Below are 72,089 nucleotides of genomic sequence, written 5' to 3'. Positions count from 1 at the left end.
ACAGCAAACCTAAAGCTATACCAGAAGAGAGTTATTTTGTTAAGATTATGTGGTTCTGCTTAACATTCAACGAACCTCTGTTAGTTTTTTATTGTTGTTGTTATCTTAGTCTGCCATACCTTCAAGGAGCAATCAGACGGCTCCAGGTCACTTCAAACACATTTGGGTCTGCAGGGCCATAAGGGCCAATGGCAGAGATGCTTACATTGTAGCCTGAATGAGCAGGAGAATCTTCTCTTGCTTTGGGCCCATTCAAAGTTGATTGTCTTACAGCTAGTGAATGTGCTGACATAATACACCCAGTTGCGATGTATATTGTCTCCAAGTACAAGAAGACCTACGAAGTATGATGTCTCTTTCTTAATGACAGTGCATTCAAGGTGAAGCAAGATTGCATTTATCTTTGAGGGAATGTGCTGATATTCTCCAAATGAGTGGACTCCTAGAAACATTACTAAGGTGTCAGGCCCCCTAACTTTCATGAGATTTATCTTGGTACTTTTGTGCCTCTGGGGTATCTGCTACTGGCTTCTCACTACATCATCAGATCATCATAATGTAATCCCTATGGTAGATCAGCATGATGGCAAAGGGAATGCGATACAATGAAGCTGTCTCTTATATTTCTCCCTTCTGGGTATAATACCTTCATAATCTATTACCATTAGTATTTTCCAGATCTTTGCTAAATAAATTAACAAAAACTGGCAAGTCTTTTGGTGTGAAAGCCTACTCCTCTGAAGTTTGACTATCTTATTGACCCAGGGGATATGCAGTGACCTAGTTATAGGCCTGGAGGAATAAGGAGTAAGAGGGTTGAGGCACGAGGAAAATTGCTATCTTCTTTCAGGAAAGGAGGATCCTAGGTGAGTGAGGTTATTACAGACTGGTAAGGCAGAACTAGTTTTCCAGATAAGAGTAGGGGCCATGTCTGCAGGTAAGGGAAGCCTTAATCCTCAGGGTCCTATTCTTTCTTCATCAATGTGCTGCCTTTTAATAGAAAAAAATTCAGAAGGCTGAGGATTCAACCTGCTTTGAAATCCAACAAACCACAGGACCGGAATCTGTATCTAATTTTTGACTGTCCAGGCTTCCAGCCCCTGCAGCCACCCCCTAGGAATTCTGGTGAGTGAAACTTTTCTACCTCACTGAGTACAGGAGAGTCAGAGATGGAGGAGAATAAGAACTGAATAAGTGAAAACAAAAAATGTGCATTTCAGTAATTTTTCTTAAGCCCACGTAAACCAGTTGAAACTATTCCAACATTTTCCATGAAATAAAGCACACATTTATTACCAGATAGTATACATAATAATTGCTTCTGCTTTCATTTCCTGTGGGAGAAGGATAATCCATCATCTTTTGTGTCGTGTCTGTAGGATACAAAAAGGGTACCTGGCACATTGCAATATAGTGTGATGAGAAGGAGTGGAGAACATAAAAGAAGCACCTCCCGTGGACTGGTGACAGGGAGAGGGATGAGGATAGGGGAACCTGCTTCAGATGGCACAAAATGGGAGGGAAGCTGAGGCTTAGAGAGCTCTGCTTAAATTTCCTCACCAACAAGTGCTAGAATCACTCTTTTTTCTTCCCCCTTAAGATTGTGACAATAAAATAAAACTATCGCATGTAAGGTGCTTAAAATGGATCTCACACGTTGCAGGAATTATCATCTGCCCAAGGAGGTCGGGAGAGGAAGAAGCCAAGGACAAAGTCCAGGTTCCTGGTTGGGGCCATTGCCTGAGAATGGGAACACAGAAATAGATTAGAAGATGAAGATAAATGCAGCATTTGACATACCGAGTTTGAGGCGCCAGTGGAGATGTCTAGTAGAGAGCTGAATGCAGAATCTGATGCTAGGCAGAGGATGGGGGTTGGAGATGCAGACTTGGGCATTAGCAGCATGGGGATGATCACTGAAGGCAGAAAAGTTGATGTCCCAGTGAGAAGATTAAAAAAGGCTGGGCACAGTGGGGTCACAATTGCAATCATAGCACTGTGGGACACTGAGGTGGGAGGGTCATTTTAGCCCAGGAGTTAGAGACCAACCTGGGCAGCATAGCAAGACCCTGTCTCTACAAAATTAAAAATTAAAAAACTATCCGAGCTTTGTGGCACATACCTATCTATAGTCCCTGTTACTCGGGAGGCTGAGGCAGGAGGATCACTTGAGCCTGGGCGTTTGAGGCTGTAGTGAGCTATGATCATACCACTGAACTTCAGCCTGAGTGCCAGATCAAGACCCTCTGTCTGAGGGACAGAGAGAGATAGAAAGAGAGAGGGGGAGAGAGAGAGAGAGAGAAACGGGCTTATGATAGGCCCTTAGAAGTACCATTCAGGGGAAGGGTGAAGGTGGAGAAAGAGGAGGCAGCAGAAGAGCCTGAGGAGAACAACAGGAGGAAGGGGATCCAGGAGAGAGTGATGTCAGGGAAACCCAGGAAGAGTTCTCAAGAAGAAGAAAAAGAAAGGGGTAAACAGTGCCAAATCCTGGGTGGTTGCTGGTCAACTGGTGGTGTTATGAGGTGTGCTGGTAGAGGAAGGCCAAGGAGTGAGTGTCTTGGAGCAAGTGTAGAGGCATTGCTGTGATGTGGAAGATCAAGAAACAGGATGATAGTTAAAGTGTGAGGTTATGGAGATGCTACAATCTTCGGAGGGCTTCTTCCTGCCTGCTGCATACAGATAGACCACAGTATTGTAGTAAAGAAAGAGTTTAATAGACATAAGGCCAGACACGCCACATGGGAGATGGAGTTTGTACTCAAATCATCTAAATCAAAGCTCATAGGTTAGGGGTTTTTCAAAGGCAGTTTGGGTGAAGGGTTGGTGGTGGCCAGGTAACAGGTACTTGCTCCTGATTGGTTGTGACAAAGAAAAAATCACAGGGGGTGGAAGCTGTCCTCCTGAGACCTGAATTGCTTATGGGTGGGGCCATAAGAGCAGGGTTGGCAGTCCAGATGGAGCCATGGGTGTCAGACACGCAAAAAACCTGGAAAGATATCTCGAAAGGTCAATCTACAATACTGGTGTTATTTGCAGGAGTAATTGGGAAAGCTGCATAGCTTATAACCTCTGGAATCATTTATGCCTGCACCTTAGCAGGACTCAGGGTCCTCTCCTCCCCTCAGCCTCATGGTCTTGCATTAGCTTTACAAAAGCAGTGGAGTTTTGGGCAAGGCCTATTATCATTCCTAGCTTCCCTGCAAGCCCCATTGAATGCAGACCAACATATTTTTGTAAACTTCCTTAAAATATTGTTTTTTTTTTTTTTTTTTTTTTTTGCTCCTGAGCTATCATTAGTGTTAGAGTATTTTATGTGTGGCCCAAGATAATTCTTCTTCCAAAGTGGCCCAGGGAAGCCAGAAGATTGGAAATCCCTGACTGTAGCCAAAAATGTCTTCAAAAGTTAGCTCAGCCCAATAGCGTAGGAATAGTTAAGGGAAAGGCAAGTTTTGCAGGGGAGTAGAGAGGAGAGTTAGTTCACCTTACTGTTACGATTTTCTCAGTGATTTAATTTTTGCAAAGGTGGGTTCAGGTTTTGCTGAGAATATGGAGAGGTTTGGGAGAATGTGAGAGGCAATCAGTAGAATGATGAAAATGTGGGCTCTGGATTCAAACTACTTGATTTAAATCCTGGTTCTGATATTTCCCAGCTGTGTGAACTTGAACAAATGACTTGGTGTTCTTATGTCTCCTTTTTCTATTTTCTAAATGGGGATAATGATACCTATTTCATAGAGTGTTTATGAGGATTAAATGAGTTAAAACCTGCAGAATGCTTAGAAGAGTCATGGTACATAGGACGCATTCAATAAGCACTATTATTAATTTATATTATCTTTCAATAGCTGTCATGCACATAACATTGCTGAGTGGTGTTAAAGTTTGCTTGAGATTGGCTGCATGAATTTATAACGGTGTCACCTGAGAGGCTGATGATTGTGTCAGGCAGCATGAGTGTTGTGCAGAGATGGACACCTGGATCAACCCCAGGTTTATAATTTTCCAGGAGTTTCCAAACCCTTAGAATTTTCTGAGGAACAGGAATGTCTTTATTATTCACACGAACCCCTTTTGACCATATCTGAGTGTATACTAATGTGTTGACTCTTGGCAGGTCCCTGCAGAGCTTCAGGATAGTGACTGGTTGCTTGAGGAACCGTGCATGTGATTAGAAGCTTGGCAATTTCAACTCCACCCTTATCCCAACCTCTGGGGAGGAGAGAGAGACTAGAGATGGAGCTCTCCTTGTTAGCAGTGGCAAATTTGTATAGGTCTGCAGCAACCTCAGTTCTTGCCTCCTCAGAAGAAAGAATTTGACCACAGGGCATAAGGCAGAGTGAAAGACTATGGCAAATTTTAGAGTAGGAGGGAAAGTTTATTAAAAACTTTAGAGCAGGAATGAAAGGAAGTAAAGTACACTTGGAAAAGGGCCAAGCAGGTGACTTAAGAGATCCAAGTGCCCAGTTTGATCTTTGACTCAGGGTTTTATATGTTGGCATGCTCCTGGGTTCTTGCATTCCTTCTCCTGTGATTCTTCTCTTGGGGTGGGTTTTCCACATGCCCAGTAGCCTGCCAGAATTTGGGAGAGGCTGCATGCACAATGTGTTTACTGGAGTTGAACATAGTGTGTGTACTGGAGTGAGCACTTGAGGCATTCTTTCCTTACCAGTTCGAATGTTCCTAGAAGGTCACATACCAGTTAAACTCCACCATTTTGCCTCTTAATGCACATGCTTAAGCCCACTTGCCCAACTCCTGTGATCTTATTGGGAAGCTGCTTATCACCATTTTAAAGTTTTTCCCATCTATTGGGAGACTGTCTTTTTTTGGTGCTGGCTGTGACCAATTATTATTTTAGAGACACAACATAACACCCGCCTGACCATCATTGATGGTCACCTGACATTCCTAGTTAGGCGAGTCCTCTCCTGCCCTGCTTCTGTCTGCCTGACTACCTACTGTAACATCATGAGTACTCATGAGCAGATAGGTTCTTTTCCACAGGGGCCAAATTTGGAAACCCTTGAGGAGCTTTTGGAACCCATGACCACTTGGATCCCTTTGGAAATGCCCTATGAACTACTCTATGGTTCAATAAAAATCTGTTTGGAGGCTAGGTGCAATGACTCATGCCTTTAATGCCAGCACTTTGGGAGGCCAAGGAGAGCAATTGACTTGGGCCCAGGAGTTTGAGTCCAGCCTAGGCAATATGGCAAAATCTCATCTCTACACAAAAATACAAAAATTAGCCAGGTGTGGTGGTGTACACCTTGGTCCCAGCTACTCAGGAGGCTGAGATAGAAGGACTGTTTGAGCCCAAGATGCAGAGGTTGCAGCGAGCAGAGATCGAACCACTATACTCCAGCCTGGGTGACAGAGTGAGATTCTGTCTCAAAAAAAAGAAAAAGAAAAAAAAAAAAAAAGATCTGCTTGGTTAATGAATGGCTTGCTTAATGGTTTCAAGATGAGAAGGTGCATCCTGTTTGGGAGGGTGCCACTTTTGTTGAAGAAGGTAAAAACAAATCAGCTCAGTGGTATCTGTAGTGTGTGCCATGTTGGGTGGCATGAATGTAGAACACTATGTGCAGTTTGCCACTATAATTCAGAAACAGTATTCTAAGCTCCTCAACTGACTGAATGGACCCTTCCCACCCCTACTTGACCAAGGGGATTCCAAAGAAACCTGCAAAACTAGGTCAGGCCCTGAGGGGAAGGGAGGTTGGATACATCTCATTATACAGCCTGCTTCTAGTGTTTTGACACAACTGACCAGCATTCACATTAAAATAGAGATCATAAAACTGACAAAACAGACTTTTTATAGCAATAAGATACCAAATTCCAACCTGACCCTGGTATAGCCTCACATGACAGATCGCCGGGCCTGAAGAAAATCAGTCTTTTGCCCCAGTACATACTTTGAAATGGCCCTGCAAAGTTTTCTCTTGTGAGGGAAATTTGCATTCTGTAGAGAATCTCCTTTCTTTTGTAGGTCTTTTCCCAATCTAGGCGAGGTTTAACTAAGAGTACGACACCTTTTAAGGTCCAAAAAGTGGCATTTACCATCTACTCTCTCTGAAGCCTGCTACTTAGAGGTTTCATCTACATACCAAGAATCTTGGCTTCCACAACCCCTCCTTACCTCAACTCAAGCATTTCTTTTTGCTGACTTCAACTCTTGAATCAAGACTTAACTTTTGCAACCAATTGCCAGTCAGAAATCCACCTATGACCTATAAGCTCCCCCACTTTGAGATGTTCCATCTATTCAGGCCAAACCAATATACACCTTACATGTATTGATTTATGTCTTTGCCTGTAACTTCTGTCTCCCTCTAAATATTTTACAGAGTTTGGCTTTTTTTTCACAATAGCAACCTGGGTCTCCATGACCAGAGTTACTATTCGGGCTCCATCATGTAGGCCTGATTAATTGCCCACATGTTTAACTTCAGCCATTCTGGAAGTCATCTGATAGCAGGTGAACCAAAGTTTCCACCCTAAATCACATTGGTGGTCTTTTGGCATGGCCAGACTATCTGGTGTGGCTAGCACCCACCCTAAATCATATTATTTGGTGATCCAGTGATCCAAGGCCTCCAGTGAATCAAAGTAACTCCTATCAGGCATGACATTCCAAGGAATTAAAGATTACCTCCCAGCCAAGGGCAAAACCAGACTTCACTTTGAGCAAGGTTAAATTCTTTTTGCATACACACCTGGAACCAATTTTTCTCCCAGTGTAAACCAAAAGTAAAATACAAAGCCCTCCACTGAAACCGCCTTTGCAAAAGTTATAACTGAGGAAATTATGTCAGTAAAAGAGATCAGACCTAACCAACCCCATCTTCCTTCTAACCTCTAAACTGTCTTTGTTCATTCCTTGGTATAGGCCTAACCAGCCTTAGGAAGGAATTCAGTTTATAGTTTAAACTGAAACAAAATGGATAATAGCCCTTTCCTGAAAATCCCCTTTTTGCCTGGGGACTGGGGACCTGTCTGCCTTTGTAGGACTAACAAATTAGCTACAAGATTAGTTATCAAGGTTTAGAGGCCATGCAGCCTCTGGCTGCAAGAGTCTGAAGCTCCCCAAATTGCTCCTGGGAATAACGTTGCTGTTGTAAAACCTAAGATCAGTGCTTGAGATATTTTGCAGACCCTGCATTCCGATGCAGCAGATGACACCACCCAGACTGATAATCTGGCTCAACCAGTTCTGCAATCCTACCCAGGAACAGAAGTCAGCAAGAAGAACTCACTTTGACTTCCTATGATTTTATCTTCAACCCAACCAATCAGCACTCCCCACTTTCTGAGCCCACAACTGCCAAATTATCCTTAAAAACTCTGATCCCCGAATGCTTGGGGAGACTGATTTGTGTAATAATAAAATTCTGGCCTCTTGCACAGCCGGCTCTGTGTGAATTACTCTTTTGCCAATGCAATTCTCCTGTGTTGATCAACTGGCTCTGTGTAGGCAGCGGGCAAGGTGAACCCATTGGGTGGTTACACCAACCCAAACCATCTGAATGGACTTCCTTCTCTAGGCCAGGGCACTCCAAATTTGACCTCAAAGACTGGTTCAGTTCATGACAGGAAGTGGGGGTCGGACAGGCCTCATTATGCCCGCCTTTGTTTTGGAATTCAGAAAAAGCCTATCAGCATTTAACATTCACGTAGTAAGTCTGATAAGAAACATTTACAATCTCTTCTCTCTAAAGCCTGCTACCTGGAATTTCATCTGCATGATAAAACTTTGGTCTCCACAACCTCTTATCCTAACCCAGACATTCCTTTCTATTGATAATAACTCTTTCAACCAATTGCCAATCAGAAAATTGCTTAATCTATCTACAACCTGGAAGTCCCTGCTTTGAGTTGTCCTGCCTTTTAAAATCAAACCAATGTATATCTTAAATGTATTTGATTGATGTCTCATGTCTCCCCAAGATGTATAAAATGAAGCTGCGCCCTGGCCACTTTGGGCACATGTTCTCAGGGTCTCCCAAGAGCTCATATTTGGCTCAGAATAAATCTCCTCAAATATTTTACTGAGTTTGATTCTTTTTGTTGACACCAGTCATTGCTGAGAGGCACCAAATGCATATTGGGGTATATTTTCAATACTCAGCTGAGTAGTTGACAAATCTTCCTTAGTCTGTACCTCCTGCCTGCACAGAGCCTCAGTGTCAGCTATGGTGAGAGTGTAGGGCTTTTTGAAGCCTTTACTAAGCATCAACACAGTACGTGCGATGCACACAGTAAAGGGATGTGCGTGGTCTTCTAGATTCTGAGAAATATGTGAGAGCTTTTCAAAGCCCAAGTGGACAACTCATTCAAAGCTTTTCCTTTCAAGCTTTTTGGCTACTCTGTTGTTTGCATTTACTGTTATCCATTGCAGTACACAGCCACAAAGTTAAACAATTACTAATAGTTGCTTTCAACAAATGTCTTCTAATCAAAGGGCTTTTTGCAGTGGGAGAGCTTCAAGATACATCGAATACTGACATCATTGCAAGTAGGGTCTTCCTGGGAACCACTAAGAGATAAAAGAATGACATTTCTTTGGGAATAAACCTTTAAAAGAGCTTCAACTCTTTTCTGCTCCTTTGAGTAGCTACTAGACTGCTGTTTTTCACCATGAATGCACATTGATATATTTCAAGGCTACAGTGGAGTTGGAGTGTGGGATGTGGGACTGGAGAAAGTTATAAAACACAAAGCTCTCTGTTCTTATTGAGATTGGAACTTTTCTTGAATTGCTGCAAGTTGTTGGATAATTTTCAGAATTCTGAAAAAGTTCCCTACAAAGTTAGCAAGTTTTCTCATTGCTTTACGAAAGAGAGGGGTTTTTTTTTTTTAAATAGGAGCCAACTTTATTGAAAAACAATCAAAGGTCTCCAGCAACCAAATGATGATCCAAACAAGAAAAAGCCACATTCAAATTAATAGGAAATTCCATTGCAATTTTTTATGAACTCACCCCAACCCCTGATAGGTATGCTCTTGGTCTTGGGAAGGAGGCATCCCAATTCTCAATTCTCTATCTCAAATTGAACTCGAGAGAGAGAACTCGAGAGAGGCAACTTGAGAGAGAGCAGAGCACACCTTATTCACACTGTTCTAATCTGTCCAGGTGCTGCCTAGTGGAGGAATCTCAGGTAGGGAGAAGGGAAACTTACCTGCAGAATTCTGGAGCAATAGATTACAGGTGGAGAATACCTTAGAACTTCTAAATTAGCAACCCGGTTGCCAACTCTCCTTCAACTGAGAGGGAGCACAGCACACCTTATTTACAAGGTTCTAACTGGATAGAGGCTGCCTGAAGGATTAGTCTTTGTTTTGACTAATGATCTTAGGTAGGGAAAAGCACTCAGAAGATAGACTTTTTGGGGCTCTTTACTCCATCATTTCTAATACATATGTTGAATTATAAAGCTTTTAATATTAAAGCTAAAGTTATTCAGTATTTGTATACCCCTCCTTTAATAATCCATTGCAACCACCCATTATTTGTTTATTTTCTGAAATTTTTGCTCTAACATATTTTAACCTGAATATCAGTATTAGTATTAGTACTATTTATCAGCAAATAGGCAGTTGGGTCTAGAGGAGGAGAGAAGGAAGAACAGATATTTAGGGACCATCCTGAGAAAGAGTTTTAATTGTAAGCCTGCTGAATGAGGAGACAGGAGCAAACCTCAAATATACCTCCCCAAAAAGTTAAGGGCTTTGGAATGGTCCAAGGCATGGGGATCATTGATTGCTCTCAGTGCAGAGTGAAGTCATGAGATGCAGAGATGAAGAAACTGCATTCTCATGCTGATTTACTGTCTCTGCATTTTTTTGAAACAGAGTCTCACTCTTTGCCCAGGCTGGACTGCAGAGGCGCGATCTCAACTCACTGCAACTTCTGCCCACTGGGTTCAAGTGATTCTCCTGCCTCAGCCTCCCAGGTAGCTGGGATTACAGGAGCCCTCCACTACACCCAGCTAATTTTTGTATTTTTTGTAGAGATGGGGTTTTGCCATGATGGCCAGGCTGGTCTTAAACTCCTGAAATCAAGAGATCTGCCTGCCTTGGCCTTCTGAAGTGCTGGGATTACAGGCGTGGGCCATGGTACCCAGCTTCTTTGGGAATCTTAAAACTGATTGGTGTCAGCTGGAAATCAGGATCTGAAAAAGTCTTAATTAATTATTAATGAAAGCCTTATGATTCTAACACCAGTGATTCTATCTATAGGAACAATAAGGATGCAAATAGTCAGGATCTAGGGCTACTTGACTTTCAGTTACAAGGAAGTGGGTCAAAGTGCACCTGATTAATGCTTCACTGTGACTATATTTCTGCCCAGAACCCCATACATCATTCTTATTAACGCTGTGAGGATGGTTTCATTGACAGCTGTGCACCTTGTCACTTACCATAGGTGTGTACTGGAGTGAGTTACTTAATCTCTCCGGACATCTAGGATGCTGTACCACCTAGAAGGTGCGTGTAATGCTTAGACAACAGGGTTATTTTGAGAATGATTTGATGTATGTTGTGGATTAATTAAAATAATGCATATAAAGCCACAGGATATAGCAAATATTCAGTAATTACATTCTTCATGTACCCTAGTATTCATCTGGCACTTCTTACGGTTCGGGTTTCAAATAAAATAAATGTGACCACCCATCCCATATTACACAGACATCCAGAGCCTTTCCCAGAATTTCTCTGAATTCCAGGGATTTAGGTTCTCAGGGTCACTAAGTCCTGCAGACCTCTTATTCTTCCTAGACTCAATCACATTTGATCAACATTTCTCTGCTATGTGGCACTTTCCCCCGCCACACACACAGTCTGCTGCTGCAGATCCAGATCTGTCTTCCTTTAATTCCCCAAAGCATTACCAGCAAGCACTGTTAGTGATGGCAGAGATCCCAGTTATCTGGAGTTAGCAGTGGGGTAGCAACTTCAGTCCTTGCCTCCTCAGAAGAAAGAATTTGACTGGGTGGTATAAAGCAGAAAAAGAGACTGAAGCAAGTATCCGAGTAGGAGTGGAAGTTTATTGAAAAAGGCTTTAGAACAGGAAAGAAAGGAAAATTCACTTGGAAGAGACGCAAGTGGGTGCCCGAAGTTCCAAGAGAGAAAATGGGAGCAAAAAGGGGCCTTTAACCTTGATCCTGGGACTTTATAGGCTTGCCTCTTTCCCATGACTCTTCCCCTAGGGTGGGCTTTCTGCATGGGCAGTACTCTCCTTACCCTTTGCAACTGAGCACACACAGTGTGTTTAGGGAGTTACATGCATGCATGTCTGAGGCTTTCTTCCTTTTTTTGGTAGATTGTACCTGGGATATCATCCTGCCCTCATTTTTTCTCTTCACAAGCATGCCCAGGAAGTTGCTTCTCCCTGGGGCCTGCATTCAATGAACAGTTTGAATGTTAACAGGTGTGGACCATCAGGAGATTGTCTCTCCCTGGCTACCGAATTATCATTTTTAGAGAGACAGTGTGATAATTGTGGAATCATCACCTGACATTCCTAGCTGGTCAGAGGAGTGCCCTCTCCTGCCTGCTCATGCCTCTCTAACTACCTGTAACAGCACCACGAAGTTATGGAAGTAAACTCTTACCAAAGGACTTGTGGTTGGTGTGTGTGAAAGTGCATATGATATGCCTGAGAAAGGAAAAAACAAAAAACAAAAAACTTTTATCTGAGGAATGCCAGTCCTTTTAAAGTATCAGGCACAGAGAAACATTAAAATAAGACAGCATTCATGTCCTTCTCTCCCCCTTGAGCTATGTATTCATCTCTTGAAACTGCTTGTTATTGGGACAAGTAGCTATAAATTAACCTAACTATGCCACATCAGACACTATAACTCATACCTTATAGCTAAACAGTGTATAACCAATCACTGATCGATGTTACTTCTGTAAACCAAGCAGAATTCCTGACAAGCAACTTTGAATCAGCCCATCCCTGTCCCCCGCTTTTGCCTTTAAAAAGCTGCTTGTAACAAAGGCTGAACAGAGCACACATCTAAGGTTACATGGGTCTGAGTCTTCCAGGCAACTGTCCTCACTTTGGCTCAAGTAAAGGCTTTCAATAATATGTTGTGCCTCTGCCTCCTCTTTTTAGGTTGACATGCCTCAGCACAGAATGGAAGGGATGCTGAAAAACAGATTAGTCTTCTGGATTTTTTTTTTTTTTTGTCAGTTCCTGGTCTTTTGCCAGTGTGGAGTATATATTGGGGCTGACTCTCTCTTCCTGTTTCCAGACTGTGCTACATTGCCAGTTCCTTCTCTCCATGCTATTCCTTCCTACTATCACAGAATGGTTTCCATTTCAAACAGTTCCCCAAAAAAAAGACCTCTCAGGAGAGGTGCAGTGACATGTGTGGGAGTGGCCCCATAACACTTGAGGGTGACCAATGGGTGAGCTGCTCAGAGTTTGCTCCAGTAGAAAAAGTTTGTGGCCAGGATGCACAAATGGCCTGTGGAAGATATTTACCTATCAGTAGGCAGGATAGGATGGAAATTAAGCCAGTATTAAACGTTATTTCTTCTAAGATGTTGCAGAGCAGTTTGGGGGAGAGCACAGACTGGACTCCAGGTGACCTACATGAAGTCACACAGTGAGATGGGCTAGCAGCTGTGAGACTGCGGGGTGAGCCTCAAGCTTGTCCTTAGAAGCCAGATCCTGCCCCTTGACTAGCTGTGTGACCTTTTACACATTGCATAACCTCTCTGTGTCTCAAGCCGCATATCCCTAAAATGAGTTTGTAAGTAGTGCTCTGAGTGTGTGGGAGTGGAGCTAAGCCTCCAGGACGATAGACTGTAGGACTTTGGATACTGGTTCCCAGCAAAAGATAAATGCCAATATTTGCATTGGGTATGGGGGGAGTGAACACTTCCCACACAGGCCTTTGTTCTTTTGCCCACAGCTTGTTACTTAGGCAACTGACAATTGAAGTTTGTGGAAAACCAGAAAGGAAAGTAAATCATTAATTAGGGTAGGGACAAAGGAAAACCACTAAAAACAGGAGGGGCCTAGCTGAGCCTTGCTATAAGAGTATGACTTCTGTGCCTGACCATAGGCTGACACTGGTGACCAGGGCTACCTGGGGCAGAGCTGTGAAAACAGGGAAGCTGGCAAGCAGGGGGAGGTGTGTGAGAGAACACCACCGGGCTGCCTGCGGAGAGGGGCTCTTCAGTGCAGTGCCAGGAGCACTACAGAGTGAGGTTCTTTCCACATTTATTCTATAGTTACCTACTGAGTATATACTGCAGGTGCTGGAATAAGCTGAAAGAGCTTTCTTTAAAATCGTGGGCTGTCACCACAGAACTAACTAGCCAGAGGTCAAACAAGAATTAACTTGTGTAAGCCAAAAATAAAATTCTAAACCACCAAATGACTAAATAGACCCCCACCCCCCAGCCAAGGGGATTCCAAAAAAACCTGAAAAACTAGCTTAGGCCATGATAGGAAGTGGGGGGTCAGATATGCCTCATTGTACTCCTCTCCATTGAGAATTCAGGCACAACTAGCCAGCATTAACATTAAAACAGATCTTAAGAGTGACAAAACTGACTCTTTGTAGCAATAAGAAACATCACAAAATGACGGACAGCAGGCCCTGAAAGAAAAATAGCTTACCCTGAAATATATTTCTTTGACGTAGTTTGAAATGGCCCTGCAATGCTGTTCCTTGTGGGGGAAATTTACATTCTGTAGAGAACCCCCTTCCCTTTCCAGGTGTTTTGCTGATCCTGAAGACATTAGCTGAGATCTAGCACCATTTGAATGTCTGAATAGGAAACATTTGCCATCTATTGCCTCTAAGGGTGGCCACCTATGAGACTTCCTCAACATAATAAGAACCTTGGTCTCCACAACCCCTTTTCTTTTTTTTTTTAAATTTTATTATTATTATACTTGAAGTTTTAGAGTACATGTGCACAACGTGCAGGTTTGTTACATATGTATACATGTGCCTTGTTGGTGTGCTGCACCCATTAACTCGTCATTTAGCATTAGGTATATCTCCTAATGCTATCCCTCCCTCCTCCCCCCACCCAACAGCAGTCCCCGGTGTGTGATGTTCCCCTTCCTGTGTCCATGTGTTCTCATTGTTCAATTCCCACCTATGAGTGAGAACATGCGGTGTTTGGTTTTTTGTCCTTGCCATAGTTTGCTGAGAATGATGGTTTCCAGTTTCATCCATGTCCCTACAAAGGACATGAACTCATCATTTTTTATGGCTGCATAGTATTCCATGGTGTATATGTGCCATATTTTCTTAATCCAGTCTATTGTTGTTGGACATTTGGGTTGGTTCCAAGTCTTTGCTATTGTGAATAGTGCCACAGTAAACATACGTGTGCATGTGTCTTTATAACAGCATGATTTATAATCCTTTGGGTATATACCCAGTAATGGGATGGCTGGGTCAAATGGTATTTCTAGTTCCAGATTCCTGAGGAATCGCCACACTGACTTCCACAATGGTTGAACTAGTTTACAGTCCCATCAACAGTGTAAAAGTGTTCCTATTTCTCCACATCCTCTCCAGCACCTGTTGTTTCCTGACTTTTTAATGATCACCATTCTAACTGGTGTGAGATGGTATCTCATTGTGGTTTTGATTTGCATTTCTCTGACGGCCAGTGATGATGAGCATTTTTTCATGTGTCTTTTGGCTGCATAAACGTCTTCTTTTGAGAAGTGTCTGTTCATATCCTTCACCCACTTTTTAATGGGGTTGTTTGTTTTTTTCTTGTAAATTTGTTTGAGTTCATTGTAGATTCTTGATATTAGCCCTTTGTCAGATGAGTAGGTTGCAAAAATTTTCTCCCATTCTATAGGTTGCCTGTTCACTCTGATGGTAGTTTCTTTTGCTGTGCAGAAGCTCTTGAGTTTAATTAGATCTCATTTATCAATTTTGGCTTTTGTTGCCATTGCTTTTGGTGTTTTAGACATGAAGTCCTTGCCCATGCCTATGTCCTGAATGGTATTGCCTAGGTTTTCTTCTAGGGTTTTTATGGTTTTAGGTCTGACATTTAAGTCTTTAATCCATCTTGAATTAATTTTTGTATAAGGTGTAAGGAAGGGGTCCAGTTTCAGCTTTCTACATATGGCTAGCCAGTTTTCCCAGCACCATTTATTAAATAGGGAATCCTTTCCCCATTTCTTGTTTTTGTCAGGTTTGTCAAAGATCAGATAGTTGTAGATATGCAGTATTATTTCTGAGGGCTCTGTTCTGTTCCATTGGTCTATATCTCTGTTTTGGTACCAGTACCATGCTGTTTTGGTGACCGTAGCCTTGTAGTATAGTTTGAAGTCAGGTAGTGTGATGCCTCCAGTTTTGTTCTTTTGGCTTAGGATTGACTTGGCGATGCGGGCTCTTTTTTGGTTCCATATGAACTTTAAAGTAGTATTTTCCAATTCTGTGAAGAAAGTCATTGGTAGCTTGATGGGGATGGCATTGAATCTATAAATTACCCTGGGTAGTATGGCCATTTTCACGATATTGATTCTTCCTACCCATGAGCATGTAATGTTGTTCCATTTGTTTGTATCCTCTTTTATTTCATTGAGCAGTGGTTTGTAGTTCTCCTTGAAGAGGTCCTTCACATCCCTTGTAAGTTGGATTCCTAGGTATTTTATTCTCTTTGAAGCAGTTGTGAATGGGAGTTCACTCGTGATTTGGCTCTCTGTCTGTTATTGGTGTATAAGAATGCTTGTGATTTTTGTACATTGATTTTGTATCCTGAGACTTTGCTGAAGTTGCTTATCAGCTTAAGGAGATTTTTGGGCTGAGAAGATGGGGTTTTCTAGATATACAATCATGTCATCTGCAAACAAGGACAATTTGACTTCCTCTTTTCCTAATTGAATGTCCTTTATTTCCTTCTCCTGCCTGATTGCCCTGGCCAGAACTTCCAACACTATGTTGAATAGGAGTGGTGAGAAATGGCATCCCTGTCTTGTGCCCGTTTTCAAAGGGAATGCTTCCAGTTTTTGTCCATTCAGTATGATATTGGCTGTGGGTTTGTCATAGATAGCTCTTATTATTTTGAGATACGTCCCATCAATACCTAATTTATTGAGAGTTTTTATCATGAAGAGTTGTTGAATTTTGTCAAAGGCCTTTTCTGCATCTATTGAGATAATCATGTGGTTTTTATCTTTGGTTCTGTTTATATACTGGATTACATTTATTGATTTGCATATATTGAACCAGCCTTGCATCCCAGGGATGAAGCCCACTTGATCATGGTGGATAAGCTTTTGGATGTGTTGCTGGATTTGGTTTGCCAGTATTTTACTGAGGATTTTTGCATCAATGTTCATCAAGGATATTGGTCTAAAATTCTCTTTTTTGGTTGTGTCTCTGCCAGGCTTTGGTATCAGGATGATGCTGGCCTCATAAAATGAGTTAGGGAGGATTCCTTCTTTTTCTGTTGATTGGAATAGTTTCAGAAGGAATGGTACCAGCTCCTCTGTGTACCTCTGGTAGAATTCTGCTGTGAATCCATCTGGTCCTGCACTTTTTTTGGTTGGTAAGCTATTGATTATTGCCTCAATTTCAGCTCCTGTTATTGGTCTATTCAGAGATTCAACTTCTTCCTGGTTTAGTCTTGGGAGGATGTATATGTTGAGGAATTTATCCATTTCTTCTAGATTTTCTGGTTTATTTGCATAGAGGTGTTTATAGTATTCTCTGATGGTAGTTTGTATTTCTGTGGGATCGGTGGTGATATCCCCTTTATCATTTTTTATTGCGTCTATTTGATTCTTCTCTCTTTTCTTCTTTATTAGTCTTGCTAGGGGTCTATCAATTTTGTTGATCTTTTCACTACTCCTTTCTATTGATTCCAGGTCTTCAGATAATAATTTAACTCTTTCAACCAATTGTCAATCAGAATATCTTTGAATCCATCCATGACCTGTAAGCCCTTGTTTCAAGTTGTCTCATCTTTCTGGATCAAACCAATGTGTACCTCACATGTATTGATTGATGTCTGCCTGTAACTTCTGTTCCCCTAAAATGTATGAAATCCATCTGTAATCCAACCACTTTGGGCATTGTTTTCTGGACCTCCTGGAGCCGTGTCGTGGGTCATGGTCCTCATATTTGGCTCAGAATAAGCCTCTTCAAATATTTTACAAAGTTTGACCTTTTTTTTTTTTTTTTTTTTGTCAAATATTGCTAGTTCCATCCTGGAAGTTTGTGTAAGGCCTCCTAGGCTCAAGCTTTTCTTCTTTTCTTACCTTGTCCCTTCCTGTTGTTTCCTCTGCAGCTGAACAGGTGGCAGCTGGCCTACCATGGGCTACTGCTCTGAAGACCAGCCCCTCACTGGGCCTCCCAGCTCCTGGGATTCATCTGCCTCCTCTTCAGTGAGTGGTAGGGTCCCTGGGAAGGGAGGGCAATTGGGTGGGGCTGGGCTAGCTGGGTCCTGATCACTGGGTGGGCTGTTCAGATTCTGCTGTCTTTGGGGAACAAAAAGAAAAGAGCGCTCTGTTATGATTTACAAATGCAGCATATTTGGTTGGAAATGGCCCTTTAGTGGTGAGGAGGCTGGGAACCCTGAGCCAGGGCAGTCTTGGCTGCATGAAGGGCACATTTACTAGGGAGGTGAGGCCACATCGGCTTCATTAGCAGGGACGGTAAGAGAGCCTGGAGTGTCCCTGCATCTGCCACAGGGAGCTGGAGAAGAAAGTCCCTGCCATTATGGGCTCCAGATAGAGACGTGGGGACAGTGGAGACAGCACCAGGGAGAAGAGTTTTGGTGTCATACATGAGTTGAGAGGAAACTACTGTTGGTTTTCCATTGTAATGATAGAAAGGAAGTGTCAGAAAAGTGGACAAAAGTTTGTTATGTGTGAGAGTTACATTTTATATTATTTAAATGAATTTTTAACTCCACCTCAATTACAACCAGATCCTGTCTGGCTTGTTTTTTCTTCTTCAGGATTAGCGTCTCTGTAGGTCAGAGAGCTCTTGCTCCCTGCCTTCTGTCTCTCTCTCTCTCTCTCTCTCTCTGTCTCTCTCTGAGTCTTTCTTCATCTTCCTGCTGGCTGTGCTCACCATCCAGTTTCTGGGGCAGATCCTCCCTGGCAGCCTGAGGGCTGAGCCTTGTTTCTTCTTCCAGGAAGTGGGGTCTGTCGGGGCTGACTATTCAACCCTCAGCTAACCAGAAGTCCCTGCTCTGCTCAGCCACTCAAGGTGCCTGCTTCTCCTTCCCAGGAGAGGGCCAAGCCTACCCACCACCCTGTATCTGATCCTGCACCTCCTGCCTTCACCTTGTGACTGTGAACAGTTCTTGTTCCTGCTAGGTCCGGTGCTCCTCTTGGACCAGATTTTCTCTCCACTTGGCTACTTCAGCGACATCTCCCTACAAGTTCTTCTTTCCAGTATTCTTATTTTTTTCCCAATCTTTATTGAAATATTTTCATTAGCATAAAAACGTAAAATAATCCTACAAATTCACACTCCCTCCAGTAATGTCCCATTTTTCTTCACCATTTTGTAGCAGTTTTTCTTGAAATAATTATCTATATTTCCTAGTTCCAACCCACTCCTTTCCTGCCTTTGTCTCTTTTATAAATAGCGATAGATCTAATTCACATACCATAAATTCATGAATGTAAAGGGTACGATGCAGTTCTTTTCAGTATATTTGCAAGGTTGTACAATCGTGAGCACTATTTAATTTCAGACACTTTCATCACCCCCAAAAGAACCCCATACCCATTAGTGGTCACTTTCCCTTTCCCTCTCCTATGCCACCTGGCAACCATTAATCTACTTTTTGTGTCTGTGGATTTGCCTTTGATGGACACTTCATATAAACAGAATCATACAATGTGTGACCTTTTGTGTCTGGCTTCTCTCACTTATCATAATATTCTTAAGATTTATTCATGTTGTAGCATGTATCAGTACTTCATTCCTTTTTGTGGATGAATAATATTCTATTGTGTGGATATACCACAACTTGTTTTTAAAATTTTTTTATTATTGTTTTGAATAAAGACGAGGTCTCATTAAGTTGCCCAGGTTGGTCTTGAACTCCTGGGCTCAAGTGAACTTCTCACCTTGGCCTCCCAAAATGCTGTGATTCCAGGCATGAGCCAACACAACCAGCCTACAACTGTTTATTCATTGATCAGTTGGCAGAATCTGGATTGTATCTGATTTTAGGCTTTTAGGCTATTATAAATAACTCTGATATGAACATTCATGTACATGTACATTTTGTGTAGATGTATGTTTTATTTGTTTTCATTTCTCTTAGATATATACCAAGGAATAGAATTGCTGGGTCATATAGTCATTATCACTCTCTTGCAGTATTGCAGTAGCCTCACAGTCTTCTTGCTTCTGTTTTTAGCCTCTTAAGTTTATTCTCAAAATAGCATCTAGAGTAATTCTTAGAAAACTGTAGGTTATATCATATTACTTACTCCTTAGCCCACGGCTATAACCTACATGTAGGTTATATTGTATTACCCTCTCCTTAGCCCATGGCTATAACCTACATGATTCCTTCCATGGCTTCCATTTTACCTGCAAGGCCCTGCACCATCTAACCAGATCTCCCACCTTCTCTGTCTTTATTCCACCCTGCTGTTCTTTCAGCAGACAAGGCATGTGTCTGCCTGAGGGCCTTTGCTTCTATCTGGAATTCCCTTTCTCCAGGTATTTGCTTGTCTCATTTCCTGACTTTCTGCAGGTTTTTGCACAAATGTTATCTTAGCGGAGTCTACCCTGACCATCCTATTTAAAATTGCAACCTCCTCCTGGTGCCCTTCTCCCTCCTCCTTGAATGTTCATTCACAGCACTTATTACAGAAATGTGAATCAGGGTGTACTCAGTCTGGATTGTTCACCTAAGACCTGAAACTATAAAAATTCTAGAAGATAACATTGAAAAAACCCTTCTAGACATTGGCTTAGGCAAGGATTTTATGATCAAGAACCCAAAAGCAAATGCAATAAGAACGAAGATAAATAGCTGGGACCTAATTAAACTAAAGAGCTTTTGCATGGCAAAAGGAACAGTCAGCAGAATAAATAGACAACCCAGAGAGTGGAAGAAAAATCTTCACAATCTATACATCTGACAAAGGACTACTATCCAGAATCTATAACGAACTCAAAAAAATCAGTAAGAAAAAAACCAAACAAACCCATCAAAAAGTGGTCTAAGGAAATGAATGAACAATTCTCAAAAGAAGATATATAAATGGCCAACAAACATATGAAAAAATGCTTAACATCACTAATGATCAGGGAAATGCAAATCAAAGCCACAGTGTAATACCACCTTACTCCTGCAAGAATGGCAATAATGGAAAAATAAAAAAACAGTAGATGTTAACATGGATATGGTGAACAGGGGGAATACTTCTACACTGCTGATGGTAATGTAAACTAGTAGAGCCACTATGGAAAACAGTGTGGAGGTTCCTTAAAGATCTAAAAGTAGAATTACCATTTGATCCGGCAATCCCACTACTGGGTATCTACCCAGAGGAAAAGAAGTCATTATTTGAAAAAGATACTTGCACACTCATGTTTATAGCAGCACAATTCACAATTGCAAAATCATGGAACCAACCCAAATGCCCATCAACTAATGAGTGGACAAAGAAACTGTGGTATATATATATGATGGAATAGTACACAGCCATAAAAAGGAATGAATTAACAGCATTTGCAGTGACCTGGATGAGATTGGAGACTATTATTCTAAGTGAAGTAACTCAGGAATGGAAAACCAAACATCGTGTGTTCTCACTGATATGTGGGAGCTAAGCTATGAGGACAGAAAGGCATAATAATGATACAATGGACTTTGGGGACTTGGAGGGAGGATTGGAAAGAGGGTGAGGGATAAAAGACTACAAATATGGTGCAGTGTAGACTGCTTGGGTGATGGGTGCACCAAAATCTCATAAATCACCACTAAAGAACTTGCTCATGTAACCAAATACCACTTGTATCCCAATAACTTATGGAAAACAAACAAACAAACAAAGAACCCCAAAAACAAATGGGCCAATGAGGACTCAAAGAGTAAGCTATACATCCTAGTATGTAGATACCATTGTTATTCTCAGGAAACTGGAATAGTGATGAGTCAATGAACTCATCCAAGACTCAATTCAGTGATAGACCTGGGATTCAGACTAAAATCCTGGCTCCTCACCACTACATTATACTGGTTAAATCAATTATAGTCTTTCCACATGATAGTGTACTGTTTAGGTAATAAAAAGGATAAATTACATTCTAATATGTAATTTACATTTTAATATGTAATTATGTAAATGGGAATGTGTCTGTGAAATATTGTGTGCTATGGAACATCATGTATAGTATTATCCTGGTATTATAAATATATAGTCACATCTGTTTTCTTGGGCATAAAGCAAGTCTAAAAGTTGTGAAACAGTCCACAGTGGCTATTTTCTGGGATCTGTCTCTTTCTCTGTATCATTAGATTGTCTGTAACACTTAGAAAAAAAGATCATCTATTAAAATTTTTGGGAAAGGCAGTGACAGGATCATAGTTGTGCTTCAGAAAGATTAAGTCACATGCACGACAACAGGAAGATGATCATCTTGGAAACCAGTGAAAGCATCTGTCTGTGGCTGGGCTGATGTTATAAAGCCTTTGCCACTTACCCTAGGCATGAACTTGGACAACTGGGATCTCTCTGGACATCCAGGATCCTATATTGTCTTAGTCTGTTTGGTGCTGCAACAACAGGATACCTGAGACTGGGTAATTTATAAGGAATAGGAATGTATTTGGCTCACAGTTGTGGAGGCTGGGAAGTTCAAGATCAAGGGGCTCCATCTGGTGAGAAGCTTCTTGTTGCATCATCAATGTCAGAAGGCAGAAGGACAATTGAGCACATGCAAGAGAGAGCAAGAGATTGAAATCTCAACCTCAAGTTCTTTTATAATTAGCAACTAATTTATTCATGGCAGAGCACTCATGCCCTAACACCTCCCATTAGACCCCACCTCTCAACACTGTTACAGTGGGAATTAAGTTTCTAACACATGAACTTTGAGGGACACATTCAAACCATAGCATATATTATCTAGAAGGTTAATGTAATGGTTAGTCAACAGGGTTATTTTGAGAATTCAATTTAATATATAATGTAGATCCATTAAAATAATACATATAAACCCACTGATATAGTAAATATCCAATAAATATATTCCTCTTGTGACCCAACTCCCAGCTTGAGTGTCCTGTTATTTGGGATTCAAATAAAATATATGTGACCACCCATCCCATGTTTTCTAGAGGTCCAGAGCCTTATCTATACATTTGCGAATTCCTAGGAGCTTATATTCCCATGGTCACCTCTCAATCTCTGTTCTTGACTCTCCATCACACTGAACTTTACATTGCTCTCTTATATGTTACATACACACACATGCACACACACACATGCAAACATGCACACACACACACACATACACACACTCTGCTGCTTCAGATCAGATCAAGGTCTGCCTTCCTTTATATCCCTAAAATATTACTGGCACCAGGCTGCTGAATATATAAAGTCTTACCAAAGGCTCTGCAGGTGGTGTGTGTGCATGTGTATGCCTTTGGACAGGATAAATGAACACTGAGATTAGATTAAAAGCCCTGTCATTTTGGCAGTATTGAATGTCTATTGGCTGACTCTCCAGTGACACTGGTCTCCAGCCACACAGCTAATTCTCTCTCTCCAGGTTCTTCCATCCCCAAACCTCTCACTTATATAGTTTTCCAAACCAAACAATTCCCAAACAAAAACTACCTCCTGGACTGGACAAGAAGAAGGAATGGGATAAGGGCAGGAAGAGATGGAGAGGGGCCTTGAGTTTGGGAGAACACTGACTTTTATGGCCAAAGGTAGAAACAGGCACTGCACTGACCCCAGTGATGTAGGTCCTGAAAGCAACACCTTCAGTTCACCTTGAGGGGAGCTGAAGGGACTGGATGCTTCAGCATGGAGGAGCCCACGTGACACCTCCATAATGAAGCCTTTCCGGATTCTACCAGTGAGAGTGACCTGTCTCTCCTTTGAACTGCTTTGCATCATTTGTTGTATATACAGCTTTTGTGAGATTAAACCTTGTGATGAGGATGCTTCATACTGAGTCTTTACAGACCAATGTGAATGTGACTCCCCATGGTATTGATCACATCTGACTCCTGGACATGTCCCTAGGGCCTTGCTCCTAGTAGAGGCTTGGTTGAGTGCATTAATTAATAAGTAAGAAGAACCTATCTGACAGGGTGCTGCCCTTGAAGCCATGGCATAAGTAATTCTCTGCCCCCAGTGAAGACAAGGAATTGTTAAATTTAAGTTAAGCAGAAGGGAGGCAGGTCAGATACAAGGAAGAACTTACAGACTCAGTAAACTGGTTACACTAACAGGCAATGACAAACCAAACAAACCCCACATCTTTGAAAGGAGAGAGGAGGTAGCTTCTGTGGTGCCTTCCCCTGGTCCAGCACTGATCTGAGAGATGAACAGAATGAGGATGGAGACCTCATCGAGCTCCCTGGGGCTGATCAGAGGCCTAGGGTAGTGGCTGTGGGGCAGGTTAGGGCTCAAATGAGGCCCTGATGCAGTTCGTGGTCACAACTCTGCAGCTGGAGGAAGTGAGGGAGCCTGGATGGCACCCTGGCTGGGATTGTTTAGGGCATTGATCCCAAGAAAGAGAAACCATAGATCCAGCACTTTCTAGGTGCCAGACATGGCACACTAGATGCTTGGGACTTTATCGTATTTCACCAGAGCAGCAACATAGGGAGGGAAGCCTTACCAGCCCCAGTTTGCAGAAGAGCAAGCTGTGGCTTAAATTTGAAATTTGAACACAGTTTTACTATACTTGGCTACCTTTCTAGAATCAATGGGATAGAAGGGGTGGATTTCATTTAAAAAGGAAAGTTCTGTGGTTCTCTCATTTGTTCTTACTAAGAAAACACTCCTTTTTCCTATTTCAAATGCCCTAGGTGTCTGCACCTGCACAGCCAACATTTTTGGGTCACATGGTTCTGGAGTGAAGGATTCTGAAGCCCACGTTCTTCTAAAGGGAACCCAAAGAGGTTCTTTCTTGTTCCATGTGATCAAAAGCCAGGAGTAGCTCTAGGAGCCAAGCTGGTGGAGGTTTTGTGTGGCGTTGGACCTTAGTCCGACTACACAGTTGTGCCGCAAGTCCCCAGGGGTGGCAACTCATCATTTCTGCCACATTGAGCAGCTCTCCTTGGCAGCTTACCATCAAGCCGTGACTTGGCCCATGGGCTCCTTCCATTACCTGGCAATACCCCACGGGAGTCCTTTGCTTCAAGCCACTGGGACAAGGAAAGTCAGGCATCTCTTCATCGTCTCAGCCTGGATGTTAAGCAATTTAACATCTCTAAATCGTCTCAGCCTGGATGTTGATCAATTTTCATTGATCAAAACTCAATCACATAGTTCACCAGACTTTGGGAAAGTCTAGGGAAAATGTAATCTTCCTGTGTGGCCAGGAAAATACAAAGGACATCATCTGATGGATGTTACCTCTATCCTCATAGATGTTTAAGTAAAAACTATTGAATAATTGAATTAATTTACTTCTAAAACTGGGTCTGCTTTGATTTTGTTCTTCCTGGTGTAGACTTGTAACTTGTACATTTTTTAATAATAGCACTTTGTGGTTTTTATTTCTTTTTGGGACTGTTTTAATAGGTTATACTTTTCTAGAAAATGATCCACTAAAGTCTTCAAATATAGTAGCCTAAGTTATTTCCAGTATTAGCATTGTTTTTGTAATCTCTGCTGCCTTTATTGCTGTGTTCTGTTTTTTATTTCTAAATTGTATTGTTTGTAGGCCTTCTCTTTCTTTTCTGTGGTCATTCTTGATAGGTTTTTATCTATTGTTTTGTCTTCTTAAGAAGCCAGCATTTGGCTTTGTTGACCAGGTCTGCTGTATCTTTATTTCAGTTGCATTCATTTTTCCTTTTATTCTTATATTCAATTTCTTTTATATTCTTCCAGTTTTTTTCTTTCTAATCTTATGAAGTGGACAAGTTGCTCAGTAATTTGTAGCCCTTTTTGTTTTCTAAGTTTAAAAAAATTTTCTAAATACTATTTCAACTATATCCCATAAATTTATACATATACTATTATTATTATTTATAAAATTGTTTTGTAACTTCCAAAAATGATGACTTATATCATAATTTTCTATTGATTTCTGTACAGCTGGCATTGAAGTTGGAAAAGAATAATACTAACTCTTCAATATTTATTAAAAGTTGATTTTGCCTCAGTATATTGCCAAATTTTATGAATCTTCCACGTGAACTTGAAAATAATATGCATTATCTCATTATTGGGTATTAAGTTTGGTATTTATCTATTAAATCAAATCAGTCAATTGTGTTGTTCAAATCTTCTCTCTTCTTCCTAATTTTTGTCTGTATGCTTTTTCAATTACTAACAGACTTGTGTTAAGATTGCCTACTGTGAAAATAGATTTGTCGTTTTCTTCTTGCAATTCTGTGAGTTTTGCATTATATATTATGAAAGTGTGTCATTGAAAGCATTTTTACACATTGCTGGTACATTTAGAATTGTTGTATGATTCCCTTTCTCCCTAATAATGTTTCTGTAAACTCTGGATTTCCATATTTAAATAGCTGGATTGTGGATGGCTGGATTGAGTTTTCTCTCTAATCTGTTCATCTCAGTTGTCTAATTAGTGAGATGTTTTTCCATTTGAGGTATTGTGATTGCTGATGCATATGGCATTATTTCTCTCATCTTATTATATCTTTCTATTTTTCTGTTTTCTCTATGTGTCTTTTCTACTGTCCTTTATGTAGTTAAGTTTAAAATTTTACTTTAGTTACTCCTCTGCTTTTGTAGAAGTTATACACTGCATTTCTCTTCATTTAGGATTTGACTTAATATATTAACACATATATCTAATTCAAATTCTAAATCAGTATCTCCACCCACTTCCAGAAATTGAAAAGGAACTAAGAGCACTTTCACTCTTCTCATTTTCTTCTTATCCTGAATATTATCATTACCCAATATCTCTCTTCTATTTTTCACTGCAACAATTATAAACTTTTATTATTTTTATGCAACCAGTGGTCAAGTATCCTTTCTGTTTACCACTTTCTATTCTCAGCAATCCTTTTGTTTTCAACCTTTTCTTCCAGACCATTTTTCTTCTTCACAAAATAGTCCTTTAGTGATTGTCTGTTGGTGATAAATGTTCTCAGTTTTAATTTGACTGGAAATGCCTTTGTTTTGCCCTCATTTTTGAAGATAGTTTACTCAGGTATACAATTTAAAGCTGGCAATTATTTTCTACAAACCACTGAAGATATCATACAATATACATTACTGCTGGGCTATCATTTTCTCATCATTGCTTTGCAGATGGTCTGTCTTTTCTACCTCTAGCTATTACACCATTTTATCTTTGTCTATGGTGTGTGCCTAAGCTGTAATACATTTAGTTTAGGTGGAGAACTGCCCCAAAGCCAGTGTCGAATGAGGATCTGAGAAAGACCAATGAATATATTAGGAGGAGATAAAGAACATAGTCGATGCTTCCAAGAAAACAATGTGTATAAGAAAAGATTAAAGACCCTTAGGAAAACCAGGCAGCCCATGTCTACAGTAGGTATCTGGGGCTAATGAAGCCTCCTGCTTCCACCACTGGGGCTGGAGCACCTCCTACCTCTGTGGTTCCTGGAGGCGCCTGATTCCACTGTGCCTAGGTTGTGCTTGTGCTTGTAGAGAAGCTGCAGAAAGGCAGATGAGGAACTGGGATGAAACTCTGATGGGAAGGTTTCTGTCTTCTGGCCTGGGAAATCAGCTAAGGGGGCTGACACTTGCACTGTACCGTGCATGGGTGTGGGTGTGAATTCTTATCACATGCTGGAACCCTGAGCCCAGGCATCATTCCATGTAGGGTCGTTTAACATGGGCCTCTAACGCATGCTTCTGATACCCCCTGGAGCCACCAGAACTTCAAATTCCATTCATCTCTTTAGCACAAAATTCTCCCTTGGAACTCTCCATAACTGGAGTTTTGTTGAAACTAAATTGTACAAAACATTTTTATTATATTTTTATTGAGCATATTATATCATCAGATCATTAGGAGGGGCTTCCTGAGTCAGCTGAAGTGCCTTCTTGTCTGGGAGTTTCCAAAATGTCCTTATTATTCTTATATTTTCTGTTGCCCAAAAACCTCCAACACTTTTGGGCCAGGCAGCTACTGCTTCAGGTGGAGACCACAGAGAATGCAGAACTCAGTGTTCATCTTTGACTTTCAAAATGAGTAAGAGAAGTATTTTATTAATTATAGATAATATCAATGTGGGGGAACTCCCTCCCCCAGTCCATGGGGATGGGGAAGGAGAGAGGAGCAGAAAAGAGGATGGAGTTGAGGAGTCGGGAAGAGCCTTCCCTGGCTCATCCCGTTGTCGTCATCAAGCAGTTCATCCTCTGGATTCCACAGTGATTAGCGTGATTCTTTCTCCCATGGGGCATTTTCATAGGTTCTTTAGATACTTCTCCTCCCTCATGCTGGGAATCTGCCATCTATTCCTTTACAGGTAATATACTCAAGGGGTGAGCATTTCTGTCTTTTTTACCCCTGGTACATAGCTGGTCCATTTCTTTCTTATTTTTTATTTTTTTATTTTTAGTTTTTTGAGATGGAGTCTTGCTCTATCACTCAGGCTGGAGTGCAGTGGTGTGATCACGGCTCACTTCAAGTTCTGCCTCCAGGGTTCATGCCATTTTCCTGCCTCAGCCTCCCGAGTAGCTGGGACTACAGGTGCCCACCACCACACCTGGCTAATTTTTTGTATTTTTAGTAGAGACAGGGTTTTACCATGTTAGTCAGGATGATCTCCATCTCCTGACCTCGGCCTCCCAAAGTGTTGGGATTACAGGCGTGAGCCACTGTGCCCAGCCCATAGCTAGTCCGTTTCTACACAATCTCTCTACTGGGGTTCTATTACTCCTCCTTTTGGCTCTCAACACAGTTCTGTTAAGTACTTGCATCTGGATGATGAAAAATATGTTCATCAATGGCAATGCAATTTCTTCCCTAGTGGCAGCCAATACTCTGGTACCATAGGCTATTTCGGCAGCATCTCCCCCTTTGGCTGTCTCAGGTATGGATCAGACACCGTTCAGTGCCTCCCCAATCTGCATGGGACATATCAAGCTGTCTGAATGGTATCATTGAACTTCGCTCACTAGGATCGAAGGGAGGGGTGGGTACCCATGAGGTGGGAAGGGGACTTGCAGCATAACTCTCTCCACCTTCCACCATATCTCCAAATTCTAATCTCTTTATGTCATTGGTATAGGTGACAGCTTATGGGCCTTAAAACCAGTTTTCAGAAACTCCTTTGTAAATTCTGTATGTGGCAGGTATTTTCCCTAGAGGTTTGAATTTACCTTCCAAGTGCTATGAGAGTTGTGAAGGATCAGATGGCGTGTGTGCAGAACAAGAGAAGGGAGTATGCGTGGTGGAGGAAGCTGAGAGACTTTGGTTGCTGTCTCTTCTCTAAATCTGGGGTTCTGTGGCACTTTCTCAGTGTATCACTTTGGGTAAACTGTTTCACTTCCCCAAGCCTGTTTCTCTGGCTGCAAAGTGCCCTGCCTGCCCAGTAGGTGCTCTGAAAGTATTGAGATAATGGATGAGGAGTGTGCTCTACAAGTGCATTAATTCTTGTGTCCCATTCTACCCCAGAGCCTGTGCCCCTTTTCCAGGTCCCAACCAGGTCACCGTCCATCACACCAGACTGCTGAAAATTTACGCAAGAGGGCAGGGCTCCAAGAGCCACAGAGGACCTAAATGTGACCTGAGAGAGAGCAAAGGCCTCCCCAGAGAGCTGGACCAGACAGGGATGCCAGGACCAGCCTACAACCCCGGGACCCTGGCTGTGAGCCTGCCACTGAGCCAGTGCAATGCCAGCCTGACCTGTGTGATCAGCAACCACGAGGAACAGAAAACTGCCACCTCAGACCTTGGGGGAAATGTGTTTAACTCAAAAAATTGTCCAGCAAGGGCAGGTTCTAGTTCTGGAGGCACCCCTTTCCCAGAAGATTGAGGGTAGGGTGAGGTGTTGCTCACCATGTTCAGGAAATGTAATATCCAACCTTCCTAGCTCCTGGGACTATGCCATCTGGGAAGACACAGAGATAGTAAAAGTTGGCATGTGCCCTAGGAAACTATGGAGGGGGATTGAGAGGGAGAAATCAGGGCATTTAAGACAGGAAAAGATTGCCAGGACTGGTGAATCCCTCTTGAAGTGACTTTGAGTGGACGTAGAATCCTATTTGTAATGAGTAGCCTCAAAAGGGAAGCCAGTATCAGCAGAGAAAGGTAGAGGGCTGAGCACTTTACTCATGACATTAGAGGACAGCTTTCTAGAGTCCTACAAACATGAAATGAAAGTTTTGGGACACAGAGATGGTTACTTGGTGCAGGTGTTATAAGTGCGGGAGTCAGCAAGACTCCATGGATAATTTCCTTCTGACAACACATTCATAGAGTCTAGAAAACTCTCTTTGGCAAAATCACATAGGCTTATTCCCAGTCCCAAACCCTCAGGTGAGCAGAGTGCCTGGCACTGAGCCAACCCCCTGCAGGGAGTGTGGCAGCCCCAGGACCCAGGCACCCAGCAGCCTCTCTCTCTCTGCTCCCTGTCTGACCCCACAGGGACTGGAACTCCACTCTTATTCCCATTACTGTGAATGATGCAGGCCAAAGACCTTCTGCTCCTTGGGGTCCTAGGGAAGCTGGGAGTTGAGCTCACCTGGAAAAAGTTTCCAGTGGAAGAAGGGAAGTGAGAGCTGCTCACGCAGCCTTGACCACTGAATAAGACTTTACTTCCTATTTTTTATGCTCTATCAAGTTTCTTAAATCACAAATGAAAGCTTTCTATCTTCTGCCAAGTTTTAAAACATATTTGTTACCACAAAAACTCTCTATTCATTAATAGTTTGAAGGAATCCACTGGCAATAAAACTTGGCCCTTAAGCCATTGAAGGGAAAATATATCAGTTTCACAAGGTTGTCTGGATGTTTTTTGAGGTTTGTAAACACATGCAAATCAATTTCGTAATGTATGATTTTCTAGAAATTATCATTTCATGATTGTTTTAAACTTGAATAGACATTAACTATGTATTACATCCTCTTAGAGACTTGTTGGTGTTGTTTTGCTTTCCTAAATATGAGAGGATCTTGCTGAAAGGCTCAATGATCAATTAGGAGAAGATTTCAATCTTGAGAGCTACAGAATTCCATTCACCAGTCCAGTTTTTCTTATTGAGTCTGTTTACCAGTGCAGTTTGGTGGTTCAGCTGGTGCTATGTGGTATATTAAGAGATGTCCACTTCCTCCACACCCTCTGCTAGAACTTGGAAATGAGGAAGATAATAGTGGATTGGGGTTTCTGGTGTTGTTATTGATGGTGCTGTTTGTGAATCAAATAAAATGCCACATACCTGAAACATAGGAGAGGTATAGAGATTCTAGCTCACTCAGCTGGGTGAGCTGACTTAATCTCACGATGAACACGATCAAAGAAAAAATATGTCATCCGAAGGAGGGTTAATAAGTAATAGAACATAGAAAGGTGAGTGACAAAGATAAATGAAGTGGTCTGTTAGGCTGGCAGGAGAAACAGTGCCCTGATCAAGTAAATCCTGCCATGAAAATAGAGGGCTCAGACTCCAGAAGGCCAGTGAATTCCATACCAGCAGCATCTACTTACCTTCCCTGACTCCTGGATCTCCAGGCAGCCCACTGATGTCTTGGCTTCTGATGGTGCCTCCTCCAAAATTTGTGTTGAAACTTCATCCCCAGGGCAACAGTATTGAGAGGTGTGGTCTTTGGGAGGTGATTAAGTTATGTGGACTCTGCCTTGATGCATGGGATTAGTACCCTTATAAAAGGGCTCCAGGTTGAAGGGAGTACTCTCTTGCCCTTCTATCCCTACTCCCACATGAAGACACAGCATCCCTCTCTCTGTAGGATGCAGCCATGAGGGCCCATCTGGGAAGCAGAGAGCAGCTTCACCAGACCCCAATCTTGCCAGTGCCTTGTGATCTTGGACTTCCCAGCCTCCAGAACTATGACAAATGAATGTCTGCTATTTATAAATTACTCAGTCTCAGATATTTTGTTATAGCAGCACAAATGGACTAAGACAGCTTCCCGTGTGGCCTTTCTTTGGGAACAGGATGCACTGGTCAGGCTAACAGGAATATCCAGTCCAGTTGAAGAGCATACTTCTTACTGTAAATTAATAAACAAGCATTCTAGTTTTGACTATCCATGTCTCATGGCATTTGTTAGCAAAATTTTGCATCCCCAAGGAAAGCCAGAGCTGGGCAATGGATGAGATAAAGTTTCTGAGCTCAGTTTTAGAGTCTGAGGGCCAGACTCTGAACCTTGGTTAACACATCAAAGTAATGATAACCTGAGGGGTCTCATGATTCATTCCTTCACTCAACCAACATTTACTGGGCTATGTTCTGAGGATTATTATCTTAAAAGGCAAACTCTCAGCCTCTGCTTACCACATATGTTCCAGCTTAAATTTTCTGAAGCCTCCGTATAGATCAGATTTCAGTGCTCAACCCTGACCATGCCCACATAGACATGCACACATGCTGTTCCGTACCACAATTAATATTTCACTGATGTCTTCCCATTTAAATATATAAAAATATAGTCATGTGTCACTCAGTGACATGAATATGTTCTAAGAAATGTGCCATTAAGTAATTTCATCGTCGTGCGAGCATCATAGAGTGTTTTTACCCAAACCTAGATGGTGCAGCCTACTATCCACCCAGGCTGTATGGTATAGCCTCTTGCACCTGGGCTACAAACTTGTACAGCATGTTACTGTACTGAATGCTATATGCAATTGTAACACAATGGCAAGAATTTTGTATCTAAAAATATCTAAATGTGGAAAAGGTACAGTAAAAACATGGTATAAAAGATGAAATATGGTACACCTGTTGTAAGGGCAGCTGAGAGAAAGGAAGAGTAGAGCCAAAGTCAGGCGAGTAAGTTTACTGAACCTGCCAGGCTGCTCCACCACACTCAGAGGAGGCAGTGCCAAGCTTACAGAATGAGGGGTTTATATTGGGGAGGGGGTTCGAGGGAGCTTTTTGGTATGGCCGCATGCATTTTTTGGTATGGCTGGTTAATTTTGCCACATATCACCTGGTGACATTTATGATAGCAGAAACTTACAGGAGGGTAAAGTTTGTTTATGCTTCCCATGACCTCCCCCTCTGTGGTCCGTATGGTTTGTAATTGAGGTTTGCTTATAGTAGCAGGGCCTGTTAAGTGAAGTTTGCTAGCTTCACTGGGGTGCCTAGATAAGGGCTGAGAAATGTAAAGAGCTTGGGGGAAAGAGGGGGGTGGCATGGAAAGGAGTTGCAGAGTGGGGATGGGCGGGCAGCACGGAGAGGTTTCAAGAAGCTTTTTTGGGGCAGTTTGTCCCTAACATTCCAGCCTTTTAATAGGTAATAGAAGAGGGATGCCATTGTCTGGCTACTTCCTGCTGGGAAGGGGCGACGGTTATGGGGGAAGGCTGGATGGTAGGGACTGCTGTTCTTGGAGCCATTGGTATTCCTGGAACAGCATCATATTTTGTACTGTCCCATGGGTGAGGGCTCTGACACGGTCCTGTAAAACTGGGTTAGAAGGCGTAATAGACAAGGGCTGAATGCTAGAAAAAGAAGAATGGTTATGGCCAGGTCTAGGAGGGGCATTAGCCATGGAAACCAGGCACTAAAGGACCAGGAGGGCCACACTGGCCATCGGGAGACTTTGTGTGTGTGTGTGTGTGTGTGTGTGTGTGTGTGCGCGCGCTTGGTCCTTTTTTTTTTTTTTTTTTACAGCATTTTGTATTAAGCTAGATGGGTTAAGATAAAAGTAACATTGTTTATTTAGAAAAGGGCAGAGTTCTCCATTTTTGGCTGTGAGGGGAGGTAAATATAAGTTGAGGTACCGCATAGGAAAAGTATGCCTTGGCTTGGTAGACACAACTGGTTGTGTATGCTAAAAAGATGTATTATTTTGTTATTTTTATGTATTCATAGGTATGTGGGTGAAATCTATTTGCCAGTTCTTTCTTGGGAGTGTTCCTCTTAGCTGGTGTGTAGGAATAGATGGGGAGTGGAGGGCTCCTTGAGAGGAGGTGACAGAGCATATATGACAGTTTGAAGTTATGTTTCTTAATGAGGTGAATAGGTGAGGGGATAAGAAATATGGGTGGAGGAGGAGATACAGGGGACATGCACCAATACGGAAAGATTGGTGGAGATGTTAGGATTTTGTTCTTTTGGCCCTGGGGAAGGACTGGCTTCTGGTCCTTAATTATCCAGTCCCCCTGGAGGAAGGCTCATTGTTGTAGTAATAAGGCTTTTTTAGTGGGGGAGTATTGAGGTTGGATTGTAGGGATAATGAGGAGGAGGGAGGCAGGAGTGGAAGACAGGAAGTCTTCTTTTGTTGCATCATCAGACTTTTTGTTCCCTCTTGAGATTTTATCTGACCCTGTTTGATGTCCTTGACAGTGTATAACTCCCGCTTCAGTCGGGAGGTGTGTGGCCTGAAGGAGTTGGTAAGTAAGGGGGCTGTTAGTGATATGGGGCCTTTTGGCAGTGAGGAATCCTCTCTCTTGCCAGATGGCAGCATGGGAATGAAAAATGTGATATGCATATTTGGAGTCTGTGTAAATATTGACTCATTTGTCTTTGGAAAGGGTTAGGGCTCTGGTGAGAGCTATGAGTTCTGTTTTTTGAGAGGAGGTTACTGGAGGTAGGAGTTTAGCTTTAGTTACTCAGTCAAAGGAAACAATCACATACCCAGCAATTTTTGGGGAGCCAGTGGGCCCGGAAGAGGAGGCATTTATAAATAGCTGGTCATCGGGGCTGGTGAGAGGCTCGGAGGAAATGTTTGGAAAGTGTGGCTGTAGGTGATCCAGGATGTCAGTGCAAGAATGAGTAGGAGGGGAAGAGGATACGGGGAGTAAGGATGCTGGGTTGAGAGGAGCACTTTTGGCAAGACTGAATTCAGGATTTTTGATAAAGAGGGCATGGAGTAATTGAATCCGGGAAGGAGGAAGGGAGCTTAATGCTTGGGAGGAAAGGAGATTTTGTAGATTATGAGGACTGTGGATGGTGGTATTTTGGCTGAATGTTAAGGAGCTGCTGTCCATAGACTAAGTAAAGGAATTATTTAGAAGGGGTTGGTCTGTTAGGTTTGGAAAGGGTATAAGAAAGGTTTGAGCAGTGTTTACACAGAAGTGTGCAGGGTCTTGACAGGTAGAAATTTCAGGTAAGAGCATGGCTGGGTTTAGACGAGAGCTGGTTAGCACGGTGATTTGGGGAGTTTTTATGAATAGAGCATACAGTTGGAGAAGCCGTGAGGGAGAGATGAAACTTAGTACACTGTGGTGAGTTAGCATGCTTTTGATGTTATGGGTTGAATAAACTGTTAGGTCGGCATGGAGAGATGGTTTTAGGCTTTTAAGGTGAGGACAGCAGCTGCTGCCAATGCTTGGAGACAGGCAGGCCGTTTGAGAACTGTGGCTTTAAGCTGTTTAGAGAGGTAGGCAACAACCTGGAGGATGGGTCCTTTAGACTGGGTTAGAACACCCAGTGTAACTTTATGCCATCCGTTGGTATAGAGGGAGAAAGGTTTGGTGAGGTCTGGGAGAGTGAGGATGGGGCTGAGGTGACAGATTTTTGGAGGAGACAGAAAAGTTGGGTAATAGGCTATGCAGAGTTTAAAGGCTCATGGAGAGGGCCTTTAGTATCTTGGTATAACAGTTTGGCAAGTAGAGCAAAGGAGGGAAACTAGAGCCTAAAATATCCTGCTAGTCCTAGAAAAGAGAGAATTTCTTGTTTAGTTTGTGGAGGTGGGAGGGACTGGAGGAGGGATATGCGGTGGGTTGTGAGCCTTGAGGTTTGCACGGTAAGGGCTAGGCCTAGGTAGGAGACTGAGGGGGTGTATATTTGTGTTTTTTTAGGGGAGACCTAATACCTCTGTTCTGCTAAGAAGTTTAAAAGAGAGAGATAGTCTGGGCGTTGCCGTTTTTTTGAGAAGGGCTACACAGGAGCAGATTATTAACACATTGAGGGAGAATGGATGCTTTTAGGGATAAGGTACAGAGGTCGTGAGCAAGGGCCTGCCTAAAAAGGTGGAAGCTGTCTCTGAAACCTTGAGGTAGTACCCACCAGGTAAGCTGACGTGAAAGGTGGGTGTTGGGGTTTTTTAATGTAAAGGTAAAGAGGTTTTGGGAATTAGGATGTAAAGGAATTGTGAAAAAAGCATCTTTTAGGCTTAGAATAGAAAAATGGGTGGTATTGGAGGGAATTGTGGAAAGTAAAGTGTATGGATTAGGAATTACTGGACATACTGGGAGTACAGCTTGGTTAATGAACCTGAGGTCCTGGACTAAGCAATAAGTTTTATCTGGCTTTTTAACAGGTAGAACTGGTGTGTTAAAAGGGCAGTCTGTTGGGTAGAGTAAGTGACTGGTGAGGAGGTGAGAAATGGTAGGCTTTAGGCCTATGAGAGCTCCTTGGGGGATGGAATACTGCTTTTGTGTCAGGAACTGGATGGGGTTAACTACAGACGGGGAATAAGGAAAGGTTGCATGTTTTAAGGTGGGAGGTTGGAGGAGTAGGAGAAAGTTGGAAATATTAGAGGGGTCTGGATGGCTGTGTTGGGTGTTGGGTACTACGGGGAATGTGGAAGTGGCGAGTAGTGTGGAGTTTTGAAAGGATGTTTCTGCCTAGGAGTGGAGTTGGATATGAGGGCTGGACTGAGAAAGAGTGAGTGAAGGAAAAGGTGTGTAGGGAGCAGAAAAGTGGAGGGGTGGCTTGGGGTTTGGAGATTTGTCCATCATTTCCCACAACAGAGACTTGGGAGGACTGGGTGGGTCCTGGTCTGGGTGGGTACCAGACTGGGTCTGCTTTACCTGAAAAGGTAAAGCAGAATAGGTTGCCCTGGTATTCATTAAAAAATATACTGGCCTACTTGCCACCATCAGGGTTACCCTTGGATTGGATGAAGAGATGGTAGTTGCCAGAGTGTCCATTCCAGGGCACCGTTAGTCTTCAGCGGCAAGGCCAATGAGTTCCTAGTAGGAGGTTTTGGCCGGCTCAGGAAGGGATGGGGGTGGTCCTTGTTGGGGCAGCTCACAGTCCAACTTCCAGTGGTGTCCTCCGCAGAGGGGGCACGGCCTGGTGGGCTTACCTGGGTATGGGCATTGTCTGGGCCAGTGGCCTTTATTGCCGCATTTGAAACAGGAGTCAGGTGGAGGTGGATTATTAGGAGGCTTCCGTGTAGAGCCGCGGCCCAGTGGCCTGCAGGGCCTCTGACGGCAGAGGCAAGCATTTGAAACTCTGCCTGTTTTTGTCTTTTACTTTCCTCATTATGATTGTTAAAAGGCATTGAAGGCTAAATTAAGAAGGTTTTGTTGTGGGGTTTGAGGGCCATTGTCAACCTTCTGAAGCTTGTGCCGAATATTGGGGAGTGGATTGGGAGATGAACTGAAGGTTTAAGATAGTGGTTCCTTTTGGGCTGGCTGGGTCTAGCTTGATATATAGGCTTATGGCTTTAGTTAAACGAGAGAGAAAAAGGGCTGGGTTTTTGTCAGGACTTTGGGTGATTTCTGAAAGTTTTTTTTATAGTTTACTGCTTTATGGGCACTCTTTTTGAGCCCTGCAAGCAGATATATAATTGTGTGGTCTTGATGGCAGTGCCCAGAGGCCTTCTTTGATCATTCCATTGGGGTTCCTGGTTGGGGACTGCCTCTGTGCTAGTAGGCTGGGTAGGAGCTTGGTGACGAATTGTATCAGTATGTGCCTGAGCTAGGGTTTAGAAACGGTTCTGCTTTTTTGGGGTGAGGGTGGAAGAGAGGATAACATAGAGGTTATGCTGTTAGTTTATAAGACTGGGTAAGGTACTGAAACTTTTTAATATAAGAGGTAGGGTTTTTTGGAAATGAACTGAGTCTTTTGTTAATTAGAGAGATATTAGTGAGGGAGAAGGGAATTTTAACAATACCTTTAGCTCCTGCTGCTTCCTGAAGGAGAAGCAAGGGAGCTGGTTGCTGAGCATGTTGGGCCCAAGAGCAGGTGAGAGGCAGAGATGGAGAGGACTCAGAGTCGGAGGCAGGATGGTTGGAGAGAAGGGGAGAGAGAGAGCCTGAGCAGAGACATACAGCGGGGGATCATGCTGTTCCAGTGGAGGATTATGATGCTGTTAGGAAGGAGGAAAATCGGCGAGTCGAAGAGGAGTTGTCGGCTGGGGCTACTGGGTTGAGGGGAGCAGGGGGCGAGTCGGGTTTGGAGCGCATGAGGAGAATTTGAAAAGTAGAGCAGGATTGGCAGAGGGAAGGATGACTAAGGAGAGTAAAGAAAGCCTGAACATAAGGAATCTCAGACCACTTCCCATTGCGGTAGCAAAAGTTGTCTAAGTCTCTGAGCACGTGGGAGTTGAAAGTGCCATTTTTGGGCCATTGAGAGCCACGGTCTAATTTGCATTGAGGCCATGCGGTATTGAAGCAAAAGATAAGCCTCTTAGGGCAGATTTCTGAACGGAGGCCGACAGCCTTGAGATTGCGAAGGAGACATCTAAGCTGGGTAGTTTTAGGAGTAGACTGAGAGGCTCTCATAGCGAATGGAGCGTGGTGGGCGGGGGTGGGTGGTAGAGGAAGAGACTTCTGGTGGTGACAAGGACGACGGGAGAGCTTGCCCGGAATAGAGGAGGTAACCGCCGTGTCGGGCGTCCCTGAAATGGAGGGACCAGAGAGAGGCCCGGAGGCCGGAGGAAGCCCTTGGCCCAGCGCTGGGGTTTTCGGAAACGGAGAGACGGACGGGTTCCGGGGAAGGGCAACAGTCTCTTTTTACTCACCCTGGCGGAGGATTTGATGGTGGATGAGGTTGCCAGCAAAGGGAGAATCTAGGAGATTCTCTGGGTCTTCGGCACGTTCGGGAAAGGTGAGAATGGCCAGGAGAGCGGTGATGGGCAGGGAGAGAGAGAGAAGTGAGTCCCGGCCAGAGTCTATCCCCTTCCGGGCTTTGGGCACCAGAATGTAAGGGCAGCCGAGGGAAGGAAGAATAGACCCAAAGTCAGGCGAGTAAGTTAATTGAACCTGCCGGGCTACTCCACCACACTCAGAGGAGGTAGCGCCAAGCTTACGGAATGAGGGGTTTATACTGGGGAGGGAGTTTGAGGGAGTTTTTTGGTATGGCCGCATCCTGGGGGTGTTTGCTGGTTAATTTTGCCAAATATCACCTGGTGACATTTATGATAGCAGGAACTTACAGGAGGGTAAAGTTTGTTTATGCTTCCCACGACTTCCCCCTGTGTGGTCCGGATAGTTTGTAATTGGGGTTTGCTTACAGCAGCAGGGTCTGATAAGTGAAGTTTGCTGGCTTCACTGCAAAGTTTGCTGGCTCCTAGATAAGGGCTTAGAAATGTAAACAGGCTTGAGGGAAAGAGTGGGGTGGCATGGAAAGGAGTTGCAGAGTGGGGAGCGGAGGGCAGCACGGAGACATTTCAAGAAGCTTTTTGGGGGCAGTTTGTCCCTAGCACCTGTATAAGGCACTTACCATGAATGGAGCTTGTAGGACTGGAAGTTGGTCTGAGAAGTGGGTGGGTCGTGAGTGAATGTGAAGACCTAGACATTACTGTACACTATTGTAGGCTTTATAAGCAGTGCATACTTAGGCTACACTCAATTTACTTTAAAGTATTTTTTTCTCAGTAATAAATTAACTGTAGCCTCCTGCAACTTTTTAACTTTTAATTCTTTAACTTTATAATTCTTTTATAACAACACAGCTTAAAATGCAAAAACATACAGCTATGTAAAGTATTTTCTCCTTTGTACATCCTTATTCTATATGCTATTTTCTATGTTAACATTTTTTACTTTTTAATATTTTTGTTAAAAACTAAGACACAAACATACTCATAACACAGAGTCAGGATCATTAATGACACTGTCATCCACCTGCACATCTTGACCCACTGAGAGTTCTTCAGAGGCAATAGCATGCATGGAGCTGTCATCTTCTAGGATCATAATGCCTTCTTCTGGAATACCTCTGGAGGATCTGCCTGAGGCTGCTTTACAGTTAATTTTTTAATAAGTAGGAGTATATTCCAACATAACAATAAAAATATAGTAAATACATAAACCAGTCACATAGCACTTTAGTATAATTATCGAGCATTCTGCACTGTACATAATTGTGTGTGCTATACTTTTATATGACTGGCAGTGCAATAGGTTTGCTTACAACAGCATCACCACAAACACATGACTAATGCATTTTGCTAAGACATTGCAACGACTACAGCATCACTAGACAATAGGAATTATTTCAGCTCAATTGTCATTTTTTTTTTTTTTTGAGACAAGGTCTTACTCTGAGAACCAGGCTGCAGTGCAGTAGCATGATCACGGATCACTACAGCCTCAAACTCTCAGGCTCTGGAGACTCTCCCGTCAGCCTCCCAAGTAGCTGGGACCACAGGCACCTACTACCATGCCCAGGTAATCTTTTGGATTATTTCTGTAGAGATGTGGTCTCCCTATGTTGCCCAGGCTGGTCTTGAACTCTTGGGCTGAAGCAATACTCCAACCTCGGCCTCCCAAAGTCTGGGATTACAGGCATGAGCCACCGTGTGCAGCCAGCTTCATTACAGTCTTATGGGACCATCATTGTATATGTGGTCCATCATTGACTGAAACGTTGCTAAGTGGTTTATGACTGTAATTTATCCTTTTAATCACCTAAATAGTACACTACTATGTGGATAAACTATAACTGATTTAGCTAGTGTGATATGGTGGTCAAGAGCAAGAGCTATAGGACCCAACTCCAATGCTTGAATCCCAGCTCTGCCACTTAATAACTATGAGAATTTGGACAAGATTGTTAACTTATCAGTGTTGCAGTTTCCTGGCCATAATAATGATTTTGGCAGGCTAGAATTTGTGGCTCACTTGTTGAAGTCTTCTTTGCATATTTGTCATTAAAGGACAGCCAGGATAAAATGCACCCTGCCTCACTTCCCTGTGATAAGTGGTGTTGAGGAAGGTAGAGCAGGGAGAAGGGAGCAGGAACAGGAAAGCAGGAGGAGGATGTAGCTTTAAATGGAATGGGGAGGAAAGGACCAGGGCAGATCCCACTGAGAAGGGAGCATTCCTAAAAGACCTGATAGAGGACAGGAAATGAGACAGGTAAATACCTGGAAGAAGAGAATTCTAGGCAGAATCAAAGGCCTTGAAGCAGGAGCATGCCTGGTCTGTCGAAGGAAATAGAAAAAACCCCAGTATCTTAGAGTAGACTGAGGAAAGAGGGGAGCATGGGCTATGAGGTCAGATGGTGCAGGGCTTTGCAGGTGAAGTGGGAGCCACGGGAAAGTTCTGAGCTAAGGAGTAATATGATGGAACTGATGTTTTGAAAATATCACTTGCCACTATTTTGAGACTAAACATTAGGAGGCTAAAAATAGGCACAGGGATACTGTGAAGCTATGCAATAGTCCAGGTAAGAGACGAAGGTCATATGGTAAATAGTTATACTATAGATATATACATTGAATAAAAAATATTGTTTGCTAATAGAGAGTGTGGTGTGAGAAAAAGAACAAAGTCAAGGACGGCACCAATATTTTGTGGCTGCAACAAATGGAGTAATAGAGATGACATTTATTGGGATGGGAAGACTGTATGGGAAGCGTGTTTGGGGAGTTTGAAAGCCAAGCTGGAGATTCCTGTTATACGTCCTAGTGGAGCTGTCAAGTAAGAAGTTAGATATTCACAATGTGGCATCCATAGGAGGGACCTGGCTGAAAATGACAGAGTAGCCAATGTTTTTAAAACCATGAGACAGTATGACAGCTTTGTTAGTTTTCTGTTTTTGTCACAATAAATCAGCACTAATGTAGGCACTTAGAACAAAACCGATTTATTATTTTACAATACTGGAGGTCAGAATTCTGGTACAAGCCTAATTGGAAAAAAGTCCTTGTGTCGCTAGGGTATGTTCCTTTTTGCTCATTCTGGCTATTGTTAGAATGTAGTTCTTTGTGGTTTTAAGATTGAGATCCTCATTTTCTTGCTGGATATAAACTGAGATCCTTTCTTAGCTTCTAGAGCCTATTGCATTTCCTTGACTTGAGGTTCCCTTACTCCATCTTCAAGGCCAAAAACAGTGGAACAAGTTTTCACCTTGTATGTCTCTGACTTACTTTTCTTCTTCTTCCAATTTTTAGGACTCATGTGATTATACTGAACTGACCCAGATAACCCAGGATAATTCACATCTCAAGACCCTTAAACTTGATGACGTCTGCAAAGTCCCTTTTGCCATAAGGTTATATTGGCATATGGTCCAGGAATTAGTGCAGAGCCACAATCTCAGAAAGAAAATGAGAGTGGATAATGAAGACAGATCATCTGGGTGTAAACCTGAGGATATTCCAGAATATAGAGGTTAGAGAGATAAGAAAGAAACTAGCAAGGAAACTAAGGAGCAGCCTCTAAGTAGAAGGAAAAGAATGGTGAGTGGTAATTGGAGGTGAAGACAGTTTCAAGGGAGGGTATGTTAATTGCTGCTGACACATCAAGGAAGATGAGGACTGAGCATTGACCATTGGATTTAGCAACATGGAGTTTTCTGCTGACCTGGACCTGAGCAGTTTTAATGGAGTGGTGGGGGCAATGCATGACAGAAGAGAATTCAAGACAGAAGGGACTTTTCCAAAAAAAAAAGGTATACAAATGGTTAATGTGCAACGTGGAAAGATGTTCACCAATATTAGTCATTTAGGAAATGAAAATCAAAAGCACAATGAGTTACCAGTTCACACACACTCAGAAGGCAATAATCAAAGAAATGGACAATAGCAAGGGTTGGGAAGGATATGGAGATATTCTCCCACATTGCTGGTGGAATGTAAAAATGGTGAAGGTGAAGGTGGAAAAACGGAAATGAAGTATTGAGAGGGAGATGGAATATAAGAAGCTTTCTGACAGATAACCCAATGGAATAAACTGACTGACTGGGCATCTGAAATGAGTAAGAAGGAGTCAAAAATGAGCAAAATTATGCTTCTCTGTGGATGCAAATCATATCTCCATTACTTACACTCAGGAGAACTTGTATGAAGTAGTTAACTTCTCTGGATTTTAGCTTTTTCATGTGTACAATGGGGGGCTTATGCCTCATAGAGTTGTAGAAACTGTAAATGAGAGACTTATGAAAAGCCTACTGAATGACATTATGATTAATAATATCATCAGTGGAAGGTGATTTGAAGATGTGATGCTGTTATCCCTGACATGGGCAGGAGGGAACTTGGACAAAGACCAAGGAAGAAAATATCTCTTCTCTGAATGTCTTGTCTGCATTTGAGTGCAATGTCCTTTATTCCGTGTCTTCCACCCAATCAGGGCCCTACTGCCACTTAAGGGGTAATTTCTCTTTCAATCATTAGTTGTTCCAGCACCAAGAAGCTTAGCCTCAGTTGAGGCACCTGAGTCAGGAGGCCAGGATCCTTGGGAGATTGACAACAGGAGGATACTCCCATCAGAATACTCCAGGATTCCAACAGTATCTTAGTCTGTTTGGCTACTATAATAAAATACCTTAGATGTATAAATCACTGGGCAATTTGTATATAATAGAAATTTATTTCTCACAGTCTGGAGGCTGAGAAGTCTAATATCAAGGCACCAGTAGATTCAGGATCTGGTAAGGCAGATTCAGGATCTGGTAAGGCAGATTCAGGGTCTCTTCATCTCACCTTCAGCTCCATAGATGGCATCTTATTGTGATATCATCACATAGCAGAGAGGGAAACACTGCACTCAGTGGTGAAAGGGGAGAACAGTATGTCCGCACATGATGGAAGGTGGGAACACCATGTCCTCACATTATGGAAGCAGGCAACACTGTGTCCTCACATGGTGGAAGGGGCAATACTGTGTCCTCACATGATGGAAAGCAGGAACACCATGTTCTCACATGGTGGAAGGGGCAATACTGTGTCCTCACATGATGGAAAGTGGGAACACTGTGTCCTCACATGGTGGAAGGGGCAATACTGTGTCCTCACATGGTGGAAGGGGCAATACTGTGTCCTCACATGGTGGAAGGGGCAATACTGTGTCATTACGTAGTGGAAGCAAGGAACACTATGTCCTTACATAATGGAAGGAGAAACACCACATCCTCATATGTTGGAAGTGGGGAACACCGTGTCCTCATATGGAGAAAGGGGGTAGACTATGTTCTCACATGGTGGAAGGGAGCAACACTGTGTCCTCACCTGGTGAAAGGCAGGAACATCATGTCCTTATATGGTGGAAGGGGGAAGCACAATGTCTTCACATGATCCAAGGCAGGAACACTGTGTCCTCACATGGTGGAAGTGGGGAACACTGTATTCTCACATGGTGGAAGGAGGAACACTGTGCCCTCACATGGTTGAAGTGACAGAAGGGCAAAAGGGGTGACACTGTCCTCAAGCCATTTTAAGAGTACCAATTCCATTCTTGGGACCTAATTACCTCCTAAAAGCCGGCTCTTCTTCATGCTTTTGCATTGGGGATTAAGTTCCAACAGGAAACATCCAAACCATAGCAAGGGTCTTCAGTGACCGTTGTCATGAGGGGAAAAGATAAGGAGCTTTGGAATCATCCAGTGTTGGATCTAAGGCTTTGCTCTGCCACCAACTAGTTTTGAATACTGTTGACCTATACCAACTATAGTAGGTTCTTATAACAATTAAAAGGAATATCAGAGTAAAATGTGTATTTATAATGTAATGTTTTCAACAGAAGAAAATATAAATAAAAACTTATTGGGTCCTTTGAATGCAGAGGACTTTTAAGTTTGATATCATTGGAAGAAATCATAAACAAGAAGAGTAAAACATTTAGTATTTTAAAATTAAAAATGTATTTAAAGAAGAATTAAAAAGAATAATATGTGCAAAGTGCCTGGGACAAAAACTGGTTCAAAACAGCCTCAAAAGCCTTGTTCCTCTTTTTGGTTTGTTTGGTTTGGTTTTTTGTTGCCTTTGGTGCAGTGGGAACGTCAGTTGGGTGATCACATCTTATGCTGCCCCAGGGTTAATGTGCACTGATACCCAGTAATGTCCAGTCACCTGGGAAGCCAGTGAAGAGACCAGCACACCCTCGGCCTTCAGCTCAGTCTAAAGGGGAAGATGGCAGAAATGAAGCCCTGCTATGGATCCTCTCCCTCTTGCCTCACCCACCCACCATTCAGCAGGCACCTAGCACTATTTTCTAGTGCTCCATCTCTTAGCAGGGACTCTGTTCAGATCTTTGTTTTCTGTGGGTGGCAATGAGGAAATGAGCTCACCTGAGCCATGAGGGAAACTAAGGGGCCCAAGGATCTAGGCCACCAGACATGCCACAGCAGCTCATGGTACTAGAGTTAGCTCATCTCTGCATAAAAGCTGGGACTCAAATAAGAGGCAGAGGCTGCAAGAAGCTGAGGACCCCTCAGGAGGAAAGAAACACCCACATACCATGATGGAAGAATGGCCAGGTTCGCAATAAGAGGTGGATGAGGGAGTAAGGAAGTCTCCAATTAGGACCTCAGGCCACGCATAGTCAAGGGAGGTCATTATGTCCATCCCTGTTTCCAGGTAGAGCCACACCAGAGAGTTTGTCAGTAGCCCCTGTGCTGCATCTCCCTCTGCTGACCCCATGGGTTGGGAACAAGGTGGCCCAGACCATTTGCACCAATAAGTACTTGTCTCCTCAGCCCTATTACCCCACAGCCCCACATCCACCTGAGAGAGCCCAGGTTAGTCCTGCAGGAAGACTCATGACCATCCTAGGACAAACTGGCAGGGACCGTACATAGTGTCCAAGGTGTTCAGAAAAGTCAGTTGTGGGAGAGATCATGTCTAAACCTTTAAGATCCAGAGAGCTCCATGGAACAAGCATCTTGGGAAGAGCTTTGAGCAGCACAGTAGTATTTCAACAGGCGGGAGTGAGGGTGAGGAACAGGGAGAAGGAACTTTCATGTCAGGCAGAGAGATGCAAGTGAGCAAAGAAGTGGATGACCAAGGGTTTGGGGCCAGCATGGCTACTGGGGTATTAAGGGTCAGAATAAGAAGAGGTTGGAGAGGGCTGAGTCAGACCTTCTCAACAGCTTCACCCATCAGAGCCCAAGTAGCCCTCATCAAGTGAGTGTGGAAGGATATCACACTTCTGTTCTTACAGCCAAGTGCCTTATACTAGGCCAAGGAAAGAGCTGAGGCTGTGTTCCTAAGACAGCCTCCAACTGTGGCCTCTTAGGGTCATTCTCTGAGACACTGAGGCTAGGAAGGTTTTGAGATGATAAAAATTTCTCTTTCCACTCTACAGGAAGTTGAGTTTGGATCCACAGGCTGAGGCTGAAGATTAAGTTAAGATTAGCACAGAAGAAAAGAAAGGTGGCTTTGGTTCAGTTGTATAATATGCACTAGACACCCCCCTCCACCACCAACCTGCATGCACACACGCACTGCCTGATACCCGCAAGGGAGCCCTACACAAAATCTGCAAAGGAAGCCTCAGCGTGTTCCTTTGTGGGCTTCTACCCACCCACGATATCCTCCAACTCAGCATCCAGAAGCCAGGTCTATGTCCCTCCTCTGCAGCACAGTCAACACCTCTGCACAGTTCCCATGTCTGGGCTTGTGTCCTCAGAATTACACACACAAGTGACATGGCAGAGGTGGTGGGGATTTGCCACCTGTGCAATCAGACAGGGTCCCCTTGGGAAGGCTTCTGAAAGAGAGGGGTCAGGAGCAATGTCAATGACAAGGGAAGAATCTTTGCCCAAGTGTAAGTGCATCTTTGGGAGGTGTCACAGAATGCGAACAGGCCATGGGTACACTGTAGAACTGTAGCTATGAGATCAGAGTAACACAGACTAGGGGCAGCGGAAACTGAACCAGCACTGGGAAAGGCGGGGATCTGCAGGCTTCAGGCTCAGAGTACAGGTGTCCTGGGAGTGCCAGATCCTGTTGCTTCCTCCAATCGAATGATCTTAATGGCCTGGCCTGGACAATGATAATGAACCTCACTGTAGATAGGAGTGAGAGACTCCCTTTTTTCCAGATATTGTTCACCGATGCCCTGGAATACAAGACAGAGGGTTGTTGGATCAGCTGAGGGATAGAAACGATGTGGAGGGACCCACAGGGCCAATACCCACTGCCATGCACAGCTCATGAATTCCTCTAAAGTGCCCAGCACTACATCACACCCAGATGCAAATTTCTTAGTAAATGCTGTTGATTGTCCAGATACAGATAAACAGGCGGTGTGGTCAGAAATGGCAGGTCCTGGAATTAGAAGCCCAAGTCTGGACAGAGAGACCTGGGAGTTGCCAGAGTGGCCAGTGCCCCAGCCCTTACCTTGTCCTTGCCCTTCGGAAACACTTGCTGTCTGAGATCTTCATATTGGTTGACACCATCATCGACCCCATGATTCTCCTGCAATTCTCTGCCTGAGAAAATCAAAGCTTCAATCTGTGCCATAGAAACCTGTATCCCTCCCCACTGCCACGAACCCCAAGGCCAAGGTCACACCCACCATCCCTCTGCAGAGTCCACTCCCTGGAAGCAAAATTCAGGAGAAAGGAAGCTGGGGTTCTAGTGAGGGAGTGGAGGTGTCTGGGTATGGAAGGGGAAATTCAACTTGCCTCTTCCTATATTCATCATCTTCTTCTTCTTCTTCCCACATGTCTTCAAAAGATACAGCCCAGTTCCCAGGACCAACAGCATACCCACAACAGCCCCTAGGATGCCTGGGAGCAGTCTAACCATGTTGTGTGAACCTGTTTCTGTCACATGGGGAGAGTGGAAAATGTTAAGGCAGGAGGTAACTTGAGATACTCATTGCCAAGAGGAGACAGAGGGAGAAAGCAGGTGGAGCAGTGGGAAGGAGCCTGGTGCCAAAGCTGAAGAGGGAGGAGCATGGCAGATCCATTCATTCAACTGGTTAGGAGCTGCTGCTTGGTACCAGGGATGCTGAGATGCACAAGACAATGTCCACAGCAACCCAGCACACAGGAAGGAAGACAGAAAATACCAACTTACAGACAGAGGGATCGCAGCTGCAATAGTGGCTTCCACCTTGTACAAGGTCTTCAGGGAGGACCTCCCAGAGGAGGTGCTGGCTAAAGTGAGGCTTAAGGGCGAGTGAGAGATTCTCAGATATTCAGGATGGGGGAATTCAAGGAAATAGGAGCACCAAGTTCGAGAAATGTTTGTGTCAAAACACCAGCCCTGGGAGTTGCCGGCACCCCACTGTAGCAGGAGAGAGACAGAGCAGGGAGGAGCTGTGGCAAGGGGAGTCAGACGGAGGCAAGAGTCTGTGCCCGGAGGGCCTTGTGGTCACGCTAAGTGCTGAACACTCCAGGATGGGGGTGAGGGAGGAGGCGGCAGGCGGTTTAAAGTGATGCTGACACATCAGATCCCCCAGCAGCTCCTGGAGGGAGGGTTGGAGAGGACGAGGCTGCACACAGGGTATCATTCATTCAGTGAATACTGCTTGTGAGCAAATGTTGCCAGGAGCTAGGCTTGGCACAGGGATTCAAAGGAAAACATCAAGACATTGCAGTCTACAGGGCAGACAGTGACATAAACAGGTCATTGCTACTCAGTGTGAGGTGCCATGGATGGCTCCCTAAGGAGGTGGGGCCTGAGGGCAGGACCAGATACATCATTTTCAGGGCCCTGTGCAATGTGAATTTAAATTCCCTTGATTAAAAAGGATTAAAAACTTCAAGGAAGGAATAGCAGAGTTTTAACCAATTGTGGAATCCTGTGAAGTGTGGGACCCTGTGTGACTGCATCTGTCTTGTGCCCATAAAGCCTGTCATAGCTTAGAGGAATGCTTGGAAAGGAATGAAAGAGGAAGTGTCAGTCACTGGGTGTGGGAGGGCTGATGGGGTAAGAAACAGCATGTTCAGAAGCTCAGAAGCTTACAGAAAGCAGGACATATTTTGGGAAATAAAAGAAAGGAGTTTGGTGTGAAGTGCACAGGTAAAGCCAGAAACATGGGCAAAGGAGCATCTGAGCCCCGAATTCCATGGGGGAGTAACTGGAGGCCAGATCACACAGAAGACACAGACAACAACCCAATTTGACCCACTTTTCCCAAAGCCCATTCTGGATGTTCAGTGGAGGATGGATGGGGTGGGACAGCTCCTGGAAGGCTGCTGTCCGAATTGGCAGGGACATGGTGGGGATGTGGCGAGGAGGGTATGGATGAGAGAGATGATTAAAGGCAGAACGAAGGTGGATGTGACTCCCACACTGCTGTGTGTGGTGAGTACGTGGAAGGTGGTGCTAATGCACATGGCAGAGAAGAGAGGCCAGAACCCTCAGACCCCAGTGCTACCTGAGCTTTGGCAGCCCCTCCTATCCTGCAGGCTACACTCACCACTCACCTTGGACACAGACTTTCCTAAGGTCTAAGATTGCAGCTTTCTGATCCACCTGGTTGCTGACCACACAGGTGAGGTGGGTGTTGCACTGGCACAGGGGCAGGTTCACAGCCAGTGTCCAGGGGTTGGGGGCTGGTCCTGGTGTTTCTCTCTGCTCCAGCTCTCTGAGGAGGCCCTTGCTCTCCCAAGTCACATTCAGGTCTTCTGTGGCCCCTGGAGCCCTACACTCCAGGGTGACGTTACACAGGTCTGGTGTGATAGACAGTGACTTTGCCAGGAACTCAGGGTGAGGCACAGGCTCTGGGGCAGAGGTGGACAAAAGAGAGTAATCTCACATGTGTGGAGTACATTGCACGTCTCACTTTTCATAATCTTCTCATTGCAGCCATGGCATGTGCCCTATAAAGTGGGTGTATTCTACAGATGAAACACGATTTGCCCAAAGCTAAATATGGAGCAAATGAAATAAGAAGGGAAGCCACTGAGTTCAGCTCCATGTGGGTTCTCTAGATTCAGCATGTCTTAAAACTGTCCCAAAGAAAATAAAATCTGGACTCTACCTTCCCAGGATGCAGGGTTTTCAGAATATCAGGGTCTTTCCAAGAAGGGGAAGAAGTCTGGGGAAGAAAAGCTTGTGCTGGACCAGGGTCCCTCCCCTGTGTCTCCAGCTGAGGCCATGCCTGAGACTGCATAGCCCTTGTGGGGCTCTGGGTCAGCTCTGGGAGGCCAGAGAAAGGCCCATGATCCCTAAAGTAGACACGTCTGTGGGAGATGCGGTGATAGTGACTGGGAACAATGACTCTGAGTGTGCTTAGAAAGTGCCACTGAACCTGTGTTGCAGACAGAAGAGAAGAATCAGATTCACAGGCCAGCCTGAGAAATCACGTGGCACCTAAAGCTCAAAAGCCACTCTCTCCATGGCAGGATATTTCCCTATGCAGAGAGGAACTTTAGGGAAAGAAAGAGTTTCTAAATGGGTTCCCTAAGAAGTGTTGTGGTGTAAACTTTCTCCTACACATATGGAGGCTTTGAGAGCTAGATTTGTGGCGGCTTGTGTGACTGAGGCTGGCTTTGGGCTGGGGCTGAGTGAGAGGAGAGGGGACTGGGAGGACTCCATTCACAGGGATTCCCAACTGTGGTAGGCAGAACAGTGGCCTCCAAAATGTCTAGGATCAATCCTGGTAACCTGGGAATAGGTTAGGCTGCTAGAGAGGAGGAATTAAGGTTGATGGCATTAAGATGGAATTAAGGTGGCTAATCAGCTGACTTTAAAATAGGGAGATTATTCTGAATTCCCAAACACTAACATCAGTGTTCTATTAGGAGATACAGGAAGATGGCCATGAGCCATGGGATGCCAGCAGCCACTAGCAGGTGAAAAAGGTGAAAAAACAAGTTCTCCCCTGGAGTCCCCATAAAGAACACAGCTCGCCACCACCTTCATTTTAGCTCACGGACACTTGTGTCAGGCCTCTGGCCTATAGCACAGTGAGATAATAAATTTGTCTTGCTTTCAGCCAATAATTTTTGACAATTTGTTACATCAGCAATAAAAAATTACTATATAAATTAAGTGACATTAGTCATATATAGGACGATTAATGTTATTGAAAAAATTGCTATTTTTCAGAATTTTCATTTCCTCTTCCAAAACACTGAAAGAGCTTCATTCCCTGGTGTGAATCTCAGCTCTGCTCTCTATCTCTGGGGACCTCACAAGCCTTATTTTTAGTGGAGAAAATGAAGTCTGAAGGTTGGTGTCTGAATGGAACCCTGCATGGGGCCTATGTGACATTCTAGGGACAAAAAAAGCAGGTAAGCCAGAGGATGGGGGAGGGAGGGGTGTCACTCACCATAGACAGTGAGGTAGAAAACCTGGAAAATCCCCTCTCCCTTAGTAGAGGTGATGTTGGCAAAGTACTGCCCACTGTCTTCAGGGGCCAGGTTCTCAATCCTCAGGGATGACATGCTGGGTACATGGACCCTCTGCTTGAACTTGTCCTGGAGTTTCAACCAGGTTGGAGAGTCGGCCCCCCTGCGGACTCGCAGCAACTGTGTATGATTTGTCAGAGCGCCCAAAGCCCATAGAACCTCCTCCAACTCGGTGCCTACATCTACTCTGAGCTTCTCGATCGCATTAAACAAGACAGAACCTCCTCGGATGCCCTTCAGATGAATGGGGGCTCCAGAATCCTTCCCTGCAGAGCCATGTGCTCCAGAAGTGTTGGCTGCAGTTCTGCAGACACCTAGGGCATAGAAACAGGAAACATGAGTATTTCCTCATCAAGATCAAATGAGAGAACCACAGAACTTTGGTTCAGAGTCACAGAAATCCATCAAAAATCCTCCCTTGATTCTGGGGGGGCTGCCTAGTATAATGGACTTGAAGCAATTTTAGCATCAATTCCTGGTTCTAGTGGAGTGTGATCTTGAACAGGTTCCTGAACCCCTCGATCTTCGGTTTTCTTACCTGCCCCATAATGAGAGTAAGGATCAAATGAGACCCTAGATCAAAAGCACCTAGCACATTTTCTGGCATATGCTAAGTGCATAACTGCAGGAGGCAGCTTCTAACATGGCTCCCAAGGATGCCTCCCCACTGTGTGCACACCCCTGTGTAATGCCCTCCCCTGGAGTATAGGCTGCACTGATTACTTGCAAACGCAGCAAAAGTGATGGAGTGTCCCTTCTGTCTGGCTCACATCCTCTGTCTCCATCACTCTCTCCTGTTCAGGCTGATGAAGCCCGCTACCACATTGTGAGCTGCTCCGTGGAGAGGCCCACATGGCAGGGAGCTGAGGGCAGCCTCGACCAATACCTTCATTCCAGTCTCTGTGACCTTGAGCCACAGGACCCAGCTGAACCACACCTGGATCCTGACCTCCATAAACTGTAAGACAATGAACCACAGGACCCAGGTCCTGGGTTCTGACCTCCATAAATGGTGAGACCATGCCCCATATTGTGTTAAGGCCCTAAGTTCTAGGGTTACAGGTCACACAATACACAACTAAGGCAAAGATGAAGGTTTCTTTCCTTTGCCTTTCCTTCTAGGAAGGGAATTAGTCCAGATAGGATAGGGCAGGATAAGACAGGGCATGAATTATACAGGTTGCCCTGTGGCAACAGTTACAAAAGTCAGGGACTTAGAACAAGGGGAGTTTGTATATTACTCACATTACATGTCCCACAAGGGATAGTGAGGGAAGGGTCATGTCACTTGTGGGTGGGGGCTCCACACCTTGTAGCAGCTCTATATGGAACCCACAGCCTCCTCACATCCTCCTCCATCCCCACAGTAGAGAAGGAAGGAGATAAGAGAGGCACCCGTGGGGCATTCACTGCACCATCCAGAAGTGATGTAATCTCTACCCATATTTTCTGGACAGAACTAGTTAGGAGACCCTGTTAACTTCCAGGGGCTGAAAGTGTGGGAGAGCAGATGGACTGTTTGGTGGCACTGTGTCCCTGCCACCAAGAGAGCACTTCCCTATGCAGTGCCCATGAGGACCCTGGTCAGTCTCCCTCAGTCACTGTCTCCCAGAGAGCCCTGACCAGTGGGCACAGTCGCCTCAGCTCCACCTCTTTCTGAGCCCTTCCTTGTCAATCAGGCTCATCCACAATGAACCCAGAGACCTCTGTCCTTCCTGGGGACCAGGGTGGGACCAATCTGGACCAGGTCCATCAGGGTTTGTTGCTGTGTGGCAGGGCACGCAGTGCTCTCTCTAAAGACTAAATTCCTCCCCATTTTCAGCCTGCACTGTTCTGCTGTCCTACACCCATTCCTGGTTCTCACTGAAAGCAAATAGCTCATGCCAATCCTTAGATGTGGAAGCATTTCAAATATTTATGTTTCCAGTTATACACTAACTCAGTTCACCAAACCCCTCCTCTGGGCCAGGCCTCACTCCCTCCTCTCAGCTCCCTCAAGGGACTAGGCCCCACCCCAGGCTCAGCACCCCTTAGCACCAGGACCACAGGCCTTCAGGATCCACATCAGTGAGTTAGTGGTTTTGCCAGTCCATTTTTGCATTGCTGTAAATAAATATCTAAGGCTAGACAGTTTATAAAGAAAACATGTCTAATTGGTTCACAGTTCTGCATGCTGTACAGGAAGTGTAGAGCCAGCATCTGCTCCTGGTGGGGGCCTCAGAAAGATCACAGTCATGGTGGAAGGCAAAGGGTAGCCAGCATATCACATGGTCAGAGCAAGGGCAAGAGAGTTGGGGAGGAAGATGGCCGAGTAGGAACAGCTCTGTTCTGCAGCTCTCAGTGAGATCAATGCAGAAGGCGGGTGATTTCTGCATTTTCAGCTGAGGTACCTGGCTCATCTCACTGCGAGTGGTTAGACAGTGGGTGCTGCCCATGGATGGTGAGCTGGAAGCACAGGGGGTTGGGGAACTCCCTCCCCTAACCAAGGAAAGCCGTGAAGGACCCTGCCATGAAGGACTGTGCTATCTGGCCCAAATACCACGCTTTTCCCACAGTCATCACAACCCGCACACCAGGAGATTCCCTCGGGTGCCTATGCCACCAGGGCCCTGGATTTCAAGCACAAAACTGAGCAGCCATTTGGGTAGACACTGAGCTAGCTGCAGGAGTTTTTTTTTTCATACCCCAGTGGCACAGGTGAGACAGAATGGTTCACTCCCCTGAAAAGGGGGCTGAAGCCAGGGAGCCAAGTGGTCTAGCTCAGCGGATCCCACCCCAATGGAGTCCGGCAAGCTAAGATACACTGACTTGAAATTCTCGCTGCCAGCACAGCAGTCTGAAGTTGACCTGGGATGCTCAAGCTTGGTAGGGGGAGGCGCATCTGCCATTACTGAGGTTTGAGTAGGTGGTTTTGCCGTCACAGTGCAAACAAAGCTGTCGGGAAGTTTGAACTGGGCAGATCCCACTACAGCTTGGCAAAGCTGCAGTAACCAGACTACCTCTCTAGATTCCTCCTCTCTGGGCAGGGCATCTCTGAAAGAAAGGCAGCAACCCCAGTCAGGGGATTATAGATAAAACTCCCATTTCCCTGGGACAGAGCACCTGAAGGAAGGGGCAGCTGTGGGCCCAGCTTCAGCAGACTTAAAGGTTCCTGCCAGCAGGAACCTGTGGATCTACCCGTACAGTTCTTGAACTCTGCTGAGGGACAGACTGCCTCCCCAGGTGGGTCCCCCTGGCGGGGGGTGACCCCCATTCTTCTTGACTGGGGGGACACCTCCCAGCAGGGGTCGACAGACACCACATACAGGAGAGCTCCAGCTGGCATCTGGTGGGTGCCCCCTGGGAGGAAGTTTCCAGAGAAAGGAACAGGCAGCAATCTTCACTGTTCTGCAGCCTCCACTGGTGATACCCAGGCAAACAGGGTCTGGAGTGGACCTCCAGCAAACCTGCAGCAGAGGGGCCTGACTGTTCGAAGGAAAACTAACAAACAGAAAGGAATAGCATCAACGTCAACAAAATGGATGTCCACACAGAATCCCCATCCGAAGGTCACCAACATCAAAGCCCCAAGATAGATAAATCCACGAAGATGAGAAAAAACCAGAGCAAAAAGGCTGAAAATTCCAAAAACCAGAATGCCTCTTCTCCTCCAAAGGATCACAACTCCTTGCCAGCAAGGGAACACAACTGGATGGAGAATGAATTTGACAAATTGACAGAAGTAGGCTTCAGAAGGTGGGTAATAATAAACTCCTCCAAGCTAAAGGAGCATGTACTACCCCAATGCAAGGAAGCTAAGAACATGGAGAAAAGGTTAGAGGAATTGCTAACTAGAAAAACCATTTATAGAAGAATATAAATGACTCAATAGAGCTGAAAAACAGCACAAGAACATCGTGAAGCATACACAAGTATCAATAGGTGAATTGATCAAGAGGAAAAAAGATATCAGAGTTTTAAGATCAACTTAATGAAATAAAGCATGAAGACAAGATTAGAGAAAAAAGAATGAAAAGGTATGAACAAAGCCTTCAAGTAATATGGGACTATATGAAAAGACCAAACCTATGTTTGACTGGTGTACCTGAAGGTGATGGGGAGAATGGAAACAAGTTGGAAAACACTCTTCAGGATATTATCCAGGAGAACTTCCCCATCTAGCAGCACAGGCCAACATTCAAATTCAGGAAATACAGAGAACAACACAAAGATACTCCGTGAGAAGAACAACTCCAAGACACATAATCCTCAGATCACCAAGGTTGAAATGAAGGAAAAAATGTTAAGGGCAGCCAGAGAGAAAGGTCGGGTTACCCACAAAGGGAAGCCCATCCGACTAACAGCAGATCTCCCTGCAGAAATCCTACAAGCCAGAAGAGAGTGGGGGCTAATATTCAAAATTCTTAAAGAGAAGAATTTTCAACCCAGAATTGCATCTCCAACCAAACTAAGCTTTGTAAGCGATGGAGAAAAAAATTCTTTAGAGACAAGCAAATGCTGAGAGATTTTGTCACCACCAGGCCTGCCTTACAAGAGCTCCTGAAGGAAGCACTAAATATGGAAAGGAAAAACCGGTACCAGCCACTGCAAAAACATACCAAATGGTAAAGACCATTGACACTATGAAGAAACTGCATCAACTAATGGGCAAAATAACCAGCTAGAATCCTAATGACAGAATAAAATTAACACATAACAATATTAGCCTTAAATGTAAACAGGCTAAATGTCCCAATTAAAAGACACAGACTGGCCAATTGGATAAAAAGTCAAGACCTATCAGTGTTCTGTATTCAGGAGACCCATCTCATGTGCAAAGACATACATAGGCTCAGAAAAAAGGGATGCAGGAATATTTACCAAGCAAATGGAAATAAAAAAAAAAAAAGCAGGGGTTGCAATCCTAGTCTCTGATAAAACAGACTTTAAACCAACGAAGATCAAAAGAGACAAAGAAGGCCATTACATAATGGTAAAGGGATCAATGCAACAAGAAGAGCTAACTATCCTAAATATATATGTGTCCAATACAAGAGCACCCAGATTCATAAAGCAAGTTCTTAGAGACCTACAAAGAGACTTAGACTCCCACAGAATAATAGTTGGAGACTTTATCACCCCGTTGTCAGTATTAGACAGATCAACGAGATAGAAAATTAACAAGGATTTTCAGGATTTGAATTCAGCTCTGGACCAGGCAGACCTAATAGATGTCTACAAAACTGTCCACCCCAAATCAACAGAATATACATTTTTCTCAGCACCATATAGCACTTATTCTAAAATCGACCACATAATTGGAAGTAAAAAACTCCTCAGCAAATGCAAAAGAATGGAATTCAAAACAAACAGTCTCTCAGACCACAGTGAAATCAAATTAGAACTCAGGATTAAGAAACTCACTCAAAATTGCACAACTACATGGAAACCGAACAACTTGTTCCTGAATGACTACTAGGTAAATAATGAAATTCAGGCAGAAATAAATAAGTTCTTTGAAACCAATGAGAACAAAGACACAATGTACCAGAATCTCTGGGACACAGCTAGAGCAGTGTGTAGAGGGAAATTTATAGCACTAAATGCCCACAGAAGAAAGCAGGAAAGATCTAAAATCGACACCCTAACATCACAATTAAAAGAACTAGAGAAGCAAGAGCAAACAAATTCAAAAGCTGGCAGAAGACAAGAAATAACTAAGATCAGAGCAGAACTTAAGGAGATACAGACATGAAAAACCCTTGAAAGAAAATCAAGTAATCCAGGAGCCAGTTTTTTGAAAAGATTAACAAAATAGATAGACTGCTAGCCAGACTAATAAAAAAGAAAAGAAAGAAGAATTAAAAGGAATTAAATAGACACAATAAAAAATGATAAAGGGGATATCACCATCAATCCCACAGAAATACAAACTACCATCAGATAATACTATAAACACCTCTGCACAAATAAACTAGAAAATCTAGAAGAAATGAATAAATTCCTGGACACATGCACCCTCCCAAGACGAAACCAGAAAGAAGTTGAATCCCTGAATAGACCAATAACAAGTTCTGAAATTGAGGCAGTAATTAATACCCTGCCAATCAAAAACAGCCCAGGACCAGACGGATTCAGAGATGAATTCTACCAGAGGTAAAGAGAGGAGCTGGTACCATTCCATCCGAAACTATTCAAAACAATAGAAAAAGACGGACTCATCCCTAACTCATTTTATGAGGCCAGCATCATCCTGATACTAAAACCTGGCAGAGACATAACAAAAAAAGAAAATTTCAGGCCAATATCCCTGATGAACATTGATGGGAAAATCCTCATAAAAATACTGGCAAACCAAATCCAGCAACACATCAAAAAGCTTGTCCTTCATGATCTAGTGGGCTTCATCCCTGAGATGCAAGGCTGGTTCAACATATGCAAATCAATAAACGTAATCCATCACATAACAGAACCAATTTCAAAAACCACATGATTATCTTGATAGATGCAGAAAAGGCCTTCAATAAAATTCAACACCGCTTCATGCTAAAAATTCTCAATAGACTACATATAGATGGAACATATCTCAAAATAATAAGAGCTATTTATGACAAACCCCCAGCCAATATCATACTGAATGGGCAAAAACTGGAAGCATTCCCTTGGAAAGCCAGCACAAGACAAAGATGCCCTTTCTCACCACTTCTATCCAACATACTGTTCAGAGTTCTGGCCAGGGCAATAAGCCAAGAGAAAGAAATAAAGATTATTCGAATAGGAAGAGAGAATGTCAAATTGCCTCTGTTTACAGATTACATAATTGTATATTTAGAAAACTCCATCATTTCAGCCCCAAATCTCCTTAAGCTGATAAGCAACTTCAGCAAAGTCTCAGGATACAAAATCAATGTGCAAAAATCACAAGCATTCCTATACACCAATAATAGACAAACAGAGAGCCAGATCATGAGTGAACTCCCATTCACAATTGCTACAAAGAGAATAAAATACCTAGGAATCCAATCCACAAGGGATGTGAAGGACCTCTTCAAGGAGAACTACAAATCACTGCTCAAGAAAATAAGAGAGGACACAAACAAATGGAAAAACATTCCATGCTCATGGATAGGAAGAATCAATATCGTGAAAACGGCCATACTGCCAAAAGTAATTTATAGATTCAATGCTATCCCCATCAAGCTACCATTGACACTCTTCACAGAATTAGAAAAAGCTACTTTAAATTTCATATGGAACCAAAAGAGAGCTCGTATAGCTAAGACAATCCTAAGCAAAGAGAATAAACCTGGAGGCATCACACCACCTGACTTCAACCTATACTACAAGGCTACCATAACCAAAACAGCATGGTACTTGTACCAAAACAGATATATAGACCAAGGGAACAGAACAGAGGCCTCAGAAATAATGCCACACATCTACAACCATCTGATCTTCGACAAACCTAACAAAAACAAGCCATGGGGAAAGGATTTCCTATTTAATAAATGGTGCTGGGAAAACTGGCTAGCCATATACAGAAAACTGAAACTGGACCCCTTCCTTACACATTATAGAAAAATTAACTCAAGATGGATTAAAGACTTAAATGTAAGACCTAAATCATAAAAATCCTAGGAGAAAACCTAGCCAATACCATTCAGGACACAGGCATGGGCACAGACTTCATGACTAAAACACCAAAAGCAGTGGCAACAAAAGCCAAAATTGACAAATGGGATTTAATTAAACTAAAGAGCTTCTGCACAGCAAGAGAAACTATCATCACAGTGAACAGGCAACCTACAGAATGGAAAACATTTTTGCAATCTATCCATCTGACAAAGGGCTAATATCCAGAATCTACAAAGAACTTAAACAAATTTACAAGAAAAATATGAACAACCCCATAAAAAAGTGGGCAAAGGATAGGAACAGACACTTCTCAAAAGAAGACATTTTTGCAGCCCACAGACATAAATAAAAACTCATCATCACTGGTCATTACGGAAATGCAAATCAAAACCACAATGAGATACCATCTCATGCCAGTTAGAATGGGGATCATTAAAAAGTCAGGAAACAACAGATGCTGGAGAGGATATGGAGATTTTGGAATGCTTTTACACTGTTGGTGGGAGTGTAAATTAGTTCAACCATTGTGGAAGACAGTGTGGCAATTCCTCAAGGATCTAGAAGCAGAAATATCATTTGACCCAGCAATCCCATTACTGGATATATATGCAAAGGATTATAAATCATTCTACTATAAAGACACATGCACATGTATGTTTATTGCAGCACTATTCACAACAGCAAAGACTTGGAAGCAACTCAAATGCCCATAAATGATAGACTGGATAAAGAAAATGTGGCACATATACACCGTGGAATACTAGGCAGCTGTAAAAATGGATGAGTTCATGTCCTTTGCGGGGACAATGATGAAACTGGAAACCATCATTCTCAGCAAACTAACACAAGTACAGAAAACCAAACACTCTGTGTACTCACTCTTAAGTGGGAGTTGAACAATGAGAGCACATGGACACAGGGAGGGGAATATCACACACCAGGGCCTGCTGGGGGGTGGGGTGCTAGAGGAGAGATATCATTAGGAGAAATACCTAATGTAGATGACGGGTTGATGGGTGCAGCAAACCACTATGGCATGAGTATACCTATGTAACAAACCTGCATGTTCTGCACATGTATCCCAGAACGTAAAGGATATATATATGTGTATATATACACATATATGTGGATATATATATACATATAGGTGTATACACATATATACATATATATGAAGAAATTGAAATTCTAACAAAAGACACATACATGTATATGTTCATTGCAACATTATTCACAATAGCAAAGACGTGGAATCAATCTAAATGCCTATCAATGGTAGACTGGATAAAGAAAATATGGTACATATACACCATAGAATACTATGCATCCATAAAAAAGAATGAGATCGTGTCTTTTGCAGGAAAGGGGGTGGAGCTGGAGACCATCATCCTTAGCAAACTAATGCAGGAACAGAAAGCTAAATACTATATGTTCTCACATGTAAGTGGGAACTAAATGATGAGAACACATGGACACAAAGTAGGAAACACCAGACACTGGGGCCTACTTGAGTGTAGAGGGTGGGAGGAGGGAAAGGATCAGAAAAAAAATAACTGTTGGGTGGTAGGCTTAGTACCTGAGTGAAGAAATAATCTGTACAACAACCCCCCATGATATGAGTTTAACTATGTAACAAACTTGCACGTGTATCCCTGCAGCTAAAATAAAAGTCAACAAAAAGAAAAAAAAAGGAGAGATGAGGAGGTGCCACACACTTTTAAACAACCAGATCTTATGGGAACTAACCGAGCAAGTACCCACCTAGCACCAAGGGAATGGTGCTAAACCATTAATGAGGGACCTGACCCCATGATCCAATCACCTCCCACCAGATTCTCCCTTCATCCCCAGTGGGAATCACATTTCCACATGAGATTTGGAGGGGACCAGCATCCAAATCATATCAGTGGGCCAGTGCCCTGTCCAGTTCTGCCTAGGGTCATACAGGAGAGGCAGCAAGTGAGCAGCCACCAGCCTCCTCCTATCACCTCCAGTTCCTCCACGATTCCTCCTCCCACATCTCACACTCCTCTGACACCCAGTTCAAGAGAGGGCTTATGAGCTCCCACAGAACATCCTGGGGTGCAGCACAGACACCTGACTTGGCCCACAAAATATTGCTGAGGAGAGCCAGATGAGGCTGTGCTGCCAGAGCCCTCTAAACAAGCCAGGGCACAAAGGCTGGTCCTGAGACATGGTGCCTATTTGTCAGTAGCAGAAAGGGTAGAAGTGCATTCTGTCCTCCAAGCTCCAACCCCTGCCTTTATGCACCCACAGGATCCTGAGTATTTCAGGGTTCCTAGAGTCTCAATGGGGAGGAGTCCAATCTAGTCTGTCCTGGAGTAATGTGCTGGCTGGGGTATGGACACCAGTGATACCCTGTGAGTATAGGCTGCTCCTGGTGGATCTTGTCACTTGGACAGAAGCCAGATACATTTCCACTTTTCCGATTGCAGTGAGTGCTAGGACTCTCCTGTGATTGGCAGTTGCACCTCCTCTGAACCAGGCTCCCTGTTCACAAATCCACACTAAGTGAGGGTGACTGTAAACCAAAGTGGCCTAGCCCATCCAAGTTAAAGCCATTCACAGGGCTCAAGACTGTCCCAAGGAGAGGGGGTATGAGAGAGAGACTGGGGTGAGACCGCCAAGGTTTGGGGCGGCCATTGCCACTGAGGGAGAAGGAAAGGAAAAATGATTGGAGAAAAAATTCACACTGCAGAGGCAGCCTGCCTGAAAAGTCACAGCAACAGGCAAAAATAAAACAACCTGGGAGGGGGTAGGGAAAAAAACTCAAGCTGCACCTGGACAGATAAGCAAACAGAGCCCAGCACAGAAACTTTTTGTTCTTTGTCTATTAGCAAGCTCCTAGGAAAAAGTTTCTTTCCCTTTTCAGGCATAGTCATGGTGGGAACTTGCACAGGGAGAAGGGGGGCTTACCTAAAATAAACCCACAATTATACAAACAAGAGAAGTGGTACTTTGGGCTTGCCCAGAGACATACCCATAACTACATAGAAAAGGGGGAGTTGTGCAGACAGCCTTACCGATAGAAGAAGTTACATAAACTGCTGCAGAGATAAGAGGAGTTTCTTGTAAAAAGCTTTTGAATTCAGCGATATAACCCAGCAATCCACTCAGACTCCCCTCTCCGCTGGGGAGAACATTTTTTCTTTCACTTATTAAACTTTTGCTCCAACCTCACCTTTGTGCCTATGTTTCTTAATTTTCTTGGAGGTAGGACAAAACACCCAGGGTACTAGTTCAGACAACGGGAAACTTCTACACTAAAGTGCATCGGTGAGACTGCAACACCACTGGACCCTGAACCCCAATTATAGATGTAGATGCACCTCTGTGGCCAGGTGCAGGCAGAGTGCCACAGGACAGGCAGGTGAGCTGAACTCCCTCAGGACCTTCATTAAATCTCCCTTGGGTAGGAAGATGACCATCCAAGGATCAAATATTTCTGAAGGGGGGTGTTGGTCATGGTATTGAAGCTTCCTGGAAAAGGCCATCTGGCCACCTATGTCCCAAGGTCTTCCCCAGATAGTGGGAAGCAGCCCAAAGAGGCCAAAGATGCAGGAACGGTGGGAGAGAGCCACTTTCAACTCATACACACGGCCTCTTCCCAGGGCAGCCACCTCACAGACCCAGAACCTCGGGCCACCTGCCCTCCCCGACAATAAACTCCCACACTGCACCCAACATCTATACAGTGACATCCCCACTCCCATACTCGCCACAGGAGGGCACTTTTAAGTGTCTTAAAATCCTGAAGTTCTAGTTCCTTATTCTTTCCCCCCCAAATGTGACCTGCTCGTACTATACTTTCATAACCAAAGGAGAATACCTGAAATTTTTTGGAATACCTCTTTCAAGGTGCAGACACACATTTCAATACTTATAAACAAAGAAGAAATACAAATTTAGTCTCCAGGCGGGCACCCCAGGATACATAGAAGGTGATGCTGCAGATATATTTATTAGACTCTAGTGTCCCCCAGTCAGGAGGGCTTGTTTTTGAGGGAGAGGTGGGGCATAGGTTAAATTGTGTCCCCCTGTAAAGGATATGTTGAATTCCTAAACCCAGCACCTCAGAAGGCAACTTTATTTGGAAATCTGATCTTTGCAGATATAGTCCAATAATGCTAAGGTCATGAGGGTGGTCTCTAATCCAATATGACAGGTGTTCTTATAAAAAGAGGGAATTTAGACACAGACACTGACATGCACAGAGGGAAGACAATGAAAAGAGACATAGGGAGAAGGTGCATGAAGATGGAGGGTTTGACTGATGCAGCTACAAGACAAGGAACACCACCAATTGTCAGCAAACACCAGAAGCTAAGAAGGGGCAAGGACAAGTTTCCCTTGTTATGGAATGAATATTTATGTATCCCCAAATTCATATGTTGAAGCCTTGACAGCCAGTGTGACTGTATTTGGAGATGAGGCCTCTAATGAAGTAAGGTTTAATGAGTTAATAAGGGTGGGGCCATGACCCAATAGTGTTAGTGTTCTTATAAAAAGAGACTTCAAAAAGCACGAGAGTTTTCTCTATGCACGTATTCTGAGAAAGGCCATGTGAGGACATAGAAGACAGCCTTCTGCAAAACCAGAAGAGAGGTCTCACCAGAAATTTAATTGGCCACAGCCTTGATCATGAATTTCCAGCCTCTAGAACTGGGAGAAAATAACTTTCTGTTGTTTAAGCCATCCAGTTTATGGTATTTCGTTATGGTATCCATAGCTGACCAATATACCCCTGCAGATTTCAAAGGTAGTGTGGCCTTGTCAACACCTTGATTTTGGGCTTCTAGTCTCCAGAACTGTGTGACAATAAATTTCCATTGTTTCAGCCACTCAGTGCTTGTTATCTCACAGTCCTAGAAATCTAATGCAGGAACTCAGGAAAGGTGGTGATATAGTTTAACTCTTTGTCCCCTCTAAATCGCATGTTGAAATTAGACCCCCAGTGTTGGAGATGGGCCCTGGTGGCCTTCCTTGTGTCTTGGTGCCATCCTTGTGGTAGTGAGTGAGTTCTTGCTCTGTTAGTTCCTGTGAGAACTGAATGTGAAAAACAGCCTGGCAGCTCCCTCACTTCTCTCTTGCTCCCTCTCTTGCCATGTGATGTCTGCTCCATTTCACCTTCTGCCATAAGTGAAAGCTTCCTGAGGCCCTCACCAGAAGCAGATGCTGATGCCATGCTTCTTACACAGCCTGAAGAAGCATGAATCAAATAAACCTCTTCTCTTCATAAATTACCCAGCCTCAGGTATTCCTTTATAGCCACACAGATGGACAAAGACAGGTGGCACCAAAGGATTACATGTTAACTCTTTCAGGGGTTCCTGGAGAGTCAGGGCTGGGCCCTTGGCCAGCAAGTCACATGAGGCACAAGCTCTGGAGTGGGACAATTTGGGTTCAATCCCAGATCCACCATATTTACTGGCTGAGTGATCTTTACCAAGTTGCTAATCTAAGTCTTGAGTTCCCACATATGAACAATAGAGATAATAATTGCAAGTACTCATGGGCTCCTACAAGCATTAAAAATATGATACATTTTTAAAAAGCACTCAACTGTACAGTTGAGTTGTTATAATTGTTACCAGTATTAGGGCCCACCTGCCATGGAATTGCCACAGTACTGTAGCTGGATTTCTCCCAGTGTTTCCCTGTCGGGGAAAGAGGTTGCCCATACCCCATGAACTTGATTCCCAGTTTCTACCTCTCATCGGTTTCTTCAGATACTGAACATCTGATGATTCTCAGGACAACCCTTCAAGGTGGGAGGTTACAGATTATTATCCCCATGCAAAGGCTGGGGAGGTTGCATTTCAGTAACACTAAGAGGCTTTTTAATTTTTTGATTTTAATCAGATTATATATTCATATGGTGTTTTAAAAGGAGGGAGAAATTAAGAAGATTGAAAAAGGAAGTGTCACTCCTGTCTCTGACTCCCATTGCCTGGTTCTGGCTCCCAGAGGCAGGCACTATTATCAGTGTCTCGTGTTACTATGCAGAGATAGTCTATGCACTCAAACACACACACATGCATCTCCACATACACAACACACTCTATGCGACTGTCCTGCTCTTTGTCTTTTCTCAAAGCAACATTTGTTGGAGCCCACTCTGCATCTGTACACATGGGTGTGTCCCATCTCCTGTCTGCATACTGTTCCTTGTGGGGCTCTAATCCTCCTCTGCTTCTGATATTTAAGTTGTTGCTTAACACCACGAAGTTGCAATGAATATCCTTATATTTGTGCCTTTACACACATGGATGTGTATATAACAGTGAAAATCATTAGGGTGGATCTAATGAGTCAAAGGCACATGTACTTATACTTTTGATTGATATTATTATCTCCAAAGAGTGTTCCTATCTACAAGCCTACCAAATATTTAGGTCTGTCACCAATACCTAATGATCAAACTTTTTGAACTCTGTCAAGTTGATAGTGGAAAATATCTCATTATCGTTTTAATGGGCATTTCTTCTATAAACAAGATTCATCATCATCATTTTACATTACTATGTCATTCTTGCTGCCTTTTCTGTGAACTATGAACTGTCTGCTAATGTCTTTTGTCCATCTATACTTGTTTCTTTTCTATTAGTTTATACGAGTTAGACATATTTTAAGAACATTCGCCTTTATTCTAACATACTACAATTTTTAAGTTTGTTTTTCAACTTTACTTACAGACTGTTTGCAATGCCAAAATGTTATTTTCATAAAGTAAAATGTATCCATTTTTATGGCTTACTCTTTTTGTATCTGCCTTCAAAAGGTAACCCCCAATTCAAACAAAGAGGTTTTAATTAAAACCTTTAATTAAAAGGTACCCCCAATTCAAAGAGAGAGTTTTAAATTCTCTCTTGTTTTAAATGCATTTATGGCTTTAAATTTTATATTTACTCTTAGATCCACCCAAAACTTATTTTGGAGTCAGGTGATACAGCTGACTGGTGTCACAAAGTGGTGAAAAGATTGAACTTTAGAGTCCATGAAACTTAAGTCCTGATCCTTCATTTTCTGGCTGTGTAAACTTGAACAGTTATTTAACCTCTCTGGCTTCAGCAGTCTCATATGTGATATGAAGAAAAATGAAAATGCTTGCCTCATTGGACTCTTCTTTGGGTTTAAATAGAAAAAATTTTTCAGCACAGTATTCAATAGTTGTCCTATTAATATTAGCTGCTCCCATTATCATGATGAGTATTAGTTGCCCAAGCCCACCTGGAATCAGAACCAGGTGTTCCCAGCTTCCAGGCTGCTATCCTTTTCTCCCCAGCAGCCGCCCCTCTCAGGGGTCCCCTCCTGGGTACAGGGGTGGGTTCTAGGGATTTAAACATCTCTGAGTTCAATGCCATAAGTGGCTGCAGGGTGTCAAGGTCTAGCCAGGGCCTACTTGGTTACCAGAGCCCTGAGTTTAAAAGGAATTTCATTGCTCTATGTCCACACATTGTCATCATCAATTACCATGTTACTGAAAAGCTGAGAACATCTTTATAGCAAGGAAAGTGGTAAAGATGTGTTCCTACCCAAATCTCATGTCAAAATATAATCTCCAAAGTCAGAGGAGGGGTCTGGTGTGAGGTGATTGTATCATGGGGATGGATTTCTCATTGCTATTCCCATGATAGTGAGTGAATTCTGACAAGATATGGGTTTTTAAGAGTGTGTAGCACTGCCCCTGCTCTCTCCTCCTTCTCCTGCCATGTAGGACGTGCCTCCTTCCCCTTCACTTTCTGGTATGATTGTAACAGCCATACCTCCTATACAACATGCAGAACTGAAAGTGAATTCAACCTTTTTTCTTTATAAATTACCCAGTATCAGGTAGTTCTTTATAGCAATGAGAGAATGGACAATGTCCTTCAGCAGGTGGTCTAAGGGCATTGGCCCCTGAGACCCCTCTCAGGAGCAGAGGCAGAGAAGCAGAGGGTCAGGTAGAGGAGGCTGAGAGAGGAAAAGTCCCTTCCTCCCTCAAGAGCTGAGGAAGTGGCCACAGGGACACCCAGAGTTTTCTCTCTGAAGGAGCCCAAAACAGGCTCACCAGCTCTCAGTGCCTATAAAGCCACAGGATAGGACAAGAGAGGATGGGAGAGACAAAGTAGAGGCCTTGATGAAGCCCCAGTATCCCAGAACCTCACTGCTGGGAGGGGACTCAGGGGTGATTCTGCCCAAGTCCCTGCTTTAACAGAGGAGGGAGCTCTCTAGGGGGTAGACTTGTCCTGGGTCACACAGGGCAGAGCCACACCTGGAGCCCACTTTCCTCCCCCAGCCCAGGGCCTCCCCTGCAGGACACTGCCCAAGAGCTCTTCCACCCTCCCCTGCCCTCCCCAGAGCTGAGCTACACTGTTGTCTGAAACTACCAGGACCTGAGCAGCTGCTGAGGTCTCCACCCCAACTGCCCTTTCCTGAAAAAGGAAGCAGGTACTTTCAGTGGCTGAGGAAAGCAGGGACTTCTGGCTAGCAGAGGGCTAAATAGGCAGCCTGGAAAGACCCCATTTCCTGGATGAGGGAACTGGGAAGAGAGGAGGCTCAGCCCTCAGGCTGCCAGGGAGGATCTGCCCCAGAAAGTGGATGATGAGCATAGCCAGGAGGAAGATGAAGACTCAGAGAGGGAAGGAAGGCAGCAGGAGCTCTCTGATCTGCAGAGATGCTGATCCTGAAGAAGAAAAAACAAGCCAGGGAGCAGGTGGTCATTTACAAGGTGGAGCTAAACATTAATTCAATTTGTATAAAATTTAAAGCCCTGTAAACAACATAAAATGTTGCTCATTTGTCTGACATAGCCCCCATCAGCACACTCACAAACCAACGATTCATGTTTGATGTCCAAACTGCACTTCTTGGTGCCATCTCCATTGTCTCATGTCTCTGTCTGGAGTCCCTAATGCAGAGATGCTTTCTCCTCTAGCTCCCTGCTGGCAGACACGGGTGGGCATTCAGTAAGTGCTGTTATTATTATGGTCAGGGAGTAGCCAGAAGTCTAGGACCACCCTCATGTGTAGCTTACTGTGTCTCTAGGAAATTATATGTGAGCTGAGCCACCCTCAGTCTCCCTCCTTCCCTTCCACACTTCCCTATCCAAGCACATGTTCAGAAAGGGTGTAAGAGTTTAAGAATGATGAGGGGCAAATTCCTCATTTCCACCTTCACCATCACTACTTCACCACCCATCTCTCTCCCTGGGTCAAGGGTGAACTGGAACAGGGACAATGCAGAAACCACAGAAAAAAAATACATCCAACTGTGGAGCTTCAGGATTCCTCAGAAGATCCAGAGCAATTTCATGGTAATGTTCCTTCCACGGACAGCCTCTGACCAAACTCCACTGCCTGGGGGCTTGTCTCATTCATACCACAGAGGTCAGGCCTAATTGGACAACTAATTTCAATTTCATTCCTTCACAGTGGTTCCCTGAGATAATCACTTTCTTTTTGTGAACACAGATCTCCTACCCCCAAAATGAGAAATTCTAAGTCCTTCCTTCCTTCTTTTTTCTTTTCCTTTCTTTCTTTTTCTTTCTCTCTCTCTTTCTTTCTTCTTTCTTCTCTCTAACTCTTCTTCCTTCCTTGCTTCCTTCCTTCCTTCCCCTTCCCTCCCTCCCTCTTCCCTCTCTCCCTTTTCTTTCTCTCTCTTTTCTTTCTCTTTCTTTCTTTCTTTCCTTCCCTCTTCCTTCCTTCCCTTCCTTCCTTCCCTCCCTCCCTCCCTCTCTTTCTTTCTTTCTCTCTTCCTTTCTTCCTTCCTTCTCTTTCTTTCTTTCTTTCTTTTTCTCTTTCTTTATTTTTTCTCTCTCTCTTTCTTTCTTTCTTATTTCTTTCTTTCTCTCTCTCTCTTTCTTTCTTTCTTTAGTAATCCTCCAACTGTAGTGCCTAGTGGAGAAAACTCTACCCAGTTAGACATATTTCCAGGTAAAGAGCATCGTATAAGCAGAGAAAGCCTGCGCTTTGCTGTTGATAGAAAGGAGATCTAACCCCTTTCTATTGCAAAGCTCATTGTTCCTTCAAGACCTCCTGTGTTACAAGTGCTCTGTAATCCATTAGATTTCATGTAATTCCCTGTAAGTCCGATTAGTGGCTGGGATATAAAAGCAAAAAATTATAACAAGAACAGCTTTCATCAAAATGCACTAAATCTTATTATTTTCTCATTTTAAAATTTAATTTTATTACACTTACAACCATATAATTGTTCATAAAATAATGATTGTGATATACAGCCTAGATTAGGACAGTCTTTTTTGCAGTTCACTTTTTGCTTAACTTTCTGTATTCTCTACTTTCTCCCTCTCTGTGTGTTTTCTTCCTCAATTTTATGTCCTCTCGTAGCCCATGTTGGCAATCTACTGATTCCTTCCACATTTTTAGCATAGTCTTAGAAACATTTAGATGCTTAAATTTTGGTGACTGTGTTTCCTTTTATGAAGCGAGATTGTATTGTATTCAGTTTCCTGAATCTTGCTGATGGGAATCTATGCATCTTAATTCATGGAAGTTGAACAGTCCTTCCAGATAACTAGAACATTTGTTTTTGTAACCTCCATAATATGCAATGGTACAGACACTCTTTGACTTGTTCACATGTTCCTGAATTGATGGGCTCCTCCTGTTTCTTTCTAGGGTTTTTCCTAGAACCGTGCTGTAGTAAACATGGTTTCATCCGAGGGTCTGAGCAGCATTTCCCAGTGGAGGAAAAGGCACCTCACAGGGATGTGAAGGGTGCCCACTAAATACACATTTTACCCAAAGGTAAGTTCTTTTTAATTTTTAAAATGAACAGTAATGCAAATTACAAACACGGCTTTAAGATTGAGACGTTCAAGGGCCCTCTCTTTTGTGATGATTTGCTTGGAGAGCAGCCCTAGGCCCATGCAGTGGGTGACGATTCTCTCAGTGCAGCCAAGGTAGCCCTGGCTCGGGGTTCCCAGCCTTCTCACCACCAAAAAATGTTTCATTCTTTCCATCTTGGGACTCCAACCAAATATGTTGCATTCGTAAATCATAACAGAGTGTTTTTCTGTGTTGTTGCCCAAAGACATCAGAAGTTGAACAGCCCACCCGCTGGTCAGGGCCCAGCTAGCCCAGCCCTCTCCAATTGCCCTCCCTTCCTAGGGACCCTGCCACTCACTGAGGAGGAGGCTGATGAATACCAGGAGCCCAGTCATCCAGAAGAAGGACCGGTTCTTGGAGCAGGACCCCATGGCAGGTTGCCTGCTGGCCTGTTCAGCTGCAGCGGAAACAGAAGAGAGGAAGAGGTAAGAAAAGAGGACAAGCTTGATCAAGGAGCCCTTCACAGTTTCCCTACTTCAAGGGCAGGGCCAGCAAGTTACTACTGGGGAGACAGCCCATGAGTCTAGAGAAAACCATTCAGCTCTTTCCTCCCCTCCCAGTCCCCACAGTACCACACATAGTCAATAAGTAATTGCAGAAGAAATAAAGGCATAACCTCATTCTGTGATGTTCCTGGCAGTGTATTAGACAGGCCCCCTTCTCTCGGGCACAGCCAGCTTGGTGTTCCCTCCCACACCCTCTCCTGACACTTACCTGCTTCTCTGGGTTCACAGCTCTGCCCCAGGTGGCCGTGGTCACCAGTGTTAGCCTATGGTCAGGCACAGAAGTCACCCTCTTACAGCAAGGCTGGGCTATGCCCTTCCTGAACTTGGTGACTTTCCTTTGTCCCTACCTCACATAATAAGTTAAATTTCTTTTTTGATTTTTCAAAAACTTCAATTCTCAGTTGCCTAAGTAAGAAGCTGTAAGCAAAAGAACAGATCTCCTGTGGAGAGTGTTAACTCCCCACATCTCCAATGCAAATATCAGCATTTACTTGTTGCAGGCGGCTATGTGGTTTCTCAGCTCCCACTAGGGGTCATCAACTCTCCATACACTCAGGGTAAGAAGAACCCCCTGCAGAAGCTGACAGGCTCTTGGCTGCATCACAACTAAATTTTCCTTTCAGCCTGTGTCAGCTCTGCTCCTGGTATTTCAAAGGGGTGGGGCAGAGAAGTTCACACTCCCTCTGTCACAGCCTCAGCAGCCTGAAACCCATCACTACCTGCTGAGGCTCAGGTGATGTCCTCTTCTCTCCAGACCTGGATACTCCAGGACATTTAAGAACTCCCCCTCCCATTAGCCTGAGGGAGGAGCACCATCTTCTTAACCCCAAGGCACCACCTCCTTCTCCTCAAGTAGTCTCCCCTGATGGCTGCCCAGGCAGAACACCCCCAAGGCTGGAGCTGCAGACCTGACCCCAAGAGCACCTCAAGGTAGTCAGGTTCCTGGGTATTAAACCCATTTAATCGATGTGAAACCCAAATCCCAGAGGTGTTATGCGACCTGTGAAAGGTCACATGGCTAATCAAGCAACAGGGTCTGGACTCCTGACCACAAGCTCAGGACTTGTCACTGATATCACAGCCGCTCTCCCATCCCACTGTGTGGCCCCAAGCACGTCATCTTGAGTGAACCCTCTGTTCTCACCCAGAACTGCTCTGCAGATTTCCAGGAGAGAGGATATTCAAGATTGGCTCGATTCTGACTACCCCACGTGGTAAAGAGGAAGTTACTGCAAGCAAGAGAGATCAGATTGTTACTGTGTCTATGTAGAAAGAAGTAGACATAGGAGACTCCATTTTGTTCTGTACTAAGAAAAATTCTTCTGCCTTGAGATTCTGTTAATCTATAACCTTACCCCCAACCCCGTGCTCTCTGAATCGTGTGCTGTGTCAACTCAGAGTTAAATGGATTAAGGGCGGTGCAAGATGTGCTTTGTTAAACAGATGCTTGAAGGCAGCATGCTCCTTAAGAGTCATCACCACTCCCTAATCTCAAGTACCCAGGGACACAAAAACTGCGGAAGGCCGCAGGGACCTCTGCCTAGGAAAGCCAGGTATTGTCCAAGGTTTCTCCCCATGTGATAGTCTGAAATATGGCCTCGTGGGAAGGGAAAGACCTGACCGTCCCCCAGCCCGACACCCGTAAAGGGTCTGTGCTGAGGAGGATTAGTAAAAGAGGAAGGAATGCCTCTTGCAGTTGAGACAAGAGGAAGGCATCTGTCTCCTGCCTGTCCCTGGGCAATGGAATGTCTCGGTATAAAACCCTATTGTACGTTCCATCTACTGAGATAGGGAAAAACCGCCTTAGGGCTGGAGGTAGGACCTGCGGGCAGCAATACTGCTTTGTAAAGCATTGAGATGTTTGTGTGTATGCATATCTAAAGCACAGCACTTAATCCTTTACCTTGTCTATGATGCAAAGACCTTTGTTCACGTGTTTGTCTGCTGACCCTCTCCCCACAATAGTCTTGTGACCCTGACACATCCCCCTCTCGGAGAAACACCCACAAATGATCAATAAATACTAAGGGAACTCAGAGGCTGGCGGGATCCTCCATATGCTGAACGCTGGTTCCCCGGGTCCCCTTATTTCTTTCTATATACTTTGTCTCTGTGTCTTTTTCTTTCCTAAGTCTCTCGTTCCACCTTACGAGAAACACCCACAGGTGTGTAGGGGCAACCCACCCCTACATCTGGTGCCCAACGTGGAGGCTTTTCTCTAGGGTGAAGGTACGCTCGAGCGTGGTCATTGAGGACAAGTCAACGAGAGATCCCGAGTACATCTACAGTCAGCCTTACGGTAAGCTTGTGCGCTTGGAAGAAGCTAGGGTGATAATGGGGCAAAGTAAAAGTAAAATTAAAAGTAAATATGCCTCTTATCTCAGCTTTATTAAAATTCTTTTAAAAAGAGGGGGAGTTAAAGTATCTACAAAAAATCTAATCAAGCTATTTCAAATAATAGAACAATTTTGCCCATGGTTTCCAGAACAAGGAACTTTAGATCTAAAAGATTGGAAAAGAATTGGTAAGGAACTAAAACAAGCAGGTAGGAAGGGTAATATCATTCCACTTACAGTATGGAATGATTGGGCCATT

The 72,089-nt window shown here is 43.8% G+C and overlaps 1 protein-coding gene and 1 long non-coding RNA gene across 2 annotated transcripts; one reads left to right on the top strand and one right to left on the bottom strand.

Annotated features, from left to right (window-relative positions):
* The first annotated feature begins 33,874 nt into the window (after positions 1-33,874).
* Positions 33,875-42,773, top strand: LOC130541067 (uncharacterized). Its single transcript, XR_008955108.2, has 3 exons — positions 33,875-35,323; positions 39,523-39,657; positions 41,385-42,773. It is a non-coding gene; the product is annotated as an uncharacterized LOC130541067 (long non-coding RNA).
* Positions 42,774-44,122: 1,349 nt separating this feature from the next.
* On the bottom strand, positions 44,123-53,080 carry LOC103786529 (SLAM family member 5-like). The gene is made up of 6 exons (XM_055110011.2): positions 53,005-53,080; positions 50,443-50,835; positions 48,593-48,889; positions 46,837-46,981; positions 46,554-46,641; positions 44,123-46,272 (listed from the first exon to the last, which is right to left on the bottom strand). The coding sequence occupies exons 1-6, from the start codon at positions 53,078-53,080 to the stop codon at positions 46,126-46,128; spliced, it is 1,146 nt and encodes a 381-aa protein (XP_054965986.2). The 3' UTR covers positions 44,123-46,125.
* Between the last annotated feature and the right edge of the window lie 19,009 nt (positions 53,081-72,089).

This window comes from Pan paniscus, chromosome 1 (assembly GCF_029289425.2).
Source record: "Pan paniscus chromosome 1, NHGRI_mPanPan1-v2.0_pri, whole genome shotgun sequence".
Lineage (NCBI taxonomy): Eukaryota > Metazoa > Chordata > Mammalia > Primates > Hominidae > Pan > Pan paniscus.
This window is presented reverse-complemented; position numbering and strand designations above follow the sequence as displayed.

Coding starts and splice junctions, on each gene's coding strand:
- LOC103786529 (XM_055110011.2), bottom strand. CDS start 53,080: ATGACTGTGGGAAAAGCGTGGTATTTGGGCCAGATAGCACAGTCCTTC. Junction 50,836..53,004: donor GTCCTTCACGGCTTTCCTTG/GTTAGGGGAGGG, acceptor TCTATGCCCTAG/GTGTCTGCAGAACTGCAGCC. Junction 46,982..48,592: donor TAGGAAAGTCTGTGTCCAAG/GTGAGTGGTGAG, acceptor CCCATGTGACAG/AAACAGGTTCACACAACATG.